This window comes from Polyodon spathula, chromosome 24, assembly GCF_017654505.1.
Source record: "Polyodon spathula isolate WHYD16114869_AA chromosome 24, ASM1765450v1, whole genome shotgun sequence".
Classification (NCBI taxonomy): domain Eukaryota; kingdom Metazoa; phylum Chordata; class Actinopteri; order Acipenseriformes; family Polyodontidae; genus Polyodon; species Polyodon spathula.
Genome location: NC_054557.1, coordinates 18879859 through 18951235, shown reverse-complemented (window position 1 = coordinate 18951235; position 71377 = coordinate 18879859). Strand labels below are relative to the sequence as shown.

General features: G+C 39.1%; 5 protein-coding genes and 1 long non-coding RNA gene across 6 annotated transcripts in view; 5 read left to right on the top strand and 1 right to left on the bottom strand.

Annotated features, from left to right (window-relative positions):
- LOC121298577 (carcinoembryonic antigen-related cell adhesion molecule 1-like) overlaps nt 1-12739 on the top strand; it is a 19878-nt gene extending 7139 nt beyond the window's left edge. The window contains exons 3-10 of the mRNA XM_041225705.1: nt 1977-2255; nt 3204-3467; nt 6952-7230; nt 8930-9050; nt 9575-9609; nt 11507-11538; nt 12375-12502; nt 12544-12739. Coding sequence (XP_041081639.1) covers nt 1977-2255; nt 3204-3467; nt 6952-7230; nt 8930-9050; nt 9575-9609; nt 11507-11538; nt 12375-12502; nt 12544-12739 — 1334 coding nt within the window. The remainder of the gene's footprint in view (nt 1-1976; nt 2256-3203; nt 3468-6951; nt 7231-8929; nt 9051-9574; nt 9610-11506; nt 11539-12374; nt 12503-12543) is intronic.
- Nucleotides 12740-21961: 9222 nt separating this feature from the next.
- LOC121298936 (carcinoembryonic antigen-related cell adhesion molecule 5-like) lies at nt 21962-30261 on the top strand. The gene is made up of 10 exons (XM_041226274.1): nt 21962-22016; nt 24711-24764; nt 24989-25252; nt 25344-25619; nt 25741-25995; nt 26300-26578; nt 27349-27612; nt 27704-27979; nt 28599-28697; nt 28909-30261. Exons 1-9 carry the CDS (start codon nt 21962-21964, stop codon nt 28685-28687), a joined length of 1812 nt encoding a protein of 603 aa, XP_041082208.1. The 3' UTR covers nt 28688-28697; nt 28909-30261.
- Nucleotides 30262-38264: 8003 nt separating this feature from the next.
- Nucleotides 38265-47782, top strand: LOC121299259 (carcinoembryonic antigen-related cell adhesion molecule 5-like). Its single transcript, XM_041226927.1, has 14 exons — nt 38265-38403; nt 38722-39027; nt 40837-41115; nt 41485-41745; nt 42671-42952; nt 43036-43287; nt 43419-43694; nt 43810-44061; nt 44604-44879; nt 44978-45229; nt 45474-45749; nt 45856-46107; nt 46597-46695; nt 47008-47782. The coding sequence occupies exons 1-13, from the start codon at nt 38283-38285 to the stop codon at nt 46683-46685; spliced, it is 3174 nt and encodes a 1057-aa protein (XP_041082861.1). The 5' UTR covers nt 38265-38282; the 3' UTR covers nt 46686-46695; nt 47008-47782.
- Nucleotides 47783-50387: 2605 nt separating this feature from the next.
- LOC121299261 lies at nt 50388-51723 on the top strand. Its single transcript, XR_005947378.1, has 3 exons — nt 50388-50516; nt 50640-50725; nt 51173-51723. It is a non-coding gene; the product is annotated as an uncharacterized LOC121299261 (long non-coding RNA).
- Nucleotides 51724-58509: 6786 nt separating this feature from the next.
- On the top strand, nt 58510-60795 carry LOC121298576 (fish-egg lectin-like). Its single transcript, XM_041225704.1, has 4 exons — nt 58510-58578; nt 59006-59276; nt 59471-59816; nt 60200-60795. Exons 1-4 carry the CDS (start codon nt 58510-58512, stop codon nt 60339-60341), a joined length of 828 nt encoding a protein of 275 aa, XP_041081638.1. The 3' UTR covers nt 60342-60795.
- Nucleotides 60796-64040: 3245 nt separating this feature from the next.
- Nucleotides 64041-69512, bottom strand: LOC121299329 (platelet-activating factor acetylhydrolase IB subunit alpha1-like). Its single transcript, XM_041227020.1, has 5 exons — nt 69420-69512; nt 67859-67948; nt 67029-67145; nt 65334-65456; nt 64041-64908 (listed from the first exon to the last, which is right to left on the bottom strand). Exons 1-5 carry the CDS (start codon nt 69495-69497, stop codon nt 64651-64653), a joined length of 666 nt encoding a protein of 221 aa, XP_041082954.1. The 5' UTR covers nt 69498-69512; the 3' UTR covers nt 64041-64650.
- Between the last annotated feature and the right edge of the window lie 1865 nt (nt 69513-71377).

Sequence of the window (71377 nt, the reverse complement as noted above, 5' to 3'; positions counted from 1 at the left end):
TGTGGGCTAGGAACACAGTCAGAGAGTCTAAAATAAAACTACCTGTTAGAGAGCGTTTGTTCTAATATTTAAATGAACAACAGTCCTGCGTCCTATATGACACAATAGGCAAACGTGAAACACGAATTACACTGTGAAGTTAAGAACATAAGAAAGTTTACAAACGAGAGGAGGCCATTCGGCTCATCTTGCTCGTTTGGTTGTCAGCAGCTTATTGATCCCAGAATCTCATCAAGCAGTTTCAACAACACTACTGGGAGTTGTTATACTGTCAATATCAAAAAGACCAACATGTTCTAAAAAAAAAATGAGTCTGGTTTCAATCTATCGATAAGGATTCCTGTCTTCTGTTGTAATAGGTTTTAGATTTGTGTTTTTCCGACTCCAAACTGTTCGACAACTGGTACAAGTTCCGGTTCTGGTTCATGTTGAGTATGAAGCCATATGATGCAGAAACGGTAGTGTAATGAACGACCCCTGATAGCCGGATAGGCACACTGTATTTGTGCACAAAGATACCAACTACAAACCCTAGCGAAACTAGCATGTCCGGCTTTAGTGTACAGGGTCAGAAGTTCAAATCCAGACAGCTGAGAAAATAAAATAATCATAAAATTAAAAAGCCTTACAAAAGAGGAAAACTTTTGTTGGGAACTTCAAAGAAACACAGACTGATAAGCGGAAATCGATTTATCCTACATGTTTGTTTTTATGGATGGGAGTAAGAAAATGGGGTCGCTCTTCAGTTAAATTTTAGAAGAAAAAAAAGTGTTGTCAAGGCATGTTGTATTGTATATGAATGTATATACATTTATATAGGCTAGCCATGTGAAGAGGTCTGTCCTAAGTATATAATATAGATTTCTACAGAATATCCAACTATTCAAAATCTGTAGGGGGTGGGGGCAGGACAGTAGTTTTTTTTTTCTATTTTTAAAGAAAAATCTAAGTTGCACTGAACTTCAACACCTGGTTAAGAATGGCAAAGACAGGTGTGATGGACCGACTAATTTTTGTAATAAAACCTGCCATTATCACCGTTCTCTTGCTTTTCCTGTGGGTTAGGCTGAGCCTCGAGTCTCAGATTCTCTCTGTGAATTCTGGTATGGGACAGTATGGGATTGTCTGGGATGAGTTACCAGTCTTAGTACGAGCTAAGTACAGTACAGGTAGAGCTGGATCAAGTTCATGTTCCAATAAAAGTACAAAACCAATGGACAGCCAATAATTGATGAACATTTAAAGATCCATTGAAAGGACAATTCATGGCGAATCTTATATATATATATATAATATATAGATATATATTATATATATATATATATATATTCACTACTAGCCAGTCAGAACAATATATTGCTATATAGTTATAGTTTGCATCACATTAAGGTTTACTTATAACTCCTGTAACAAAAAGCACACAGCTTTTATCCCATATGCTCAAATGAAGAAACTGCAATCAACCTTTAAGAGCCTACATGAAGGGAATTACTTGTGATTAGAGAATGCTTGATAAGGTAGAGCACTGGTTTTCAACCTTTTCATCTCAAGTATCAGTGTTTCCAGCAGAGACTACCAGGTGTACCAGTAACTATGTGCAATCTTAAATGGCTGCTGTAAAACAGAGACCTACCCATTACAACTGGTTTTCTCACTGAAAATGTGAATTATCGTCTAATTATCTGACAAGAGTTCATCACTATCAACAACACAGAGTGGCTGCTTTGGTTCCCCATCAGTAACTTTGAAAGTAGCTCGACACATCGCATCTCTACTGTATTATGAGTCATTTGGGACTCTACCATTGCGTTCTACTTGGATTGGTATTATAACTGTATTTTTATGCTTGTATTAATTGCAAGGCACATAAATATCAACTTACTGGTTCTCTGTTTTGATTAAAATCCCAGTACTGATCACCTGTGGACACAGCACACTCAGGTTCTATTCCCCAGTGTTTTCTCTCTTCTCTGCAGAACCTGTCTCCCAACCCAGAGTCCGCTCCAATGTGACTAATCCAGTGGAGTTCAATGACACTGTCAGTTTGACCTGTACAGCCTCTGGTTCTGCCGTCTCATACCGATGGCTCAATGGCAGCTCTGTGCTTAGTGACAGTGAGCGGATTCACCTGAGTGATGACAATAAAACACTGACCATTCCCAGGGTGTTGAGATCTGATGATGGGACCCTGTATTGCTATGTGTTTAACCCTGTCACTAACAGCACCAGCGAGCCGTTTCATCTCATCGTGAGCTGTGAGTGTTGATTGTTGTTTGCATTGATGTAGTCAGATCTTAAATTGTCAGCCTCGGTTTCTAGTCAAGCCAAATGCATTTCTGTTAGCGTTAACTCAGAATTGCATTTGACATACTAGTGCTTTGAATTGATATTCCTATAAAATACTTTTTATAACAGAGCTACTTTTTAAAATGCATTACTCAGTAAAGATAGCTATTATATATGAGACATACTAATGAAAAACACCTAGACAAAAGAGGAAGTTGATGGCATCCACCTGTGTGGGAGTGAGTTCACCACCCATTCATTGTTTATAATGAATGACCTGCTGTGGGATTCAGTGATCAGACAGTTGCTCCAATAGTAAACTAAGGGCTGTAGAAGATGCACTTCATTGTTGCCTTCTTTTGGATGAGCTGACTATCTCTTACAATTATGAAAATCAAAACAAACACATTTGTTTTAAAAAAAATAAAACATTCGCAGAAACAGCTTAGTTGACACAGGCTGTGTTTTTTTGCTATGTAACACATAGCAAAGAATCATTTTAAAAAAAAGGTCAACTTGAAAATATATGCTGATTAATATGGAAACATTTTATGCTATAGCTAAAATGTCACCTGTTAAAACACGGTTATAAAGTGACTGTGCATACCTTGATATTATATACTATGTGTTTAGTTTATGTCGGTTGTATTTAGACTGATTGTGGATCCCCTTCTGTAAATATGAATAGTGAATGGCTTAGTAGTGCACACTACAGCAGTGTGAACTAGTGAACCTGACTGGTAATACATTAGATAAACACAAATAAAAATACAAAGGATTGCTTTTCTTAATTGTCTGTGTGTGGGCTGTAGTTTTGGTTTGGGCTTCCATGGAAGAGCTTCAAAGATCAGTAGCTATTGTGTTTGACTGGAATCTCATTGTGTTCAACGGCATTTTAATATGAATGTTCATTTTAGATGGACCAGAATCCCTCACTCTGTCTATCAGCCCCCAAAAGCTGATCTATAGTGCAGGACTAGACCTCACTCTGTCCTGCTCTGCACAGTCCAGCCCACCTGCTCACTACCAATGGTACTTTAATGGAGCCCCTCTTAACAAACTGGGCTCACAGCTGAATATGGCTCACATTCAGCACAGTCAGACTGGAAACTATACCTGCTGGGCCTCTAACAATATAACCCTTAGGTATGCTGATGTAACAAGAGCGATTATTGTTGTGGGTAAGTGACTCAGTTATAAAACCATATTTGCTGTACTTTTATTTTATAAAACTTGTTTGGCCATTTCTGGAACTTGAACTGTAGTTTGAGAAATGTTAAGAAAACTAATCTTACTTGGGAGCCATGCAAGATTATTCTTTCTTTTATATAAATAAATCTTTTTGTTTCATTTTCTTCATTACGGGCCTTTGTAAATAGTAAAAAAGCAATTATAATGCCAGTTGTTTTTATAAAAAGTTTTTAAAGCCAATATTGATTATTGTATCAATTGTTTGTTTTTTAAATGAAACCAACCTCTTAGGTTGAAGCTCTATTTGACCCGGCCAAGGTTCTCACTTACAGTCTAACTTTTTTGTATTATTATTATTATTGTTTTTCATTGTTATTCTGACAGATTTGGTATTTCTGTAGACTGTCAAGGTGCAGTTGTGTATATGTATTTATTGCTGTGTAAATGAGCTTTTAATGATTTGTGGTCACTTTCCTGTATCTCAGAAGTACTTATAAGTGTTATGTAATCTCTGCTTACATGCTTACATTTTTGGTAACAATAACCAAGTAATATATATAGCGTTTGTACCATATACATTAGGAGTGCTACTGTATATAGTACAGACAGTACTACACAGTTACCTCAAGTGGAGTAAATTACTTCAGTTTGGTGAGCTTATTCATCTCAGAGATTAACGAAATCGTAACTACGCTAAAATCAAAGCTGAATTACATGTAATTGTTTGGAGTGAGCTACACTTGTAGTTTGAGCGCTGTTGTTCTACACATCAAGACTTAGCTCTGCAGTTCTTTGCCACAGTCTCTATCTCCTACTAGACGGTATTGAAATAACCCCCTCCCCTGATCTATGGGTCTCGCACCCTACTCTGCTCTGGAGCTCTTTTGTTTTTTAACACATTAGAGAGGCACAGCGGTCCAGTCTGTCCTGCTTGCACATCCTTTCAGCTGCAGCCAATGCTGGTCAATCACACAGTGTCCTCTGAAGAGCATCACTTCTTAAAGGACTTTAAGAGATAACAGCATTATCCCAGTAAATCTTTCCAACTATGAATTACCATCGTTTCTTTTGTCCACTTTTTCCTACGATTCACAAATGTTATATTTATATGTAAGTTATGACAATTCATATCCGGTAAGATTTACTGTAATTATTCTGTCCTGTTACTTTGTGTAATTATTTTAACGTACCCTCTTTAAAAGAATACTGCATACCCCTGAATTTTCGTAATATTTCATTTTGTATCTGTGTATTATCCCATGATGTGTTTTCTTCATCATCATTATGGAAATGAGGCTTGTTTTATAAAGGAAAAACCCTGGTTACTTTTATCTAAATATCAATGTGCAGAAACAGTATGACATATTGATAAAGAAATAACATCATGGGACTATAAACATAAATACATACAGTGCCTATAGAAAGTCTACACATCTTTCATATTTTCTTGTGTCCGTGCCTCAGAGTTTCATGCATTTAAATGGATTTTTTTTCGACTTATCTACACACCATACTCCACATTGTTAAGGGGGAAAAAAAGTTTTTATTGAGAAAAAAGATTATATATTAAAAATAAAAAAAAAATCATAATTGGATAAGTCTCCACCCCCCTGAGTTAATATTTGGTGGAAGCACCTTTGGCAGTAATTACAGCTGTGAGTCTGTTGGGATAGGTCTCTACCAACTTTGCGCACCTAGATTTGGAATATTTGACCATTCTTCTTTACAAAACTGTTCAAGCTCTGTCAAGTTCCTTAGAGAGTGTTGATGGACAGCAATCTTCAAGTTATGCCACAAATTTTCAATTGGATTTAGGTTGAAGCTCTGACTGGGCCACTCAAGGACATTTACCTTTTTGTTCCTTAGCCACTCCAGTGTAGCTTTGGCTGTGTGCTTTGGGTCAGTGTCATGCTGAAAGGTGAACTTCTGTCCCAGTTTCAGCTTTCTTGCAGAGGGCAGCAGGCTTTCCTCAAGGACGTCTCTGTACTTTGCTCCATTCATTTCCCTTCTATCCTGACAAGTGCCCCAGTCCCTGCTGATGAGAAACATCCCCATAACATGATGATACCAACACCATGCTTCACAGTAGGGATGGTGTTCTGTGGGTGATGCACTGTGTTGGGTTTGCACCAAACATAACACTTTGCATTTAGGCTTTAAATTTCCATTTTAGTTTCGTCAGACCACAAAACTTTTTGCCACATGGCTACAGAATCTCCTGAGTGTTTTTTTGCATACTTCAAACAGGATTCAAGGTGGGCTTTCTTGAGTAATGGCTTCCTTCTTGCCAAATTTGTTGAGTGCTTGGGATATTGCTGTCACATGCACACTTTGACCAGTCTTGGCGTTAAAAGCCTGTAGCTCTTGTAAAGTTGCCATTGGCCTCTTGGTATCCTCTCTGATCAGTCTCCTTCTTGCTCTGTCATCCAGTTTGGAGGGACGGCCTGATCTAGGCAGGGTCTTGGTGGTGCCATACACCTTCCACTTTTTAATAACACTGTGTAACAAATTTTTTATTTTTGTTGTTTCTGGGTAGTAAGTGTTATTTCCTAATTGCTTATGCCGTTCAGACAGTACAGAAAATGGACATTATTCCCCACAAACTTTGCTTTTGTGACCAGGACAGTAAATTTCAAAATATCACTATTTCCAATGAGAAAACAGGCAAATTTGTGTCTTTTCGTTCACATAAAGTCAAAAGAAAACAACATATGAATCCAAATTAACATGTATTTATACTAAAGTAATACAAAAATGACTACAAAAGATTTAGAAGTGAGTAGTTTTTTGAGATTTACGATTATACTGTAAATTTCTATACTTTTGAGGCATAAGCAATTAGGAAATAACACTTACTACACAGGAACAAAAATTGTGTTACACAGTGTAATCATCTTGACCATGCTCCAAGGGGTATTCAAGGCCTTTGATATTTTTTTATACCGATTCCCTGATCTATGCCTTTCAAAAACTTTGTCCCGGAGTTCTTCTGAAAGCGCCTTGGTACTCATGGTTGAGTCGAAGCTTTGAAATGCACTACCCAGCAGAGGGAACCTACAGGAACTGCTGAATTTATCCTCAAATCATGTGAATCACTACAATTTAACACAGGTGGAGGCCACTTAATTTGGTGTTTGATTTTGAAGGCGATTGGTTACACCTCAGCTAATTTAGGATTGCTATTACAAGGGGGCTGGACACTTATCCAACCAAGCTATTTCAGTTTTTATTTTTAATTAATTTTCTACAAATTTCTACACTGGAAGTTGTGGGGTAGGATGTGTAGATAAATGAAAAAAATATATTTTAATGCATTTTAATTCCAGGCTATAAGGCAACAAAAGGTAAAAATTTTGAAAGGTGATGTAGACTTTCTATAGGCAAATGTAGAGATTATAAAGTATTCCTTTAACCCTTTTCATAATAACAGATCTGTTTCTAATGAGTGCCTAATTCTGTCCCTTCTATTCACAGAGTCAATAACTAACGTAAATGTGAAACCCAACCCTGCCCAGCCAATAGCAAACCAGACTCTAAACCTGACCTGCGAGGTGCTTGGATCACAGACTGTTTCCTCAAGGCTCTGGCTGAAGAACAATCAGCCCTTGTCCACTAGTGACAGAATAACATTGTCTGTGGACAACAGCACAGTCTCCTTCAATCCAGTGCTGCAGTCTGATAACGGCACATATCAGTGTAAAGCTGAGAACCCTGTAAGTGAAGTGACGAGTGTTGGATACAGATTGTTCAATTGTAAGTATCCAAAGATCCTCTCTTCTCTGTGCATGTTGCATTCAGACTCATTCAGCCTGCTCCACTAGGGTGTGAGTGTTTAAGGTTGGTGTTTAGTTGGATTAAGGTAAAACCTAACAGTGTTGAACATGACTGTTAAAATTGCTGAGCCTTTCTTGTTTGTCTTGTCTGGTCTTTTCTTGTATGTAAACAAACAATAAAAAAAATACAACAAAATCTTTAGTACTAAGTACACAACCAAATTAATATATCCTGTATATATATTTTTCAACTAAACTAGTTTTTTTTTAATGTTATTCACGAACAGACAACCTGCAAACAAAAATGCATTTTTCCTTCTCTAGCCGATCGAATGCAGTTTCATAGATGACACAAAACACACTTGCAATCCTTTTGCCACGTTGCCAGAGGTACTTGGAGCTTTCTCCAGGTCACCCCAAGTGCTATCTGGGGGTCAGTCTCATCTCCATACGCCAGCAGTAGAATTATTTAATAGAGTTGTGTTGTTTTTTTAAACTAAACTCTAAACTTCTCTCTTTTCTTGAGAGAAACAGATGGTACTATCTAGAGCAAACATTTTGTTTACTTAGCAATATTAGATTCGTAGGGAATTCTAACAGTAGTACAAAATATATAGTTTGGATAATATTTATTTAGAAACAAACTTTTAACTTTTTCTCTTTAGCTGATGCGTCTCTCCCTTCACTCTCTTAGCTCAACCTACTCCAAAACCAGCTAAATCCAATCCCCATTTCCTCTATCTGACATCCAATTGGTTCTGAGATGAGCTCTGTCCAATAGTGTTTTGTTTATGTGCATCAACTTTTCACTGTGAGTGTGGTGCATCTTAATTATATTACAAAGAAATAAAACATTTGTATTTAAAGAGATAGCGCACTTTGTAGGGCTACATACACACACACACACACAGTATATATGTATATTTTTGAGAGTAAGACACTTCAAACTTGCACAACACTCAATCAATCAGAAGCGGAGTGTTCAAAATGTTTGTATCAAGGACTCTACATACTACCGTTTATATCACTCATGCTGTTATTTTTATGTCATGAAAAGTGAGTCATTGGATTTGTTTTCTCTCACTGTGACATACTGCTACCCACATACATTCTATTGCTAGGCATACTGCATATCATTTAGAACAGTTTACAGAACAATATTTAACGATGGAAGTAAACTTTTATCAACATTTTTACCTAAATGTGCATATTTTAATAGAGGAATTTCAAAAAGACTTTCCAAACCATTGTTTCTGAAGAAAGCACTTCTCTACATCCCGCTCCACACTGCCATCAGGTTCCACTGCTAGGTACTAAGCCGCATTTTCTAATTTTAATACAGTCCTTCACAAACGAACTGGTACAAAGGCATGGGTTTAAAACAAAATGAAATATCACAAACCAAATATGTAATGACGAGGCTTAACCCTAATGCTTTTGTTGTTGTAAAGGATGGAAGCCCTGTTAGAGGTGAATGGTAGCTTTGGCTACCTTTCACAGTATTTATAATGGTTTCCTAACCCATTAACAACCCAGTGGTGAATGTAAGTGTATAGCCATTGCAATAGTCATGGAAGTATCATCAGAGTTCCCAGCTAATGAATGGCTAAGTTGGGAAGGCTGAGGTCGCTACGCTATATGTTGATATTCACTCACACTTTATCTCCTGTGTCTATTAGCTTCTCTGGCAGCTGGAAATAAGTCCTTGACAGCAGGGCAGATTACAGGAATCGTCATTGGCACACTTGTAGGGGTTGTCCTTATTGGTGTTGGAGTGTACTTTTCCGTGAAAACATTTGGGTGAGTACACAATTTTGTTCTTCTTGATTTTTAAAAACGCTTTAAAAGATTACATTCTTTAAATTACAATGCATGTAAAAAGCCAAGCCAATTATGAGTCAGTTATAAAATATGTACTCTTTATGCTTCCTTTGTTTCTGATAGATATGTACAGTATAATTATAATACTTTTTTACAAGATCAAAGATTTCTTAACTGTTTACCTCCCCATTGATACTAAGGGAAAGTTTTTCTTACCTGCTCAATTTCTAATACCCACCAACCACATGGAAAAAATAGCAAGCAATCAATATTCTATCACATATTGATAAGTTCTTAATTCTTCCACAGAAGACAGGCCAAACCTCTTACAAGTTATGCAAAACAAACAACATAGAGTATGAAGAGACTGCACTGTCTTTAAAGGGCGTGCAACTCTGGGAGGAAACAGACTGCGTGTAAATGTGTTTGTAATGTGCCTGTTAACAGACACACTGCCTGTAATGAAACTGGAAAAGTCTCATTGCTATATAACATTTATTTAGGAATGGCACAAAAACTCCTAAACCAAGTCCTCCAGGTAATAAGAGTGAGTATGCCTGATTCGCATGTGTGTGTGTGTCTGTGCAGTTTGTATTAATTAACTTGGCTCCTAAGGAATTAGGTGGACATGTAATGCTTTATTTGTATGTACTTGCTTCAAGAGTTTGGATTTAAAACTGGACTCTAATAGTGTGGTTCAGGTACATGGAAACACAAGCTGCCATCACTGTAGTGAGACTAGACAGATATTTAGAAACATTTTGTTTTAATCTATACACAAGTGGAAATGAATCACGATATCAGTGCAAATACTTGGCATTGGAGAAGTTGGTCCATTTACCCATTCATTGCCTGTCCATATTCCTGCACATTGCAGTGATACACATTGCAGTACTTTACAGAATGCAAATTAATAACAAAGCATATTACAACCAATCTCCTCATCAACTCAATTTAATATATGACCAAGTAGCCCTGTCTATGCTTCCAATAATTCACAGCTCATGATTAAAAGAAGGCCAAGGAAACAGTTTATCCACGAAACATTACAGATTATGAACGATGAAAGACCTGATCATTCTTGCTGCCCTGCCATTAGCACACTGTAGAAGGGTGCAATAATAACATTGTAATGCTGTCATTTATTTGTAGATACATGCCCTGTTCCCAACCCCCAATTCTGATTTTTAACAAGTTTAACAGAACAGTTTAGGCTTTTGGTTTTGTGTGTTTTTTTTTTTCCATTATCTGAAAGCACCGCACAGTTGTCACTCAAACTCCCTGCTGTGCACAGCTAATTTTTCACACAGACCATGATTACATTGATAGACAAAAGACTGACATAATCGCCTCAATGGGAATCATACACTAGCACAGAGATCCCTATTGGAGGTTGCGCTCCTTTTTATAAACGCAAGCAATCTGCTTACAAACCATATTGTGAAATATTTTATTAAGTAAATATACTAGCATATGACTGTTTAAAGAAAAAATGATGTTCAACGAACCTAGAAAATAAACAGAAAATACAACAAATTGAAGTTGTTAACTGTTCTGAATCATTTTCTTCTCAAGACCATTGTGCAGATTTCTGTGGAAACTGCAGTTTTACAATGTAAAAGCTTGAAGACTGTACTACACTGTGTGTATGTAAGCCTATTCATTATGTTGTCCATGCTCAGCCTCTTTTTGCTTGAGACAGCCATTTGAATACAGTGTAGTTGATTGGAAATGTTGGCTTGCTCTTGTTAATATGTTGTGTTTATACAGCAGCAAAAACACAACCTCTACCTATGTTCAGTAAGGGAAGGTTTGCATAGAAGTTCTTCTTGATCATTCCCATTGTGATGCACCTCTACAGAAATCATGCACACCCGAGTTACCTTATACTTGATTACTTTGTGTGTTGCTTTTCAAATCGCTTGTTTGCATAGATTTATGATTCTCTCAGAAGGCTATCAGTTAGTTCAAAGTACAGACACACACAGTCATCCACAGACTGTAGGTCTAAAACTAAACTTGTGAGAAGCGCTCCATCAGTTTACACTTGAATCTCTAACACATTTTAGACAACTGCCTGACCGATTGATCTGATAGTCACATCATTCCTATTTTAAAATGTGTTGCATGTAGTGTAACAACTCAAATATTGCCTCCAAATTGTTAGGTTGGAAAATGCAACCTGTGCAAACTGACACATCGATTTTGTAATCCAGACTGACGTATTGTGTAATGAGCAAACCCACTAAACCAGTGACCTAGCAGGTGTAACCTGGTATAGTGTGTATTACTATGGGAAAACTAAGAATAACACATGTAGGTGCTTTAAACTAACTGCAGCTTACAGAATTAGTGGACTGTCATCACAATGTATTTTCTTTCTGTGTTGATATATTTCTCTATTGTCATTTGTTACAAGTCTTTTTATATTTCAGGCCCTACTACAGCCGCTAATGCAAATGATAAGGTAAAGAATATGTTTTTATTAATTTATTTAATTTCATCAACACTTTAGAGTTCAATAAACATATAATGCAAACAAATGGTTTACAACTAACATTTCTCACGTTATTTTAATTTTTTTAATTGAAATTCCACATTTTAAGATATTGACAAATGTTTTTTTTTTTTTTTATTATTATTACTGAATGGCTTTTTTTCAGTAAAAGATACCTGCACTAGTTTTCTGTTTTAAGTTTCAAGCAGAAATAAACCCATTCACATGATAAGGTATTTTATTATAGAACTTTGGAGTTTCTGATCTTTATATGGAATTTCTTAAGGTTTTTGTTCTCGGCACACTGTTACAACAGCAATGTTGAGACAGAGCAATGAAATAAGGGAGGTTGTGTAACTTCCCTGTCCTGTTTACAACAGGCCGGCTTCACCGAGGGAAAGACATCGTCATGATGTTTTCTAACTGGCATCTTCAGCACTAAGAGTAGCTGCAGCAGAAACTGCTTTAATCTCTATGTATTTAGTTACAGTGAGAGCTCTGTCTATTACAAACACATTTTCCCTAATTTTTCATCTGTGATAAAGATTTAACAAAGGCTTTCCAAAGAGTCTAGTTAGATTTGTTTTATCACTTATTAATTATTCTTATTATAGGGGTGTGTTTTAATGTAAATGCCTATTTTCCATTGTTTTAAAAATGGAAGTTTAGTTATATGTATCAAAGTAACAATTATATTAGTGTTCCTTTTCAATAGGTTAGTCTATTTAAAAAATAATAATATTGAGAATACTGCACAGACATGCCATTGTGCACTGAAGACTTATTATTATTTTTCTGTATAATAGGCAGACAACATTCACTACGCTGACCCCAAATTTCTAAAAAACAATAAAAGTGGTCAAAGGATACAGATGGAACAGACCACTACTGAATACGCCCAAGTGGCAGGCCGGCGCGCTGGAAACCAGAGAAGGTTTGGGGGTAACTTGGTTTGTGTACTTATGCGTGGTCTAGGTTTCTTACCTGTCCGTCAACATCCCAGCCCTTCAGACGCCTCACCCCAAACCCGGGCCCACCCAAACCCAGCCCCAGCCCCAGTCCCAGTCCCAGCCCCAACCCCGGCCGGGGTCATGGGGTTGGGGATAGGCTAACAGAGATGAACATTTCCACCTGTGTCCCCCGCGTGAAAATCAAAATCCATTCCCTATAGCATATTCATTATAAATCCCGTCATCAGAGGCCTGCAATTCCTTTGCACAAGGACCGCGCTGCTTTTAAAAAGCACTGAATAACTAAGTTAACTGTGTGCAATTGATTTAATTCTAACATAAAACAGCCAAAAAAAAAAAAAAAAAAGAATTGGCCTTTAACACAGTTGTTTTTGTTATTTTGTACTTTTTAAAAGCTGCAATAAGAAAAGCAGCTCTGTCATTTGGGTAACCTTACACAGAGGAAACATGTTTAAAAAGTCAAAATCAAAAACAACCAATAATCAATTAAAAGCTAAAATGCAAGTTCCCTTTAATTTGGATAGATGAGTGTCACATTATCAAGTTCAAACCCCCTCACCCCCACCTTCTCATCAGCCAGGTATGAAGGGTTGATTATAAAACTAAGGCATTTACAACAGAACCAAAAGTTGGTTTATGATTTAAAAGCATATCATAGCCTTGATAACATTCCATAAAATCTACAGTATTGAACGTAGATGTTGATTAGCTTATCTCCTAACCTTTACAAGGTGGTGAGTTCAGGGACTGCATTTGTTTGTTAAGCAAAAATATGCTGAACATCAGTTCCTGGTTCAGAGGCAGTATTCTGTCCCCGTGCCAGACAATAAAATGATGGCCTGGCTACATGGATTATTCCCCACCACACACTATTCTGTCAAATGCTTAAACAAGTCTTTAGTCCCACACCCCTAACACACAGAGTTAACAAGCTGTTGCATCTTGGTTGATCTATAATGCAGCACAAATACCTTAAAAGAAATATTTAAAATAACAAATATACAATTTTGATGCAATCCTTGTTAAATAAATAAATGATCGGTGTGGTTTGAATTTTAAAAAGACGAAAGTCTGTTGTTGACCCCTCCACTGCTGGTCAGGTGATTTCGTTGCACACCGCGTTGCTTCTGTTGTTCAATGAATGCTGTGTATTTTAAAATGTGTATATGATATCTGGTATTGAAGAAAAAAAAATCAAATTATGGGCATTTTTTAGTTAATTATTTAAAATCAATATTTCAGTTCAATTTTTAAATATAAATATGTATTTATTTTTTTTTTATTATGATTAAGCTTAAACGTGGGTGTCATTTATAAATAAATGTATACATATATTCTGCTATGTGTAATATACAGGTTTAAAAGATCTATTTTTGTTAGGTACTAAATTATGAAAAAAATTGATAAAAGGATGAAAACATAAGTAATTGCCAATTTGATGTGCCCTGCCAATGCTTTACTGTATAAGGAAAATATTTTGCTATCTGTCACCTAAAGGGTTTTAGATAATACTTTATTTTAAGTGGTAGAGTCATTTCATTGATACATATATTGTACACTATTCGTAAAGTAACTTATATAGACATTGATATTATATATATATATATATATATATATATATATATATATATATATATATATATATATATATATATATATAAATGTATTTATTTCATTGATATGACTGTACCCTTTTATTCATGTTCAGTTACATGTTAATAAACATTCAATACTTATGCAATAGGGGCATGTAACCATATGAAAATTTAAAATGTATCATGATTACCCCAAAACTTAATAAACAGAGTTATATAAGCTGGATCAGCAAACTACCAATAAGTCTTAATAAGCATAGTAACAGTATTTGGGATATGAGCCCAAATTCTGTCATCTGTTAATTAAGTGACTTTGCCACTCAGAATAAAGTGTTACTGTGGGTTTCTAAGGCTTTTCTATCTAATAGCGCATCTAATCCAGCATGTTGAACTGGCATGCTTTGCATTTCTTTTCCTGTAAATGGATTACACCGAGGAGCTGTGGACATTCCCTGTAACAGAGACACACTCATTATGTGTTACTTGAGAAGCAGTGAGAATGGTTATTCAAATTGAATTACAGTAATTCAAAATGCAGTTTAAGATGCTTTACAATGTTGTGCATGTTATGAGATGAGCTACTAGTCAGCGACTGTTGCTAAGCAAGGCTCTGTTTGCAGTGGCAGTCAGGTCCATTAATAACGTGCAATGAGATGTTGGAAAGTGACCTTGTTGGTTTTGTTTTTTTCCCTGTTTAAACTGTAACCAGTCTCTCACTGCATGCTTTCTGGCTAGTCAAGTTGTGATTCCCTGATTGCATTGCTGTTGTATTTTTTTTAAATGTAATAAATAAATAAATACATTGGAATAATTTTAAAATGTGTTCATGGTTTTTGTAATGCACGTGTATAACAGACACAGTCTACAGCTGCCCTGCATTGCTGCAGCTACTCGTTAGACTATGTTGCCTCTTGTTACTCCATACAAAAATGCCTGGACATTAAATTAAGCCTGCTATGAACATCAATCCCTGGCTCTAGCTATAGCCTCTACTGAAATCCCCATCACTGGTACATGCACCCCAGCCGGGGATGGTAAATAGTTTATCTTCTGTTGATAGAAACAGTGAGCAGTGCTTATCAGCTTGTTCCAGTCCATCTTTTTTATTTTGTTACATTATTTCCCTGATAACAGGTCTAGTTTCTTATAAAGCTCAAAAACGTTCAGATTCATTCTTGCTTTTAGATGCCCTCAGGGTGTTCAGGATAATGGAACGCAATTACAAAGAAAAGAATAAAACTAGTCTCAGTTCATTTTCTACAATGTCAGATACGTGCGATTTTGCACAGCCTAACACGTCTCAAAGTCACAGATGGTTGTCTGAGCTAAACGCCAAAAGGCAGGAAATTAGCAGAGATAGTGTGAGATGGGGGAGGGGAACTGAAAGACAAGATGGATGCGCCCTGCTAGGCACAACGTGGTATGCAGCCCCCCCTTTTCCCCCGCAGAGGGAATGTGCAATGATAGAGTGGAAACCCCTATCACTGGACAGAAGTAAAACAAATGGGAGTGGAGTCAACAGTTGTTTACAAAGGTATAAATACCCAAAATGGTAAAGTGTTGTCAGTCTTTTCATCTCTTTCGAATTGACTCCATGGATATCCGTGCTTTCTGATACAAACGTATGCACTGAGCTGTACTGAGGCCTTGTCCGAAGTCAGTTTAAATCTCGTGCTTATATGATTGTATTGGAGGTATACCTTTCTTGTATATAAAGTGTTTTTGAATCAAAAACCATTTGTCAGCTTAATCTTTTTCGCTACATTTGTATGACACCTTAACTCCCCCAGTTTCAGAACATCGCTACCCACACATCTGTTAAATGAACATCTCATTGTGCGATTAAATCACTGTTTGCCACAGTATGTTTCTTCTTTGATACCAGGTGTCTGTGCTATAACCCAGAAACATAATTTTAAAAAAATGGTGCTTCATTTCTCAAAAAAAAATTGCATGAAATCCACCTTTAGTTAGAACAAGCACTTTGTTTCACTAAAACCACCATTAACAAACGCCAATAGAAAGCCAGATAAAGTGTATAGTCAGCTATTAATCTCAAGGTTAAATATGATCCATAAACTACTTTCTCAACCTTTGGAATGTATTTATGTAAACCTGTGCTTGAACAACGGTGCCTGCTTTTAAAATAAAAACACGCAGGTAGGGGATCTGACATGTTGTACTTGTGAATCTGATATATCTTTTCAATTACAATACATTATAGCACAGCTGGTTAGAAATATATGAGATGGCTTTGTTTTTGTCGGTTCAGATTTAGGGCTTACAGTTTTCTTGTTTTTCACTTGCTGATGTCAACTGATTTATAGCCTTCACTGTTCCTTGCTGTAGAGGATAATGTACAGATACTGTACGGTTCTACACAGATTATAGGTTTATGGAAATCCCCTTTCCACTGCACTGCACTCAGGTAACTGGCACGGATATTTGTTTCCAGGTAGATTAAATTATATCTTTTGTGATAACCAGCTAATTTTCAGGTGTGTTACTTCTCTGTTGGAACGAGGCCAGCACCAGCCAGTAACAAGCTTCCCTTTGTCTGAAGATTTCAGGTAATCTCTCATGTAGAACAATGCAAGCACTTCTCGTTTACCCACTTCTATAATGGAACAGGAAACAAAAGGACCATGTAACACAAGTCATCTTTCAGATTTTTTTTTTTTTTTTTTCCTGGAACTTAGTTGCAGTTAATGTCAAGTTACAACCATTTAAAAATATAATCTACACAAAAAAGAAATCCTGCTAGCATGAATAAAAATGTTATGACTCTCACCAAAATGACTCTGCACATTCCTCCAGCTTTAAATACTCTACATTTGCTTTAGGCTGACCAATATACTTGAATTTAAACTTTTACTGATAACCTAAAAGTTTATAAATGGTCCTTATTAACCCTTAAAGTCACTGATACAGTATCTGGAACTGAAACACAATTCTTTACAGATTCAACTGGCCAAGGTCAGGCTTCAGGAACTGGCTTAGGGGTACAAAGTAAAATGCTAGCTCCTGCAGTATCAGATTGCCAATTTAGAGTATGTCACTTTATTCGTAGATGAGCTTTTCAAAGATCATTTGATGAACTGGCCATGTAGGGAGCATATGGCAACGATGTCTTGCAGTGTATGTCAATACGAACCATTCCTACACAACGAGACAAGTTTCACAATACTGTCTGTTGTCAGTCACTAAGAAAATATTTCCCAAGGGAGACAGATTGAGAGGGAGGGGCTCCCATTGCTACTGACGCAGTTTATCCATAAAATATGAGGAACATTTTTACAGCTGTTTCACCGTGTGAAACAATTAACAGCCTAGGTTTGATCACGCTCAAAGCATTGCAAGACAATATTTAATAACACAGTGTATATTAATGTAGCAACTGGTCCAAATAATGACTGCAACATGATCCAACTACAGTATTGTATATTTAAATAATGCAGTAAGGTCTATTTTACCTGTATTAATAAAACTACACAATGTAGGGGGAGCAGTGATGGAAGTACAAAATCTATAGTAACTTTCTAAAACATTTCTGGAAACATCAGCAGATGTGGTCATCGCCTTTTTTTTTTTTTTTTTGGACAAATACGTTTAGATATGATGACAGTACTGTGGGTTTTAACACGTGCAATTCTATCAAACCCAATCTGTACAGGCTTAGACTGAGAGCTTGTAAATAGCTCTTGGCAAGATTTCTCTGTTAAAGGGTGTTAGCTTAAAGAAACCAGACTGTTTAATAAAACAAGTAAAACTTATAAGAAACTAGGTCAAGTAGACAATATGTCCTATACTACTAGAGTAGTGGTTTTCCTTGGGGACCCCTGTGTCTTCTGTTTTTTTATTCCAACTGAGCCCTCGACTACTTAACTAAACCCTTAATTTAACTAATAATTATCTCAATTGGGTCTGTTTAAATTGTTTTCAGCCGTGAAGATTTGGAGAGTTCAGTTTAACTATAAACTGTTATAAATAACTTGTAATCTGCAACTTTAAGAGCAGAGAACAATTCAAAATGTCTAATTAAGCTCAGTATTAGTTCAATAAAAGGCTTAGCTAAGTAACTGCAAGGACTGGAGTTGAAAACCACTGTACTAGAGCAGGGTTTCCCAATCCTGGTCCTGGGGACCACCTGTGGCTGCTGGTTTTCATTCCAGCCAAGCCCTCAATTACTTAACTAGACCCTTCATTGAACTGATCAGTTGCTTAATTAGACATTTTTAATTGTTTCAGCTATTAAACAGTTGCAGAGTTCAAGTTACTTATAAAATGTTATAGTGAACTTGAAATCTCAAGTGTTTAAGCACTGAAAACAAGTAAAAATGTCTAATAAAGCAAATTATCAGTTCAATTCAGGGTTTAATTAAGTAATTCAGAGCTCAGTTGGAATGAAAACCAGCAGGCACTGGGGGTCCCCAGGACTGGTTTGGGAACCACTGTAACAGAGCACAAGAAATGATGCATGATTTATTGGCAGTACAAGATATGCCTTACCTTGCCAAGCCCAGTATAGTAAAAGAGAACAATGAAGTGGATTACTGAAACAAGAAAGGCAGTTGACTCACTAATGTTATAATAATTGTGGTTTACTCTTTACGAGTTACCAAACTGTATGCCTTTATAGAATTGCATGACGCTGTTACTCTTTTAATGGCGTGTGTGCTCCAGGCAGTTAGCAAGTACTTGGAGGTGTGATTGTCATTCCTGTACTACAGGTCAGCAGTGAGGCTCAAAAGAACATTCTTTTTTTATTAAAAGTTTTCCATGCATCAGACTATTGATGCAGACTGTCGTTAAAGACACCATTAACGATCCTGGAACAGTTTCATGAGTATCAAACTTTATTTAATCAAAACAGCCTTTGAAGAACAACCACATTCATTATTCTTCATAAGCAAATGATGATCTGCAGTTAAAGGTCACTGAAAAACATTCGTATTTCCCAGGGCTGTACCGCTACATTTAGATAGACAGCCACCACAATTTCCAAATCGTTGCAACTGTACTAGCACACATTCTTATTTTCCTCTTTTCTGTACCATTTCTCATAAGAATCTGCTTGCATGCAGTTTCAAATGCACACAGTGGTGCTGGTTTAGTTTGAAGGGAGGGACATACTGCATACAGCTAAAATGTGGTTATGCAGTGTTGAAACAACAGTTTTCTTTTGCAGGCAAATACAAAAAAACAAACTTATATTTAAATAATTTAAAAGATTAATAGCAGGCATGTCAATCAATAATTACATAGAGGCAACACTTTTAGAAGTTTGCAGTGATCTTATAGGGAGCACAATTTCATAAACATAACACGTGTATATAAAAGAAATACTTATTTGACAAATGTTTTGAACAGACAGTGAAGAAAATGAGAAAGAATTTGTCACAGAAGTTTCTATATTACCATATATCCCACCGCTGAATGTACAGTGAATAAAATATGAACGTACCCCTAAAAACGTGACCACAATTATGTTTCCAAAAGCTGTTTTATAAATGGTTTCACTCCTAAAGAGCTTTATTTAACTACAGTGCAAGCCCTAATCTAACAATGTCCTGCAATACAAGATTAACGACTTATATCAAGACTCCAAGAAGGAAATGTGATAGATTAAACTGAAATGTTATCTCTTAGTCGCTTAGATGCCTTATTTATGAAGGCTGTTTCCTTATAGAATGTTTAAAGCCTTTACTGTAAAATGCTTCCTGCTTCTGGTTTTAAACCCTGTTTTGTCAATATCAGAGCCAGGAGAGTAAATGTATAAGGAATTACAAGAGCATGTCTAGTTGGCTGACACAGTGGCAAGTCTAAATGAGAACATGTAGTGTATTCAAAACTCGAGATGAATAAAAAAAGTTACAAATTAAAAAGTGAGATTTTTTTAAATGAGAAAAACTGACACTTCCTCTTTTCAACAGACAGATGGTTTATCTCTATGAGAAATGTAAACACCAACGTCTGTTTATTTACTTTTTCATGAAAGGGAAACAAAAGGGAAACGTGAGCCCATTATAAATATAACCTCGACTTTTTAAATAAAATACTGATCTTCATGTCATTGCGTGCAAGGTTTTACTGGTTTGTTGTTGTTGTTGTTGTTGTTTTTAAAGCCACAGTAAAAACAGGTAAATTATAATGTTCTGGAGCTTTTGACTGTAATTAGCAGGATAGCATTGCAATGCTGCCATCTGGTGTTTGTATCATAAGGTCTTGCCAAGCAGATTCTAATAAATTAGTGAGTCAGGAAAACAACGTGCAGTCAGCTGTATGCAGCATAATATACTGTAAAGCATATCTTATAATATTTTTACTAACATGCATTGCGCAGGCACAGCTAACTAAAACTCCAAAGAACTACAAATGGAGGGATGGTATGTATTGCATACTGTTCAATACATCCCACTTAGTAATTACACACTTTGCAAACTGTGACAAACACTGAGGGACAGTGAGGGTCATCTAGGGACAATAACCATGTTTGAAAAATGCAGGCACATGTCTGTACCAGCCTTCTAATAATTAAACAACACTGCCACCATGTGGCGATCTAAAAAAAAAAGATAGGTCATTTTAAAACCACCATTAGGACTATATTATCACTAACCTTGGCCACACTCTTTATATGCCATGAATACAATTTCAAACATCACCAAGATTCATTAGTTATAAGCTTAAAGTATTTATAGCACAATTCATAGCTAGGAAATCACTAGTCGTAACTAAATCTTACACAGACTCAATTCAATGACTCTTACACTTACAATTGAAGAGACCTGCTTTCTATGATAAGCTACTGTTACAAGGGAAATTAATTATGCCTCAGCAGACACTAGCATGTTACAATGAACTGTAGAGTAAAACAAGTGTGCTCCAGTGGTTAAAGTCCATGGCTTGTAACTAGAACATGACCAGTTCAAATCCCACCTCTGCCACTGACTGATTCACTGTGTGTGACCCTGAGCAAGTCACCTAACCTCCTTGTGCTTCATCCTGCGGATGAGATGTTAAATCAATGTCCTATTGCACATGACTCTGCGTACAATGCATATTTCACAGCCTACCTCTGTAGAGTGCTTTGTGATGGTTGTCCACTATGAAAGGCACTTTATAAAGCTATTATTGTTACAAACGTATTGCTGCATAGATAATCATCTCCTCTTCAAATGTAGTACAAATATTTTGTCCTTGACCTTGAGACCCTCTCATCGATGTAGTTTAGTTACTTATTGTGAGCGTCCTTAGAGTAGGGCTTCCCAACCCTGATCCTGCATGGTGACCCCCTGTGTCTGCTGGTTTTCATTCCAACTGAGCTCTCAATTACTTAATTAAACCCTTCATTGAACTAATAATGTGCTTAATTCAAACCTTTTTAATTATTCTCAGCTTCTAAGAAGCCATACTTTCAATAATTACAACTGTTGCATACGTGTATTTATTTTGTTTTTTCTATAATCTGTAATAGTTAATTTAGAAGGGGAAATTTTAACATAAATGAATGTGGGGATCCACATTAAAAAAATCCAGCCTGCTATTCAGTATTAAGTAAGTTGAAGATTTGTGGTGATAACACTTTGGGAAAGCATTATCACCGCACTGCTGGGAGAGCGGCATTGCTTACTGAAAAAGTTTTCTTCACTATCTTTTACGCTTGTTTAAGCTTGTGGAACCAGACGCAAAGCTGATTTAAAAAGAAATTAATTATGACAAACTGATTTATTTATTTAAATACAAATTCAAACAGACTAATCTGATAAGTTTGTGATATAAGTACCCTGGATAGTGAGTTTGTTCACTCATTACTCATGCGCTGGAATGAAGAACACACGAGCACCTGTGCTGAGCCTCCTTCTTCTGGCGCTGATAAAAGGTAAAAATCACAATGCAATTTATATTATATATATATATATATATATATATATATATATATATATATATATATATATATATATATATATATATATGTGTGTGTGTGTGTGTGTGTGTATATATATATATATATATATATATATATATATATATATATATATATATATATATATATATACATACATACATACATACATACATATATACAAACACACACATACACCTTTATATATAAAGGTTGGGAAAAAGGAATATTGCTGTGTACCAAAATGATCAATAAGAAAAAAGAAAAGGATATTTTAGGTACTTAAAAAGGTAGAATAATTGCTGTAAATTTGTATTTTTTATTGTTTTGGCCATGTTACGGTATTTGTTCTGTTCAGATTATTTTATTAAAGTTATTAGTGTAGAATTAGTACAGCAGGAAAATGTTTCCTTTAGTTTGTAGTGCGCAGCTAACGCTACGGTAACTTTAACTGGAAGATCTTGCGCACTTTGACGTGCCTGCTCAACTGAAATGGAGTTTGGTGGTGTCTTGGGACAGGGGGAGACGTCAAAACGGGGTAGTTTGAACAAGTTTCATTGAGCTCTGTATTTTAATGCAATAATTAAAAGCAACAAACCTGTGCCAAGAAAATAAAGAATATTGAACAGAGAAATCTCGTTTGGACATTGTTTATACACTTCACGAACCCGGCAGGCGTTCTGACAATCTAAGTTGCTCGCTCAGGAAGAACTACCCGCTAGCAGGGTTGGCAATTTATTATTATTATTTTTTTTTAAACGGATTTATTTGATTTAAATCCGATTTTTTTTATTTATTTAGATCAATTTTTGATTGATTTTATTTGTCTAATTATGGATTTTCTTTTGTAGTACCGTAGTCGTAGCTCCATGGTACCTACAAACTGTAGATGTAAGGCTGTTGGAAATAGTGGTTTGTGAATAGTTACATACCAAACTAAATTACTCAATCTTCTAATACTATAAATCAGGCGATGGTTTGCGATGCGTCTGCGAGTTAAAGACTGTGGATCAGAGAGGGTGTGCTTGGGGTGCACTTTTTAATGCTACGCCGGCTTTGGATAGCCCATACATGCCCTTAATTAATATGTAAGGTACCAGAATAGAGGCAATGTTGTTTCATTGCCATGGTATTAATAAGAAATGTGGCGTCATACCACACACATCAGTAGATGGCGCTATTATTAACACTACTGAAAGATTTAATTATTAAGTGATATTGTGAATGGTACTGAGCCTAACCCTAATCTTAAATAACAGGTCTTAGTTGCAATGAACAGTAACTATATAATGTGTACTAAATAACGCAGTATATAAACGTCTCAGCTACGCAGCATCTTAGTTAGTAGAATACATACTGAATAAGACGGTTTCACTTTAGTATTTTTTGTACAAAATAAGTGGAGAGCGTGTTGATTGTAACTTACAGAAAAAGGTAGCTAGGATTTGTGGGCGTGTGTCAGAGAGGGAGGAAGTAAAGCAAAAAAACCCCCAAAAAACAAAAAAACATTTTTGTGTGGTCATGCATACTTTGTTTAGGGAGCTCATCCTGAGCAAGAACGTCTGCTCCTCTGAAGAGAACACAAACTTTACCGGTCTACATTATTATTATTATTATTATTATTATTATTATTATTATTATTATTATTATTATTATTACCATACACAAAAACAGCCCAGCATGAAAAGCCCTGGTTTCCTATTTCTGGATCCTCTTTCTAGTTTTATATTTATTTACAATCCAGCATTTGTTGTTAAATTGTTTGAACCAACTACTAAATCACAGTGGAGTCAGTTTATTACTCGCCTTACTGCATTTACAATGATCACTTTCCTTTACAGCTTCCTTTACTCATAAACTGATGTTTTTCACTGTTTTTAAATAATAATAATAATAATAATAATAATAATAATAATAATAATAATAATAATAATAATAATAAATTATTTTATTAGTAACTTGAAATTACCTAAATAAAACAAATCCTTCAATGAATAACGGTTAGATCCTCCATAATTGGATATCGTTTGTAATAAATGTGGTTATTGAAATAAAACAAAGCTACAATGTGAACGGGGCTGCAGTCGGTAGCTTTCTAACAGCACTGGTTATATAGTATCACACTCAGCTTGATTCATGGTTGTGCAGCGATCCTGAATTTCTAAAAGTACTCTGTTGAAACTGACGGGTTTCATTTGTTGTTGTATTGTTGTTGTCTGTAGCAGAAAAACTACAAGAGTATTTTGAGAAGTGAAAGTATGTTTAGCATGCAGGTGGTATAGCAGACTAGACTTTGACAGTAGATACAAGTAACCCTCTTTCCATCCAATGAACCTTCAGAAAGGTTTTAAAAAAAAAAAGTTCCATTCACAAGTCCTTCACTTTGAGCGCTTTGCTACCTAATACGTTTCCGTGACTAATTTTATATTCAAACGTTGACTACACTCATTGCGGGAAATTAATTACGGTATGCTAAGAGGGACAAAACAGGAGTGCAACTGAGGAGCGTTAAAATAAATAAAATAAAATAAATTAAAAAAAAAAAAAAAAAAAAAAAACTAAATCTCCCCAGAAATGAACGCGTTAATCGCAGAAGTTTACCAGTGCTTCATTTCAATCTATCCTAAACATACGTGGCATATTCTAACATATTCTACTTTCTCTCTACAGCACCAGTCTCCAACGGGTCTCCTGCCAGTGAGCCTTTGCATCTCAACAGCAACTGTGAGTGTTGATGGATGTTTGCATGGGTGTGCATTCATCAGCAAGGGGATCTTAGATGGCAGCATGTGGTTAATCTAAATGTAGCTATAACGTATGAATAATGTTTCAGAGTTGTAAGAAGGTGCTGTAGCTTTAGCGGTTGGATCTCATGACTGGGCAGTATGATTGGTGTCTGAATGAGGTTCCATTGTTTTCATTATTTTAACCTGAATGTTCATTTTCAGATGGACCGGACACCCCCATTGTGACAATCAGCCCCCCAAACCAAGTCTATTTTGTGGGAGCAGACGTCACTATGTCTTGCTCTGCACAGTCCAATCCTCCTGCTGTCTACCAATGGGCATTTAACGGAGTCTATTATAACGGATCAGGTTCAGAGCTAGCCATTAATCTCCTTCAGCTGGACAACACTGGAAACTATACCTGCAGGGCTTATAACAATATAACCCACAGATACGCTGTGGTCACACAAGAGCTCTCTGTTGTGGGTAAGTGATGTGGTTTGCACATTCAGAGTGTGACAAAACTGTACAATATCTGTTCTCTGACCATGTTAAAAGCTGCCTGTTCTATCCACAGCACCGATAACTACAGTGGCTGTATCTCCCAACCAAGCACAGCCAATTGAAAACAAGGCATTCAGTCTGAGCTGTGACGTGTCTGGGACTGCTGACTCAATGCGCTGGCTGAAAGATGGTCAGCCTCTGTCGACTAATGAGAGGATAACATTGTCTGGAGAGAACAGCACTGTCTCCTTCAACCCAGTCCTGCAGTCTGATAACGGCACATATCAGTGTGTAGCTTCTGACCTTATCAGTGTAATGGTTAGTCTGGGATACACACTGGTTGTCAATTGTAAGCAGTGTACAATAATATCTCCCTTCTTTCACTGAGCTTGCTGAATTCAGACACATTTCAGTTTGGTCCACTGGGTTGTGAGTGTCTAAGGCTTTTCAAAGCTTTGTTTGTATTGCAGATGGACCAGAGCAAGTCTCTATTTCAGGACCTGATGCATATCCTGTAGACTCAACAGCGTCGTTCACGTGTGCTGCGCTCTCTCATCCCCCCTGTGAATACACCTGGTTATTCAATGGGAAAGAAATTGCACAGGGCTCAGTTTTCACAATAAGTCCTGTAATGCCAGCCAGCGTTGGGAGTTACACTTGTGAGGCCTTCAACTCAGTGACAGGAAAGAAGGCTTCTTCTTCCGGAAAGGAATTTCAATTGACTAGTAAGTGAAATGTGTTTGTGAGAGAGGAGACCAGTTGTTCCCTAACGATCCATTTATTTGAAAAACCATGATACATTTCAAGCTTTTTGGAGCATTTCTTTCAGACACTGGTTACCGGCAACAGTTGCCTTTGTCTTCAACATTTGAACGAACAACCACAGCATGAGGAACGGCGTATTTAAATCTGCATATAACAGAGACAGTATATCCTTGAACAATAAATACATACAAAACAAATCTAGTTTTCTTACTAATATTTCCAGTGAAATTTCCAACCCACCTTTGTTTTCTTCTCTACCCATAGCAAATGTCTCCCAACCCACAGTCCGTTCCAATGTGACTAATCCAGTGGAGTTCAATGACACTGTCAGTTTGACCTGTACAGCCTATGGCTCTGCTGTCTCCTACCGATGGTTCAATGGCAGCTCTGTGCTTAGTGACAGTGAGCGGATTCACCTGAGTGATGACAATAAAACACTGACCATACCCAGGGTGTTGAGATCTGATGATGGGACCCTGTATTGCTATGTGTTTAACGTTGCCAGCAACAGCACCAGTGAGCCGTTTCATCTCGTTGTGAACTGTAAGCATTGCACTAATTTATAAAGTAGTGTGTGGAATACAAAGAGGTTACTGCCTGGAATCTTGTGTTCAGTCAGTTTTGCCAATGAAAGGTGGAAGAGTGACCAAATAACATATTGCGCCATGAATCATTGAGTGAAGTTATAAAAAGTAATTCCTCTCCAGTGGCATAAAACTGATAGATTTCAGGCAATATCCCCCTATTTCAGCCTGCATGGCTTTAAATTTTAAGGTCAAACCTTATTATGTATTATTTGTTATTTATAAAGCCCTATTGTTTATTACTCCACTGCATTTCACAGGTTTTATGTTGTACAGCAAATACATAACCAAGCAACGGGCACAATGTCACAGTACAGTGTAACTAAGGGATAGGATTCAAATCAGTAATTGAATCAGAAACTAGGACCATGAATCCGGCTGCTTTGTTTGTTTTTCATGACTAAACCGTTGCGTTCCTCATACTGTAGGAAGAAAGAGTTGTATCATCAAGTGTGATAGAACTTGTTCGACATATTTTTGGTGAAAAATAGCTCTATGATGTTGAACTGTTGCTGGCTGCATTATTAGGTGTTGTGCACATAATGCGAAAGGCAAAAATAAAATAACATAGGCAAAAATGTGCTTACATTTTTCTCTCTAAAGAGAACCTGCAGTGTTTCCTTTAGTTACAGACTCCAATGCAGGGCCAAGTGGAATGGTTGATACAGTGTGGATGTTTGATTGGAATTCCATTGAGTTCACTTTTTTAACTTGAATGTTCATTTTCAGATGGGCCGGATGCCCCAGTTGTCATTATCAGCCCCCCAAACCAAGTATATTTTGTAGGAGTAGACCTCACTATGTCCTGCTCTGCACAGTCCTATCCACCTGCTATCTACCAATGGGCATTTAATGGATTCTACTTTAAGGAACTGGCCTCAGCACTGTCAATTACACAACTTAGCATGGACAATGCTGGAAGCTTTACCTGCAGGGCTTATAACAATATAACCCACAGATACGCTGTGGTCACACAAGAGCTCTCTGTTGTGGGTAAGTGATGTGGTTTGCACATTCAGAGTGTGACAAAACTGTACAATGTCTGTTCTCTGACCATGTTAAAAGCTGCCTGTTCTATCCACAGCACCGATAACTACAGTGGCTGTATCTCCCAACCAAGCACAGCCAATTGAAAACAAGACATTCAGTCTGAGCTGTGACGTGTCTGGGACTGCTTACTCAATGCGCTGGCTCAAAGACGGTCAGCCTCTGTCGACTAATGAGAGGATAACATTGTCTGAAGAGAACAGCACTGTCTCCTTCAACCCAGTCCTGCAGTCTGATAACGGCACATATCAGTGTCTAGCTTCTGACCCTATCAGTGCAATGATTAGTCCAGGATACAAACTGATTTTCAATAGTAAGTAACATAAAAACATCTACCTTCTTTTCTGCGCATGCTGAATTCAAGTACATTTCTGACTTCTTCACTGGGATGCGAGTGTTCAAAGCTTCTCGCAGTTATGGAATACAAGTAGTTAATGTGTATGCTGCATAGGGATTTGTTAACTATTTCAATATGTGCTTTTATTTACATGTAGTACAGTATTTTACATGGGAAACTTCATTATTAACAATCTCACCAGTTCATTTTTTTACTGAGATTCTTTTACTATGCAAATATTTCAAATACTTATTTCAAATACTGTGTCCTGGGTATATGTCATATCATCTGATTGTAGCTAGACCGTTGGAATCAATTTGAAATGCAACACACCTTCAAGTGATCAGGTATCAGGAAGCAGAAAGTCATTTTTCATAGAGTAAATAGTGATGTCTTTGAAATACCTGCATAGCTCAAATGTAAGTGTGAAATGCAAATAAAGAACAGATGAAAAAGAAGGAAGTAATACGTTGCTAGGGCGTGTCAATAACAGTTTAAATGTTATAAGTGCTCTTAGATTAGCTTTTTTCTATTTAAGATATCCAGAAGGCTACTGTACATTATATTTTATTTTGTAATTTTTTTTCTTTTGAAGACCCTAATGGTTCTGCTTCCTTGGCATCTGGACATGCAGTAGAGGTGGTGATTGCTGTTCTGGTTCTTCTGCTTTGTGTTTCAGGTTAAAATGCTGCAGGTGAGTGCATTCACTCAGGGTTTAGTGTTGCCCATATTTTCGTATTTTAAATCTTTTTAAAGAAAGTCAAGGCTATAGCTCTTACACTTCTGATGTAAAGATTGTTTTGAGGAAAAACGTTTTGGTTTGATATTCATGGGACAATCTTTTAGTTATTGCATATAACAGCAAAAATAATTGAATTAAACCATTGTCTTTTTCTCTTGTACAGATTCATGAATCACAAAAAAAACCCTTCAGAGTATGACTGGAAGAGTAGCATGTTTTATTTACTGTGAAATGAGGCTTGATTGCTTGAGTTATTGCTTACACTACCTGATAATTATGGAGCTCTCCCACCGACTTGTGGTTGTGATCCGAGCACAGAAGACTACGCCTGCACAGCTCATATTTCTAGCTATATTGTGATGCAGTACCTCAGCTCTGTAACTGCTTGTCCGAGCGAGTCTGGCTCTCTTGCACAATGGTTAAGATTTTGCCTGGCAGGCTCAGTCCCTGTCTGGGGGTTACCTCGTCCTTCCATTCCCCGCGTCCGCATTAGGAAGACCGGCCCAACCAGAATGCTTGGATGTCTGTTGAGCTGCCACTACAAGGTCGCAGTGTGAGACAAACTGAAACCAGTGTGGCACGCAATGACAGACTAGGTGTTGTGTAGACATGCTGGAGTTAGAAATATATAATCAACACTTTCTCTAATGACACATATTTTATATGTTTTTAACATTTTTTATATGTTGTATCTTTTACTTAAATGAACGGATTTTAAACACAACCTAAGCAAGGGAGTTGACAATGAAAACACAATGGAAAATACATTTGCAAATGCTTGCTGGTCTGATTCCTTAAAGTTGTAACCTAATCCCAAATAATAATAATAAAAATGAATCACAAACTCTGACAAACACCCTCAGTCCTTCAAATTCAAATGTCTCTGCTGAATGGTGTGGATCCCTGGATTTAAAAACAATGATCAGTATTTGTATTTTTATGTTTATGTTAAGTCCCCTTATTCATAGTTATATTTAGTTTAATATATTTCATATTAGAAGTGTTAATAAAATCTACACAAAAATGCACCATAAGAAGTCCTCCGATATTGTTACAATTATTATTTTTCTATAAATGACTACAAAACTGGTATGCATAGGACAACGATGTGCACAGCATCTACAGCATGTACCTTTGGGAAATCATTTGAATTCTAAAGGTTTACTGTTGGATGACATTTAAATGTTTAAACTCCAAGCTAATGTATTTTTATGAAACGTTGCTGTAATACACCAACCTCAGATTTTGTCACAAGGTGAACTACTGAAGGTGAACCAGAAACCACACATGCACCTGTGAGATCAGAACTACAGAATATTTATTTTAAAATCAGATATAGTACAATAAATGAAAACCAGTGTTACTGGTCATGTTGGCACCAAACACACCTTTCACTGTTTATAGTTGTCTAATTGGTGGGCAAGGTGATTGCTGTACAAATACAAAGCAAAATGCTATTAATTCCATATTTATTTTGCGACTGACTGATGCATGTACATTAGCAGTCTGATCAGCTTCTCGTGTATGGTTTCATTTGCTACACAGCGTGATGCAGAACGAGCGAGTACCAGTGCTGACCCTACTCCTTTTTGCGTTGATAAAAGGTAAAGACAGAAACAATTGATTTACCTCTTTTTGTGTTTGTCGAGTAAATCAGTTTGCAAACTCCTTGTGCAATATTACACTGATAGAGCTTCTTATAAGATTCACCTTTAATTAGACAGCTTACAGATGGGATTTCATTAGGTTTTCTTGTTTAGCTTTTCTGATTTCTACTTTTTCTCAGTTTTGGTAGCAGTCTATATCTAGCAGGTTTTTTGTGTTCATTATTATTATTATTATTATTATTATTATTATTATTATTATTATTATTATTATTATTATTATATTTATTTTCTTGTTGTTCTTATCATCAGGTTATTGGTGTCTGGATGTAACCATTGTTAAAAATCCTGTGAAGATTGGGGATGATGTGCTGTTTGAGATTAACCCCCCCTCAGTGCCACAATCAGGATCCTGGAATGCACAGACGATGTTGGCTTTTTGGATCGGATCTACGGTGACTCTGGGTGATGGATATAGTGGGAGAGTCTCTGTGAATACTTCCACTGGATCACTGACACTGAAGTCTATAAGACTCAGTGACTCCAGAAAATATTTTGTTCAGGGTCAAAGCTCAGATGGCGTTGAATTCAGTGGAAATACTACCTTGACTGTTTTTGGTGAGTGCAGTTCATTCAGATTGAAAAGTATTCATCAACATCATAGATAGAGGATGAATTATATAATTTACAGTGATGTAAAATGTATTACTGTTACTGTCTCTATCATATTATAACTGAATAATCATGTATTATTGCAAGGCACAATCTGTATGGGAATCATTTAAAAGGTTCCTATCTTGGCAGAACACTAATTGTTTATTGTAATATTAATAAAGCATATTAACAACTCTCAAAGCGATAGCTGTGTCCTTGAAAGGGTCAAATGCATTTATTATAAAATACTTCCTGTTATGTGTTCATGTGTGCACAATTTTCCACCCGCACCTTCCCCCATTTTCTCTCTTCTCTACAGAATATAACAGAGACAGTATATCCTTGAACAATAAATACATACAAAAAGAATCTAGTTTTCTTAATAATATTTCCAGTGAAATTGAGTTCCAACCCACCTTTGTTTTCTTCTCTACCCACAGGACACATTTCCCAACCCAGAGTCCGCTCCAATGTGACTAATCCAGTGGAGTTCAATGACACTGTCAGTTTGACCTGTACAGCCTCTGGCTCTGCCGTCTCATACCGATGGCTCAATGGGAGCTCTGTGCTTAGTGACAGTGAGTGGATTCTCCTGAGTGATGACAATAAAACACTGACCATACCCAGGGTGTTGAGATCTGATGATGGGACCCTGTATTGCTATGTGTTTAACCCTGTCACTAACAGCACCAGTGAGCCGTTTCATCTAATCGTGAGCTGTGAGTGTTGATCAATGTTTGCATTGGTGTGTGCACTAATTAGTAAGCGGTTTTTGTTACGTAGTGTGTGGTATGTTGATTTTGGAATGCTATTTCTTAGCAGTGTCACACCTTTTCAGGAAATCAGTTATCTTTTATCTTTTATCCCGTTCTTGTAGTGCTAATAAAAAATCTTGAGAACAGATTGGCAGAATTTGATAAAACATTGCATGGACAGTTGCTACAGTACATTATTCCACGTATGGTACATACACATGTAGTTTGTTGTGTATGTCAGTAACTTTTCTTGTTTACTCCAAATCATTGTGTTCAACAGCATTTTAATATGAATGTTCATTATAAATGGACCAGAATCCCTAACTCTGTCTATCAGCCCCCAAATGCTGATCTATAGTGCAGGATCAAACCTCACCCTGTCCTGCTCTGCACAGTCCAGCCCACCTGCTCACTACCAATGGTTCTTTAATGGAGCCCCTCTTAACAAACTGGGCTCACAGCTGAATATGGCTCACATTGTACTCAATCAGACTGGAAACTATACCTGCTGGGCCTTTAACAACATAACCCTAATGCTAAGGAAACAAGAGCGATTATTGTTGTGGGTAAGTGACTCAGTTATAAAACCATATTTGCTGTACTTTTATAAAACTTGTTTGGCCATTTCTTGACTTGAACTGTAGTTTGAGAAATGTTAAGAAAATAAATCTTACTTGGGAGCCATGCAAGATTTTTCTTTCTTTTATATAAACAAATCTTTTTGTTTCATTTTCTTCATTAAGGGCCTTTGTAAATAGTAAAAAAGCAATTATAATGCCAGTTGTTTTTAAAAAAAGTTTTTAAAGCCAATATTGATTATTGTATCAATTGTTTGTTTTTTAAATGAAACCAACCTCTTAGGTTGAAGCTCTATTTGACCCGGCCAAGGTTCTCACTTACAGTCTAACTTTTTTGTATTATTATTATTATTGTTTTTCATTGTTATTCTGACAGATTTGGTATTTCTGTAGACTGTCAAGGTGCAGTTGTGTATATGTATTTATTGCTGTGTAAATGAGCTTTTAATGATTTGTGGTCACTTTCCTGTATCTCAGAAGTACTTATAAGTGTTATGTAATCTCTACTTACATGCTTACATTTTTGGTAACAATAACCAAGTAATATATATAGCGTTTGTACCATATACATTAGGAGTGCTACTGTATATGGTACAGACAGTACTACACAGTTACCTCAAGTGGAGTAAATTACTTCAGTTTGGTGAGCTTATTCATCTCAGAGATTAATGAAATCGTAACTACGCTAAAATCAAAGCTGAATTACATGTAATTGTTTGGAGTGAGCTACACTTGTAGTTTGAGCGCTGTTGTTCTACACATCAAGACTTAGCTCTGCAGTTCTTTGCCACAGTCTCTATCTCCTACTAGACGGTATTGAAATAACCCCCTCCCCTGATCTATGGGTCTCGCACCCTACTCTGCTCTGGAGCTCTTTTGTTTTTTAACACATTAGAGAGGCACAGCGGTCCAGTCTGTCCTGCTTGCACATCCTTTCAGCTGCAGCCAATGCTGGTCAATCACACAGTGTCCTCTGAAGAGCATCACTTCTTAAAGGACTTAGAGATAACAGCATTATCCCAGTAAATCTTTCCAACTATGAATTACCATCGTTTCATTCATCTACTTTTCAATTTCCCATCAGATGAAGTAAGAAAGACCTGATTATTTTAGACACCCAATTCAGTATTGCTGTAAAATCAACACACCTCTTTCCAATAGAGTGCCTGATTCTGTCCCTTCTATTCACAGAGCCAATAACTAATGTAACTGTGAAACCCAGCCTTGCACAGCCAATAGCAAACCAGACTCTAAACCTGACCTGCGAGATGTTTGGATCACAGACTGTTTCCTCAAGGCTCTGGCTGAAGGACAGTCAGCCCTTGTCCACTAGCGACAGAATAACATTGGCTGTGGACAGCAGTGTAGTCTCCTTCAATCCAGTGCTGCAGTCTGCCGCACCCCCAGCACCCCTAGTTCCTGCACCCTTGTATCTGTTGATTACTGTATTTAAATTAGGGGTGTTCAAAAATTAATTACTCGACTCTGAATTGTCTTTAAGAACTATTTATCAGTATCCAATAAATCTATTCGTTAATGTGTTCAATTCAAAACAGGAAAAGCCGCCCATTCCTAGCTTTTAGAGTTAAGCACCAATCAATGGTGGGTCAGTGCATGTCCTCGATCCGCAGGTACAGAGTGCAATTATCAATGCCCTAGATGAGTGGAAAGCATTCTTCCAATCGGCTTGTAAGACACTCAGTGTAAAAGTTAATTGCCCTTAATTAATGTTAATAATTTGATTTCGTGAATACTTTTTAAACAAGTCTGAGTACGACTAAAGAGTTTTTTGCACAAACCTAATTTTAGTGTTTTTTTTTTCTTTTCTTTTCTTTCAGAATCTGGTTCTGGATCTATATCAGGATGTTTGAAAGCAGAGATTGTACAGATTGTCATGGGCACGCTTTTCAGGGATCGCTTTGCTGCTCTGTCTTTCTGTATGAAAACACGTGTTTTTTAAAATCTCTACTTACTGTTGCACTTAATTCACAGTTTTGTTTCTCTTCCTTAAAATTGTATTCTTAACTGTGTAAAGGCAACATACATACACCAACAAGAGGTAGCTTTAACTACAGCATAGTTGTCGTTGTTCCACAGCAGGTTTTCACAAGCAGAACTGTGTAATACTAAGGGAGATTCATGGGTGCCACACGGACCCGACCTGGACGCGCTGCCGCACCTCTTGGGGTCAATTTAACTAACAGAGACACCAACGTATTACGCATATTGTAACCCTTTGTGTCCGTAATATATTTGACATTGAGAAAATAGGCGTTCAACAGTTATGGGACCATACTCAGGCCAGTAAAGCGTTAATCGTGTCGCTGCGAGTATTTCATTCTGACACACACTGATAATAAGCATCACTTGCCTTTTGTTGTTGATTGCTTTCCTATTCTGTATTTTTAGTTTTTTTTAATAAAGTCTGTTACGCATTAAAAACCAAAATCCATTTGGTCTGTCATTTGAACAACTGGGTGCTACCACATGTACTGTGTACTTCTATATAGCACTTAATCCACCACGTTGAACTGCCATATTCATTTTCTATGAAACCAACACAAGCAAGTATAATTAAACAAGTGATTATGATGTGTATTGTGTGTGAGGACAGCGAGAAGGATTGCAGGACTAACATATTAATGAAAGCCGATGTTACCGGTGTGTCTCAACTGTGACCGAGAGATTAATGTACAGTCAGAGTCACTTTTGCGGTTAAACACTTTTATACGTTCCCAACAAGTCCTTGCAACTGTTTCCCAGAGTTGCTGGGCGTGGCTTTCTTTTTAAATCACAGCATGAACTCAGTGCATCTTTTTTGTTGGGATCTGAAGGGATGGCTGACTTATTTTGGCAAAGAAACCGTGAAGCCGCGCTTTAAATTGTATTTTCACATCTATTTGCGTTCTTGTACCATTATTTGCTGCGCTTTTACCACGATATTACAGAATAACTCACATTATCGAGACGTGTTTTTTTTTTTTTTTTTTTTTTTTGCACTGCTATATCAATAGAAGTAACATACTTTAAACTGATTCTGGCTTTTAAGTTTTATATGATGTTGCTGTGCGTGGCTCTCTTTTGACTATTGTCGTTATTTAGCGTTTTGTTTGTTTGAACGGCAGTATCTCTTGCTTGCGTTCTTCTTAGTTGTGATGTATTTGTTTCCAGTTTACAAATCATAAGCTTATTTTAGTATATTTTAGACGTAAAGCCAACTTTTTTTTTGACGTCTACAGTTTACATTTTTTTTTAGGTCCACTTTCACATTCACTGCCCGTGTTACTAAATTGAAACAGCCGCATGCTGTAATTAAAAATTGTTTAACCAATTAATAAAAAAAAAAAAGAATTAATTGACTAAGACATGATCATATTGCAAGAGTTTCACTGCACTGTTCAAATGGACTGGCACGTGATAAAGTTTCTTCTTTAAAACAGACATCGTGTGTGGTTTACGCTTTTAGTATTGTCATTAAATACAAGCTCCACCACTTCGTGTCACTATATCGCACAATATGAAAACTTTCCACCCTTGTGAAAATACAATGGATTAAAGTCCTGGGTAGGATGGACTGAAGCCTCAGCTGATTCGACCCCATGTGACCCGGCTGAAAAATCAGTGTTACGAGGCAATGTCCACGTGGTTCGTGTGACCCAAGGCGGGGTTTAGCAGTAGCCGACAGGAAGGAAACTACTTTTTTTTTTTTTTCTAACCAAATGCGTACTCTTTTTGTCATCAGTGATCGCAGTGCGGTGTCTCAGGCAAACTGAAAAGAGACTGCTTTTTGTTTTCTATTTCATAAACAGTTACTTTTTTTTTTTCAAATTAACAACACACAAAAAACATTATGTACACACTTTATGAACATTATTTTTAAAGAAAGTCAAAACTATAGCTCATGCACCTCTCATGTAAAGACTGTTTTGATTAAAAACGTTTTGGTTTGATATTCATGGGACATTTTAAAAATAATTAAATTAAACCATTGTCTTTTTCTCTTGTACAGATTCATGAATCACAAAAAAAACCCTTCAGAGTATGACTGGAAGAGTAGCATGTTTTATTTACTGTGAAATGAGGCTTGATTGCTTGAGTTATTGCTTACACTACCTGATAATTATGGAGCTCTCCCACCGACTTGTGGTTGTGATCCGAGCACAGAAGACTACGCCTGCACAGCTCATATTTCTAGCTATATTGTGATGCAGTACCTCAGCTCTGTAACTGCTTGTCCGAGCGAGTCTGGCTCTCTTGCACAATGGTTAAGATTTTGCCTGGCAGGCTCAGTCCCTGTCTGGGGGTTACCTCGTCCTTCCATTCCCCGCGTCCGCATTAGGAAGACCGGCCCAACCAGAATGCTTGGATGTCTGTTGAGCTGTCACTACAAGGTCGCAGTGTGAGACAAACTGAAACCAGTGTGGCACGCAATGACAGACTAGGTCTTGTGTAGACATGCTGGAGTTAGAAATATATAATCAACACTTTCTCTAATGACACATATTTTATATGTTTTTAACATTTTTTATATGTTGTATCTTTTACTTAAATGAACGGATTTTAAACACAACCTAAGCAAGGGAGTTGACAATGAAAACACAATGGAAAATACATTTGCAAATGCTTGCTGGCCTGATTCCTTAAAGTTGTAACCTAATCCCAAATAATAATAATAAAAATGCACTTGAACGCAAGAATATGTTTCAATTCTTTTATCTTAGTCTGTGTTGTATTTACAGTATGGATCAATGTATGTAAGTATTCATGTATAATATACTTTACAAAAGAAAAAGGGGGTACAATTTCACAGTATTTAAAGGTACTTTGAATACTTAACAGATGAATGTCTGAATAGAGATGTAGGCCCAATTGGTTCAATTACAAATATCTGTGCTAAAATGACCCTTGTTGTGCACCACTAGAGTAGATCTTTTCCTAACCAACTTTCATACTAAGTCAGTACATTTTAAGGATATAGATGATTTCTTTGTGTGAATTGTACAATATTTCAGTGCTCTTTTCACATACAGTTGGGCTGGTTTTGTTTGTTTCTATTATATGAAATCACTGCCCAGTTGACATGCACACACTGCCATCTGTCCACAAACAAAGTGTGCACACGTACTGTACAGTGATTAACCAGCAACACAAGTGACTACCCCACAGCACTGACTGCATGAGAATCATGCCCTCTAGTCGCATACTGATCTACAAACAAGGAAAGCAATACAAATGATATGCTTCAGAGATTAATCATATTGATATAGGGAAGGGAGTTTCTTTGAAACCACATCTCTCCTGAACTTAATTACACACAACTATAGTACAGCCAGAATGACTCTTTGTAACAGAGTTTTAAACTACTATGACTACAACTAATACTACTGTGCTCCCTCATTCTGAGGTGGTCTTTTATGCTGCAGGACCAGTTACAATGGGGTACGGTCGTGGCTCCCATTTGCCCCATAATGCCATGCCACTAGCACCTGCATTCTTATTATATAACGAAACACAAATAGCTCAGTCTCTTAACTACATAACTAAAAATATTACGTGTGTTACTTCAATACACTCAATCACAAACTCTGTGACCCTCAGTGCCTCAAATTCAAATGTCTCTGCTGAATGGTGTGGATCCCTGGATTTAAAAACAATGATCAGTATTTGCATTTTTATGAAAAAGTGCTGTAATACATTAATAGTATCTGTAATAGATTTTGTCACAAGGTGAACTACTGAAGGTGAACCAGAAACCACACATGCACCTGTGAGGTCAGAACTACAGAATATATATTTTTAAATCTGTTACGGTACAGTAAAGGAAAACCAGTGTTACTGGTCATGTTGACTCCAAACACACCTTTCACTCTAATTGGCGGAAATATGGGCAAGGCGATTGCTGTACAAATACAAAGCGAAGCGCTATTAATTCCATATTTATTTTGCATGTACATTAGCAGTCTGATCAGCTTCTCGTGTATGACAAAGGGGTTTCATTTGCTACACAGCGTGATGGAGAACACACGAGTACCAGTGCTGACCCTACTCCTTTTTGCGTTGATAAAAGGTAAAGACAGAAACAATTGATTTACCTCTTTTTGTGTTTGTCGAGTAAATCAGTTTGCAAACTCCTTGTGCAATATTACACTGATGGAGCCTCTATAAGATTCACCTTTAATTAGACAGCTTACAGATGGGATTTCATTAGGTTTTCTTGTTTAGCTTTTCTGATTTCTGCTTTTTTTCAGCTTTGGTAGCAGTCTATAGCTAGCAGATTTTTCATTATTATTATTATTATTATTATTATTATTATTATTATTATTATTATTATTATTATTATTATTATTATTATTATTATTTATTCTCTTGTTGTTCTTATCATCAGGTTATTGGTGTCTGGATGTAACCATTATTAAAAATCCTGTGAAGATTGGGGATGATGTGCTGTTTGAGATTAACCCCCCCTCTGTGCCACAATCAGGATCCTGGAATGCACAGACGATGTTGGTTTTTTGGTTTGGCTCTAATATGATTTCAGGTGTTGGATATAAAGGGAGAGTCTCTGTGAATACTAGCACTGGATCACTGACACTGAAGTCTGTAAGACTCAGTGACTCCGGAAAATATTTTGTTCAGGTTCAAACCACGGATGGCTTTGAATTCAGTGGAAATACTACCTTGACTGTTTTTGGTGAGTGCAGTTCATTCAGATTGAAAAGTATTCATTAACATCATAGATAGAGGATGAATTATAGAATTTACAGTGATGTAAAATGTATTACTGTTACTGTCTCTATCATAGTTTAACTTAATAATCATGTAAGATTGCAAGGCACATTTTGGAGATGATGTAAAAGGTTCCTATCTTGGCAGAACGCTCAGTGGCCGGGTTTACATGCACCAGTCATGACAGTTTTTCTCACAACCTGTTTGCTATACTTTCCAGGTAATGCGTGGCTATGCAGTTTTTTAGGAAAAAAAAAATTGGCCGTACTAATCAACGGCTCTGAATATCGTGAGAAGAGCTTCATGCGCTGCCATGAAGATACAAACATTTAACAAGAGAAATGAATTTTGCACACATTCTGAATTACGACGCAAATTAGCTACTTGCTTGTCTGGTTACCTTTCCAACACACACACACACACACACACACACACACACACACACACACACACACACACACAATTATCGAAAACATCATTTTTACAAGTTTTATTACTTAGAATTTATATTTGTGTGTGTGTGTGTTTGTGGAAAATCTAACAGTTACATTTCATAAACACTAAAACCGCCTTTTACATATTTTGAATATTTTGAATATTACCTACAATATTCAATTGTTATATTTTGTGTTTGTCGAGTAAATCATATATAATATATATATATATATATATATACATATACACACACACACACACACACACACACACACACAAGCCTGTTATCTCTACTGGACCTGGCAGCCATCAATTAATTCTTTTTATACAAGGTAGGAGATATTTCGTTTTGAAGTTAGCCACAGTGCTTCAAAAAACACTTTGATCAGAAAACTGCCAAGCCACAGCCTGCAGCAGCTCAACCTGGATTCTGTGCTGCGAGTGACACGCACGCAAGAAAAATCATGTTACTTTAGTTTTAGATTAAAAACTACTTTTGTTTTTACAGTTCTGTATGTGCATACACCTGTTTACACACTAGTTTCTTTTGAAATGTTTACTTTATTCTAGTTTTTCATTTTTTGAAGTAGCACTTTATATGTGGTAAGTTAGAAAACAAACCTTTTTGTTTAATTGTTCATTTAAATACGGTGTTTCGACTGTGCAGATGTTTGATATGAAGTGCTTGCATAAAACTTTTGCGTTGTATTCGATAGGTTATCTTTCATTTTAATATTGATAGTGTTTAAAATGTACCGCCGGTTGTAGGTATGAGCATAACCATGGCGGTTCTGGTGTTGAAGTAGTCCATAAATGTACAGTGTGTGTGTGTGTGTGTGTGTGTGTGTGGGGGGGGGGGGGGGGGTGGGGGGGGGGGTGTGTGTTACCCCCACCGATACAAAACTACGGCCTTTGTGCTGGAAATTACATGAAATATTAAGTCAGAAAAATGGTATCTTGACTGATGAAACCTCGTGAGCCACAAGCCCGATTCCTGCTCCGGTTTACATGGGGTTATACAGCTATTTTTATCATAAGAAAGCGATTGACCCTGCCCTTAAACTCACGCTGCCAGAAGGACATATTTTTGTTGTTTCAGGATGTATTAGTGACAAAGTCACACAGTCATGACTCTAGAGTCCATTTTCAAGTGCATGTAAACCAAGCCATTGTTTACTGTAATATCAACAAAGCATATTAACAACTCTCAAAGCGATAGCTTTGTCCTTGAAAGGGTCGAATGCATTTATTGTAAAATACTTCCTCTTATGTGTTCATTTTTAAATGTCACCAACCATTTTCCACTCCCACCTTCCTCCATTTTCTCTCTTCTCTGCAGAACCTGTCTCCCAACCAACAGTCCGCTCCAATGTTACTAATCCAGTGGAGTTCAATGACACTGTCAGTTTGACCTGTACAGCCTCTGGTTCTGCCGTCTCCTACCAATGGCTCAATGGCAGCTCTGTGCTTAGTGACAGTGAGCGGATTCACTTGAGTGATGACAATAAAACACTGACCATACCCAGGGTGTTGAGATCTGATGATGGGACCCTGCATTGCTATGTGTTTAACGCTGTCAGTAACAGCACCAGCGAGCCGTTTCATCTCATCGTGAGCTGTGAGTGCTGATCAATGTTTGGTCAATGTTTGGTGTGTGCACTAATTAGTAAGGGTTTTTTTTTGTTGTTGTTGTTACATAGTGTGTGGCATTCCTCTTGAAAGATTGAAATGTCTATTCTGCTTTGATTTTGGAATGCTATTTCTTAGCAGTGTCACACCTTTTCAGGAAATCAGTTATCTTTTATTCCATTCTTGTAGTGCTAGTAAAGACTATATTCTTCAGAATGGATTGGCAGAATTTGATTAAAAAAAATAATAAAATAAAAAAAAAAAACATTGCAGGGACAGTTGTTACAGTAGATTATTCCACATGAGATTAATTGTATATATTGTTTCTTTGTACTAACTTTGAGAATGTTTATTTTAGACGGGCCGGATGACATGACTATAAACCCCCCAGAACCAATCTATAGCAGTGCAGGATCAGACCTCACCCTGTCCTGCTATGCACAGTCCAGCCCACCTGCTCACTACCAATGGTTCTTTAATGGAGCCCCTCTTAACAAACTGGGATCACAGCTGAATATGGCTCACATTGGACTCAATCAGACTGGAAACTATACCTGCTGGGCCTCTAACAATATAACCCTTAGGTATGGTGATGTAACAAGCAGCATAACTGTTATAGGTAAGTGATTTAGTTTGTTAACAACTCTGATTGTAAAGCCTGTCTTCCACTGAAGAAGGTTGAAACGGCTGCCCTTTCTGTCACATTTCATTATGAAAACTAAAAAGCTAATCACATTTTTGTTTAGTGTTTACTTCAACCACATAAGTCCTCTGAGCAAACAAAACATTACCTTTAAGTTGGAATGCAGATTGATACAGCTGAAATTGACAAAAGCGTGTACATTTACTCAAAATCCACTTACTGAAGCTGCAGATCAATGAAGCTTTTTCTCCTGGGCACAGCATTTATTTTACCTGGAACAAAATTAAATGAGTCTATTATTAAAAACTATAGTGAAGAATTTAATCTTAAAGTCCTTTGAAATGCAGAGCCATCTTCAGAAACAACCACTGAGTTGTCATACTCACTTAAGTTCGTATTGAGAAAGCATGCTTAAGGGTTATTGCCGAAAATGGCTGATAGTCTCTCGCCTTTTATATTAACTTAAGTACTAATTTCAATGATTCCCTATTTAGTACAGTCGAAATGGTCTTTTCAAATGGAGTGGAAACAATTAGATCCCCATTCACAAACAGCACTTTATTGGTAATGTGTGCGTCAGTGTTCTTTCGCAATGTAAAGATCCATTAACATGGCACACTTCATTTAGTGCTAAAACTCAAGTGCTGCTCCTGGACCGTCAATATTTTTAACAGAGTAGTAGCTGTTGCATCTGAAGTATTCATGGCAGTGTGATGACGAGTAAGGCACCAGCTCAGTTCCCGTTTGACAGTTTGCCTGTCAGCAGATGCCATGATAAACATAAAATTTCACCTTCCTATTCTGAATAATTTTGATATTACTGCGAACCAACCTACCATACAACCCCTGTTTTATGTTTCAGTGAAAAAACAAATAACTGTGATTAATCCTTCTATTTCAGAACCGATAACTAATGTGACTTTGAACCCCACCCCTGCACAGCCAATACTGAATAACCCATTCAATCTAACCTGCGAGGTGTCTGGGTTAGGGTCTGCTGATTCAAGGCTGTGGATGATGGATGGTCAGCCCCTGTCCACTGATAATAGGATAACATTATCAGTGGACAACAGCACGGTCTTCTTCAACCCAGTTCTACTGTCTGATAACGGCATATATCAGTGTACAGCTTCTAACCTTGTAAGCAATAAGACTGGAGCTGGATACAAATTAATTGTAAACTGTGAGTACACAGAGTAGAATATATCTTTTTTATGCATGCTAAATTAAGATTTGAAGTGTTTAAGTTTATTGTTTGAATTGCAGATGGACCAGAGGAGGCCTTCATTAAGGCACCAGACTTGGCAGCTAATGGTTCAGCAATAAAGTTAACATGTTCAGCTCGCTCTCAGCCCCCCAGTGAATACAACTGGTATCTCAATGGGCAACAGACTGCCAACGGCTCAGAATACAAGATAGATCATGTAAACTCTGATAATCAGGGAATTTACATCTGTGTGGCTTGGAATTCTGTGACCGGAAGGAACAGTTCTGCCATAAAGGAGCTTACAGTAATAGGTGAGTCAGAGCAAATCAAACAAACGGGTTCAATCTGGCAAACAAATATCTTCACACCTCTCCTCTCTAAAGTTTGGGATTATTCACAGTGGTTGCTCAAGTGTTCATAATGCTATCCGTTCTATTCACAGACCTGATAACTGAGGTTTCTGTGAACCACACCCCTGCACACCCAATATTAAATGACAATCTGAGTCTGACCTGTGCCGTGTATGGAACCGTTGACTCAAGGCACTGGCTGAAGGACGGTCAGCCTCTGTCTACTGAAGATGGAATAACATTGTCTGGAGACAACAGCACAGTCTCCTTCAACCCAGTACTGATGACTGATAACGGCACATATCAGTGTACAGCAAATAACCCTTTAAGTAATAAGACCAGCGATGGATACACACTGGTCGTCAACTGTAAGTAAACAGAAAAAAAATATTTCACTATGCATGCTGTATTGAGACTCCTTTCTGACTGCTGTACTTGGATGTGAGTGTTCAAGGTTCCACAGTTATGTTGTGTGTATTGCAGATGGACCCGAGCAAGCATCCATTACAGGACCACATTTGGCAGCTGTAGGTTCATCTGTAACATTGACCTGTTCAGCTCACTCTCAGCCCCATTCTGAGTACACTTGGTATCTCAATGGGACAGAGACTGCCCAGGGCTCACATTACAACATGAGTCCTGTGAGCTCTGCTAATAGTGGGCCATACACCTGTGTGGCTCGAAACTCAGTGACTGGAAACAGCAGTTCTGCTGTAATTGAATTTATTGTGATTGGTAAGTTTGGGTCTTTCACTTACTGTTATCACGTGTTTCCTAATCAATCAAAATTCAAACAAATCTGGGTGAACAAGCTCAGTATTTTTTGCGTTTACACATACGCCTAAATGTGAAAAGGAACTTGGAGCTTTTTATAACAAAGTTCAGCCCCTCTGTGAACACAATATCTCGTCCTCTCCAGTGCATGTCTAAAACACCCACAGCTGTCCTGGACCCCACATCTGAAGAGATGGTAATTATGACTTTCCATTCAGGATGCAATAAGAAACTAATATCTAATCTTACTATTTGTTTTCTCCAATGGTTAACTGTAATTATAAACATTTAAATTCCCTTACTGTTATTAGTTTGGGCAAGTCATTAGCTTCAACCAGAGCAGTTCACAGTGGTATTTTACATTCAGGGATAGTTGATCGTAACCAGCACACCTGACCAAAGCTTTGTCCTGTACAGATATCTTCACACCTCTCCTCTCTAAAGTTTAGGATTATTCTCAGTGGTTGCTCAAGTGTTCATAATGCTATCCCTTCTATTCACAGAACTGATAACTGAGGTTTCTGTGAACCACACCCCTGCACACCCAATATTGAACGACAATCTGAATCTGACCTGTGCCGTGTCTGGAACCGTTGACTCAAGGCACTGGCTGAAGGACGGTCAGCCTCTGTCTACTGAAGATGGAATAACATTGTCTGGAGACAACAGCACAGTCTCCTTCAACCCAGTACTGATGACTGATAACGGCACATATCAGTGTACAGCAAATAACCCTTTAAGTAATAAGACCAGCAATGGATACACACTGGTCGTCAACTGTACGTAAACAAAAACCTTTCACTATGCATGCTGAATGCAGACTCCTTTCTGACTATTATACTTGGATGTGAGCATTCAATTATTTTTTGTATTGCAGATGGACCCGAGCAAGCATCCATTACAGGACCACATTTGGCAGCTGTAGGTTCATCTGTAACATTGACCTGTTCAGCTCACTCTCAGCCCCCTTCTGAGTACACTTGGTATCTCAATGGGACAGAGACTGCCCAGGGCTCACATTACAACATGAGTCCTGTGAGCGCAGCTAATAGTGGGCCATATACCTGTGTGGCTCAAAACTCAGTGACTGGAAACAGCAGTTCTGCTGAAATTGAATTTATTGTGATTGGTAAGTTATGGTGTTTTCAATTACCACTATCGCTTGTTTCCTAATTAATTAATCTGGGTGCTTTCACATGCATGCCTAAATGTAAAAAGGAGCTTTTTACAGTAAAACAGTGTAACAGCTCTCCTGTGAACACAACTGCCATTATAAAGTAATATCGATCATCTCTAGTGCATGTCTAAAACTCTCACAACTGTTCTGGACCACACATCGGAAGAGTTTGTAATGACATGCTTTCCATTCACAGAACCAGCATCCAGCATTAATGTGGAACCCACCCCTGCATACCCAATAGAGAACAACACATTCAGTCTGACCTGCAATGTAACTTGGGCCGCTGACTCAAGGCTCTGGTGGAAGGATGATCAGCCTCTATCCACTACTGAAAGGATCACATTGTCTGGAGACAACAGCACAGTCTCCTTCCACCCAGTACTGCAGTCTGATAACGGCATATATCAGTGTACAGCTTCTAACCCTGTAAGCCAATTGACTAGCACTGGATACAGACTGGTTGTGAACTGTAAGTATGAAAAAGGAATTTCCTCTCTTTTGCCTATGAAATGTAGACTCCTTTTTGACTGTTCTACTGGGATGTGAGTGGTAAAGTTCTCTTGTTTGCATTGCAGATGGACCACAGCATGTCTCCATTACAGGACCAACCTTGGCATTTAAGGGCTCAACGGTAACATTCACATGTTCGGCTCACTCTCAGCCCTCTTGTGAATACACTTGGTATTTCAAAGGGAAAGAGACGGCCAAGGGCTCACAATACAAGATATCTGCTGTAAGCACTAATAATAATGGGAGATACACTTGTGTGGCCTGGAACTCAGTGACCGGAAGGAACAGTTCTGCAATAAAGGACCTTGTTGTGGCTGGTGAGTTATTGAATATCTGGATTCATTTAAGGATTGGAAAGCCCAGTAGTTAAAGAGTACTCTTTCCAGGGAATTACTATATACTGTATTCAGCTAATATCTAATAAGTTACATGTAATATTGAAAAAATGATCACCTGATCTCCATTACTTGTCTTAACCAGTATTGGTATACGTCATATCTGATTGCAGCTAGACCGTTGGAATGAATTCGAAATGCAACACACCTTCAAGTAATCAGGTACCAGGAAGCAGAAAGTCATTTTTCATAGAGTAAATAGTGATGTCTTTGAAATACCTGCATAGCTCAAAATTAAGTGTAAAATACAAATAAAGAGCAGATGAAAAAGAAGGAAGAAGTGATAAGTTGCTAGTGCATGTCACATAACTGTAAATGTTACAAGTGCTTTTTCCTATTTAAGATATCCAGAATTCTACTGTACATTGTATTTTATTTTCTAATGTTTTTTTTTTTGTTTGTTTTTTGTAGACCTTAATGGTTCTGCTTCCTTGGCATCTGGACATGCAGTAGAGGTGGTGATTGCTGTTCTGGTTCTTCTGCTTTGTGTTTCAGGTTAAAATGCTGCAGGTGAGTGCATTCACTCAGGGTTTAGTGTTGACCCCATTTGTGTATCGGGAATGATTTTAAAGAAGAGAAATCTATTCATAAAGCTTTATTTCTGAGTTTTATTTTTGTTTTGATGGATTAAATATTGTTTGATATACATGTTTAGACTGTTGTCAAAGAAACCAACAACCAACAGACACACAATGTGTGCATATCAAACAATATGATCAATTAAGGGCCCAGGAATGACAACATATTCACCAACAAGACAACACTGTATATAACTTCAAACATGCTTTTTAATTCTAACCATTGCCTTTTCCTCTTCTACAGATGTGGACTCGGGGGGATTGAAGATCATTGAGCTCCAGAGAATGTAATTGGAAGAATCAATTTATTTAACAAGTTCTGAACATTATATACATATATTATTAATTGTTTTCCAACAGCCTTGATTGCTTGACTTTGTAATGTTTTTAATTAATGGACCTCCCCTCCCGCTTATGGTTGTGACCCAAGCATAGAATGCCCCATGCGTAAAGTAGATAATTCGAGTTGCATTCCCAGGATTAGCATAATGGCATCTGTATAAAAAGTAATGCATTGGTTATACTGTATTACATTTCAAAGCTAATATTTCTTCAGTACACAAAGTGAAGCAGCTGCTGCATTCTTAGCACGAGGGCTGTGTAGAATAGAGAAGAGTTCTTTCCTGAATCTCATTCAATCTATACCTTATCGAGTCAAATCCGTGCTAAAAACCAATGGAATCAATTGATCAAAGTCAATGGAAAATCTGACTGGTTTTAATCACTAACACTAAAATGGGGGTTTTCCAGATGATTTTTCATAACACATTTAAAGAGTTATTGAGTTTATTAAATGTACACAACATTATACCGGGCTGTTCATACTTACCAAGGGCATGTTCTGTATTTTCATTAAACTGCATTGATGTTAATCCCTCTTTGGGATTATTTGAGACTATTAAAGATAGCATTCATATCAGGAACTCTAAAAACACGCTAGTGTTGTCCAACAGGCTGTATTGAAAATGCCCCTTCATTTAAGTTTATATATATATATATATATATATATATATATATATATATATATATATATATATATAGAGAGAGAGAGAGAGAGAGAGAGAGAGAGAGAGAGAGAGAGAGAGAGAGAGAGAGAGAGAGAGAGAGAGAGAGAATACTTAGAGGGAAATGTGAAACTGAAATTTTAAAAAGTCATTGCTTATCATTACAGCACAATGGGAAGGTCAATAAAACAATACTATGCTTTCTGCAATTACAGCTATTTAATATGTTCCTTTTATTATTAAACTGCTTTTATTGTTGTATATCATGTCCTATAAATTGTGATGCTTAATTTATATTTACTGTACAATGTTATAAGGGAAAGTTGAAAATCTAGGCCACCCTGTCAATGAAAACCATAAATGCTTGTCTTCTTACTTCCAGTTGTACCCCAAACCAAACATTAATAAAACTACACCAAACAAATGTAAGCATGCGTCTAGCCTCATCTGTCTGTCTGTCTGTCTGTCTGTATGTATGTGGAGTATTCTTCTTCTTCTTCTTCTTCTTCTTATTATTATTATTATTATTATTATTATTATTATTATTTTAAGTTAGAAAAGCAGAAAAAAAGGAACAGAAAAGTATTTTAAATTAAGTTCTTAGAAATCATTGGTAATATTGATCTTTCTTTATACTATATTTAAATATATACACATGTGCCATGCATTTCAAATTAACATTCGTCCAAGTTAACGCCTAATTGATAAACTCGATTCTGAATACAACTTTCATGAGCAAGTTAAGGTACATTTCCGCGTCTTCTTATCCCACGTGATTACAATGATACCCCAAATTTGAATAATACGCGCGTTGAAACCACCGGATTGTCATTCACTTAGTTCGTGATCACGTTTCAAAAAGGTATCGCTTCATTATTTAGATGGAAGTTCAGGGTGCGTGTTGACAAATTACAATGTATTGCAGGTGTGTTGTTTGTAAGTAGCACATATAAAACAGGGCTTAAAACCCACCCGAAGAAGAAAGTTAGTGGCGTAATTATAACTGCAATGGAAAAACCACGCATACAAGTGCTGGCCCTTGTTCTTTTGGGGTTGCTAAAAGGTAAAATAGAAGCTTTATTTTTTCTTCTTCCCGTGTTAGTATGAATTGAAAAAGTATATTTAATTATTTTGTTAATATTTTTTTTTTGTAGAAAAATATTGTAATTTTTTTTTCATTATGGAAATTCGTACTTGCATTCCTAATTGTGTCTTTATAACAAAGAGCAACCAGGTGTTTTTCCATTGTTTATGGTTTTTACTTTTTGCCGCCTGTATCAAATAGAAACGGAAATGTACCTTTCGGGGGGGTAACTTGGCAGGCTTCTCTGAAAACGACTGCTACAAATTCATTGATTTGTTACTGTGTTCATTTCCAGATGGCTGGAGTTTTCAAGTAACACTTTCCAAAGACCCCGTCATAGTTGGAGATGACGTAGTGTTTGAGGTTCTCTCCCCGGACAAACCAGAAACGGGATCCTGGCAGTTCAGAAACGAGCAGGTGGTTTTTTGGATTGGTACTAAACTTGTTGTTGGTTTAAAATATAACGACCGAGTCGATGTCAACTATGAAACGGGATCCTTAAAGCTCATGTCTGTGAAGTTAAGCGACTCTGGAGACTACTTTGTACATTTACAGAAAGCTGCTGAACCGCCTTTTTCTCTAACTGGGAATGCAACCTTGCATATTATTGGTGAGTCCTGCAGGGTTTCTTTTGTGTTCTGTTGTGTGTAGTTTTAAAGTCATCTATTTAAAGTGTGGTACTCATCCCCAGCATCTGAACTATTCTTACATGTTTTGATTTGACTATATAGTGTTGTATCTTATTTTACTCTAACCCCAATACACAATGTACCTGCACTGAAAGATGTTCTCACTATTGCAAGTCTTCTGGTCATTTGCCTGGATTCAGGTGTGGTTTTTATTTTATTAATCATGGATAAAATAGAATTGTCTAATACTGTTATTACTTTAGATTCTTTCTCGGGGAGTGGGGTGGTGCTTTTTGAGGTTTGTTAGTTGTCATGTTTAGTATGGTTTTTGCTGTACTCCAGGATTGCCCAACCTATATTTTAATTCATGTGTATAATTTGTAGTCAGAATGTGACAAATGAAATACTGCCCTTTCTATTCACAGACCCTGTAACTAAAGTGACTGTAAACTCCCCCTCTCCATACCCAATACTGAACAACACATTCAGTCTGACCTGCAATGTGTCGGGGAACGCAGATTCAAGGAGATGGCTGAAGGACGGCAACTCCCTGTCCGCTGGTGAAAGAATAACATTTTCAATGGACAACAGTGTAGTGTCCTTCAACCCAGTACTGGTGTCTGATAACGGCACTTATCAGTGTATTGCTAACAGTTTTTTTAGAAATGGAACTAGCACTGAATACAACTTGGTTGTGAATTGCAAGTATCTAGATCTCCTCAATTTCTGAATTTGGGTTAATTTCTGACTGCTCTGGGTGTTAAATAATCTTCTTTTGTTGCAGATGGACCTGAGCAAGTCGCTATTACAGGACCAGATGCATCGCCTATAGGCTCTACTGCTGTGTTCACATGTTCAGCTAGGTCTCAACCTGGCTGTGAATACACTTGGTTTATCAATGGGAAACTGGCTGCCAAGGGCTCGCCATACAAGATCCGTCCTGTAAACTCCAGTAACGATGGCAATTATACTTGTATGGCCTGGAACTCACGGACTAAAAGGAACAGTTCTGCTGTGAAGATGCACCATGTCATTGGTAAGTTTTTATTGTTGATGGAGGGCATGCTGGATCTGTTATCTTCCCTTTTAAGTTAGTTGTGTGGGTGGTTTTTTAGTTGGTGTCATTTTCTTAATGCCATTTTTAAATTTTCTATTTAAGATTCGGCGTCCTTGTGGTCTAGCCCTGCAGCAGCAATGGTCGTAGGCACACTTGTAAGTGTAGCTGTTTTGATGTAAATGTTGCAGGTGAGTCATCTTCCTTGCTGTTTGGTATATTTTATATATAGTGTGTGTCTAACCATGGGGGTAAGTATCCTTGGCTCTTCCATGCCAAGGTTAGAAACTCCCACTTGTTCTGCACATAGGAATCCCAGCAACTGGGTGTGCATTAGTAGGCTTACTAATGGTCATGCAGATGTATGGGAGGATTTAATTACGAGCCTGCTTTTCAAAGCCGCCTATGTTCTGAATCCCAGGCCTGTATGCAAGACTAGTGTGTTTCTATCCTGATGTTTATTTGGCAGATGCCTTTTATTCCCTATTTAAAAAAAAAAAAAAAAAAAAGAGCTTTGATTCATATGGCTTTCTGTACATGTGGAAAATGTGGAAATCTCTTCAAATGAGCTGCAAGTACACATGAAACCAGTGTCCTGAAATATGCAAAGACTTAAATTACCTTTTTCTCTCCTGCAGATGCTCTTTCATCTCACTGTCAATGAGCACCACATGATTTAACTGAAAGTTGCATTGGTGCATGTGCTACTGTATTTTCCACAGCTTTGTTTTGACTCTGCAAACCCCTCTGGTGCCCTGCACAAACAGGGCTCTAGCTGCAGTATTTAACAAGTTTAAAAAAGTGATGGTTGATCCATTCTTGAGCTGGACAGGCACAGCAATGTTAAAATAGGTGCTTTTTGAGGAGCAAGTCCATTTTGGATAATCCCAAATGTTTTCAGCTGTACAGACTCAAGATCAGTGAAGAGTCCAACCAACTTTTCCTGAAGGCAGTGGTGTCCTCCCCTAAAGGTCATTCATGAGCTGCTGAGGGAGTTGTGAGCAGTGGGTGCATCTGGGGCTTTTGAATTGTTCTTGGGCTTCATAGGAGGGAATAGTTTGTCTTGTCAACTGTGTAATTTTTTTTTATGGATGTGACTTGGCTTTGCATGCATAGTGGGTGGGTTTGCACTGTATTTATGAAAATTGTCTTAATTGGTATTGAAATGTGTTTTTAAATGTTTAATCATGTGTGGATTTGTTTGAAATTAAAAAAAATAAATAAATCGCTAAAATGTAACTACTGGCTTTTTTTTAATAACACAGTAAACCTGTATAGGTTTATTGCACAATCGCATGATAAAAGCATAACTAGCAGCTGCATGTGACTTCTCTACGCAGTGTGTATGTGGATAGATAACACATGAATCAACCATGTCTATGTAGTAACACAATGTTTGAAGTGCGGTGACATTTAAACTATAGCCTTTCCCACTGAGCGTGACCAATCTTTGTCCCAAACAGCAAATTAAACAAAGTATCACAGACTGGACTGTTTCTACATGGGCCTGGTTTATGGGGCTTCATTTAAACGGACTGACCAGCTAACAACACTAATCTAACTAAAATATTTTACAATTACTCACCATGTAGCTCTTCTGTGTGTTTTTCATGGGACATCGACCTGAAGTCTATCGGCACCAGTAAACCGTACAGCAAAGGGGGTCATCGTAGGGTTGTTGTTTTACTTGTCCCTGACGTTTTTGTAAACTTTTATAAATAAACAAAATGCTACTCCAGCTGTACTGACGTTTTTAATAAACTAAAACAACCAGTTTTAAATCTTGAATATTGCGAGTAGCTTTCCTTAAACGTCGGCATGAACCTGCCCAACGGGCGAAACACCGGTGACCGTTATTTTTGAATCCGGAGGCGCGTGCCGCTGTGTATTCGCTGGATGGCGGTAACTTGCGTTCTATTTTCAAGTTCACGTTGCTATAACAACAGGTTGGAAAACGGCTGCTCTCAACTAGATTGTAAAATACATTAAATGTTTCATGTGTATGATTATTCTATGAAATATACACTAATTTATTCCCATAAAGGAAAAAAAGACCACAATAGCTTTTTAGGCTAAGACGTTTATTTGTAGTTTTTGTACAAATTAGCTTACTGTACCGTTTTCAAGTTCCATGTGTTTTCACATGCCTTAGGCTAGTTTCGTTCACTTATTTTTATTATACCAATGAATGGCAAATACAGTCGGTAACTTAAACGAACTCTTATATTCAAATAACAATTCACTACGAGTATTTAGTAAACTACTATATTTAAAGTGATAGATTATTGTGTGTGTGTGTGTATATATATAATATATATATATATATATTATAATATTTCTTACATAGTTACACTAAATATATACATCTTTACTCTGATCTGGTGTATTGAGGTATGCACTCTACTGTAAACCGTGATATCAATCAACAGAACACCTCTTTCAAACCATGTGACACTTTCCCACGCAAACAGCGAGAGAGCGGGTCACGGCGATAGCGGCACTGTAAACATCTCATATCTTTCTGCTTTCAAACCATCTGACTTTTTCCCACGCACACAGATAGAGGGTCACGGCGACAGCGGCACTGTAAACATCCATTATGTTTATCCTTTGTGTCTGCGCAGCCATGGAACACTGCACGCGTACAAAGCGTATGAACAAGCAGAGAAATTGCTGGCCAGCGCTACGATTACCTCTGCATTCATCAACATTGCACTCACCTTCGTGAGCAGCGTACTGTGTGACTTTACATTTGAAATGCTGGTCTAGTGCATTAACATGAACCCGCTAGTGCCAAGGGGAGAGCAAAACCAAAAACATTGGCAATATATTGTGTTTTATTGAACATGCATTTTGTAAAAAAAAAAAAAAAAATACAGTTTACATGAAATGTTGAAATGTTTATTCTGTTTAACAAAGATACACTGACTTGCAAAGATAAGTAATTGCATGCTGCAGTTTTTAACACCGTACAAATAGACAGTGGGTGCCTCGAACTAGTTCTCCTGCTAGTCTCCTGGAACCAGCTTTCAAGCCGCTGTTCCAGAAAGAGAGGCTTCGTGTTCCCTCAGCTTAACACACTAGTGCACTAAGGCCTGAATTAAATCAAAATGTATGGCGCCGCCATTGTTATACTTCATAATGTCTATGGTGCTGCCATAAGTTTGATGTAATCTAGGCCTAGGCTTGTCTGTTCGTAGTGTTCGTTCGTTTCGTGGCTTGCTGTCCTGTATAGGATGTTTAAAGTGGGGTGCTGATCTGAGATTTGTGGTTTTGGGGGTTGCGGTTTCGGTGTGCTAGTTTTCTGTTATCCGAGTATCTCTGTGGCTGCTGCTTCTCAGGTTTCCTTGACGCTGCTGAAAAGAAGAACGGTTATAGTGAAAGGGGTGTGGCCACCAGCTTTAACAGAGAACATCCTGCATCTGATGCCTGCATTATAGGACACCCATAGAAGGGAATGGTAGATTGTTACATCATTAGCTATGTAGTGAATGACATCACAAACACATGAATCGATTTCAATAGAAACCATTGTAGTTATCAGAGCATCTTAACCCTGTAAATACCTCCACTGTTGTTCGTGTCGTCACAGCTGCTTTCCGACAGGAGGCAGTCAGGGACTAGCGCAACGGTTAACACACCGCTTTCTAAATACTGGCCAGGGCTTTAAGTTGATTGCATGAGAGTTTATACTATCATCACGGATGGGAATAAGACTCCCACTGCATAGCAGTTTGCTCCATTCCTGGTTTTCACTAGGAGTTTAATAAGACACACCTGAGCTTGTTACCTAGACACATTTGGGCTGATCAAGCTTGTATTAAAACCTGGAATTGAAACATTCATGTTTCACCTCCGTCCCTGATTATTATTATTATTATTATTACTATTATTATTATTATTATTATTGGCGTTGTTATTCTTTTTGCCTACCTTTTTGCTGGAGTCTCTTGCTCCCTCGTCTTGGTTTGTTTGCCCTGCTCCGGCTCCTGCTCCGGCTCCTGCTCCTGCTGCAATTACAATCCTGCGGGACCATCCCTATCCCATGCTCACTCCCCTTTCCTGAGTGAAGACAATCAAGCACAGACACTGTTGTATGCCATTTTCCTTACGGACTTCCCTTGTTGGCGTTTTTACCCACCTACGCCTTATTTTTTGTCCGAGGACCTGGGGCTCCCATCGTACACCATCTTGTTGTTGACATGAAGTCCGCCGCTGAACACGGATCCTGGCACACTGCCATGCTGCATTTAGTAATCTGCGGGCAATCACATCCCTATCTCACCATGCTCACAAAAAGTCTACATTCCCCCTTTCCTGAGTTAGGTACAATCGAAGCACGGACACTGTTGCGTGATGCAGGAAATCTCCATGCATGAATGAGCAATGCCAATCCAGCAGGGCAGCTTCCCAATCCCAGGTCCTGGGTGGTTAGCCCCCCCTATGTGTCTACCTGGCCCCACTCTTCCACTGTGTCAGTTGACTGCGAACTGGGCTCGACCCTTCCATGAGTAATCAGCCCTGCATCTGGAATTAGACCACCTTTTTGTGTTGTTCCTGCCTAAATCTCGGGCTGTGGATAAAAAGGGTTCAAATGTAACGTTATAGCTAACTTCAAATCTGCGTCTACATTTGCAGAGCTAGAAAAAACAGGTTCAATCTAGCACCAAATGATTAGTTCCCCAAGAGTTTGTGATGAGAGACTCCATTTGGAGTGAAAGCCAGAAACACTTTGAACCCCTGTTTTTTATTTTAAACGCAGCCAAAGCCCTTCCCAACCCGACGTTTTTGCCGGACAGCTATAACATCCCTCATTTGTAAGAGACAACAGCAACTCCCATTGTGGACCCGCTGGAACTCTTTGTTTTTTGGAAAATCTTTTGGTCCCCGAGAAACAGCCCCCCACTAAAAACACGCCCCCCACCCCCCCCAACCCCCGAAGCATTGCCCACAGCTATAAAACACTCATTTGTAAGAGATGCAGCTGAACTGGGGTTCTCAAACTGTGGACCGGGGGAACTCTGGGAGTCCCAGAAAAATCTTGTGTCTTGTAAAACAGCATGTGCAACTACGACCTTGAAATTTAGGAGTGGGGTATCATTTATAAAAAAAAAACCTGATATGAACATAATTTAGCTCTTTTATTTTCATGACTAGGTTGGCATAGCACAACTCCTGATGAAGGTGATACGGTCGACGACTCATACTTAAAGTATTTCTGGAAGCCATACTAGTAGTACAATTTTTCGATTTTGATTTGTCGTTTTTTTTCAATTTTTGTCAGTTTTTCCGTGTATATGGAAAACTCCAAAGTGGCGGTGTGTAATTCAATATGTTAATGTTAACATTATTCAACAGGTTTCGTTCGACTTTATGAAGCGAAATTAGTTCATTACTTAATCTAAATACATCGGTTATAGTAAGTGAGAGCTCTCAGACCCTTGCTAAATTTCTCTTTAAGTCATGTGATGTTGTTTTGTCTGTTTGCTGGGAGCGAGTGCAGAGCCCACCTACCCACACAAGCGCAGAGTCCTCTCTCCACTCTCTCAGCCCAGTCCAAGGAGCTCTCTGACAGCTTTAGATCCTCACCATTCAACGGGCTAAAAATACCTGATTAAAATACAAGACTCGTGAAATAATGAGGAAATTCAAACACAATTAATCAGAAAAATCAGACCAAGAAAGATTTTTTTTACTATATAGTATATATAGTAGATAAGTTATAATATATAGTAGATATAATATATATATAGTAATCATATATACTATATGTAATAAGTCATAGTTAAGCATTGTAAATTCTACACCTTTTAGAGTATCTCCCATGTCTTTTGTAACTATTTTGATATAGTGACCCCTTTTCGGACCCTACCTATGGAATTAGATAGAGAGAGAGAGAGAGAGAGAGATCGATAGACAGGGCATCAATGCAAAAACAAACTGATTTTTGTATATTGATAAGTATATAATTGATTGCACGCTGGCTTTGAAGACCAGTGCTGCTTCTCTCACCATTATCTTCTCCTGAGCTTGGGCACCCTCCCAGAGCACACAGCACAGTCACACACACCAGAGCTCTTTGCATCCCCATCCTCTTGGACTGCTCTGCTGGAGCCTGCTCTGGAGCGCTCAGCTTTTCAAGGGGGTTCTAAAGAACGTCACCGTGGATTCCGGAGCCCTCAGGGCTTCTGAACCCCAAGTGAACTGCGCTGTGTGTGCGTGTGCCCGCATTCGCCGTCACCACGGAGACCAGGAACCATCAAGCAGTGAGTGGAATGGTGCCTGGATTCCAGATTCTAAACTTCAAAGGCTGCCTGACAGCCCTCACGAAAATTTCACAATACAGGTAAGAATTGAGGGTTGTGTGTGTGTTGATGTGAAATACAGGCTTAAAATATAACTGACCATGAAATTGCTTTAGGTTTTAAGTGCTTTGTTGGCACTGGTAGACGTTTTCGTGCCACCCTAAAAAAAAAATCATCATCATCTTTTTCTTCTTCTTCAGTGTCACATGCACATCCAATCAGTTCTTTAGTCTCCCCTCTGAAAGGCATGACCAAACAAACTGTCCGTCTCACGGTTTTATTAAACCCGGATGTGCGCTCCACTGGCGCTTTTTAAAACAAGACCCAGTAGTTTTACACAGCTGACAGAATTCGACATGGGTCAAGAACAAAATTCTCCATCATTTAAATCGTTCGGCGCGTTTGTGAATGCCAGATGGCTGTCATGAGGTGCTCTCGATACAGAACCAAAAAAAATAAAATAAACATGCTATCATGCAGATAGGCCGTTAGTGAACTCGGTGCCAAGATTGCGCAAGGAACACTGTGTTTACTGAGAATGAGGTGAACTTGCCTCAGTCTCTTACAGGAGTTCAGCACAGTCATTTTTTTTTTGCACTTTTGCAGTTTTCCAATGCTTTTCATCTGCTTATACTATGATTGAGTTATTTAATAACGATTACAGTACTACCAAAAGACTTTGCCAAAAAGATTCTGTCCAGGACAGACAAGAAGCACTCAGTAAAATGAACAGAGCCAACACCATGCATTGCCTTATCAGCTAAAAGAAAAACTTAGGTGGGTTAGGGGTCTAGGTGGCGCTAGCGGGTTCATGTAAATACACTAGACCAGCCTTTCCTCTGGGGGGGCTGGGTTCCAATCTTGGGGGCTAGGTGGCGCTAGCGGGTTCATGTTAATGCACTAGATCAGCCTTCCACCTTCCTGGGTAATCACAATAGTACATATTTCTATTAAACTCTAACACCTCCTACTCCTAACGCTACTGGTTGGGTTAGTTGAGGTTATGTCTCCGCTTCACTCGCTCCCATTGTGTTTTCATGTTTCAATATCCTGTTCCCAGTTTGGGGGAGTCTGTATCCTGGCTGGTGAGCGAATCCTTGTCAATAACCCCCACCCCTCACCCTGGCACTGATGGTGGGAAGCAGCTCCTGAGCTCAGGAGAGGACTGCATATAAACCCTGCGTCTGGGCTGTGCCAGGCACAACCAAACCAGGAGACAAGCCTCATAGCCTCCCATCACCACCATGAGAACCCTAGCACTCTGTCTGATCCTTCTGATGGGCTCCAGCCAAGGTGAGTGTGGAAAGCATAGAGAGGATGTTCATTTTTTTGTTGTTGTTTTTCAAAAAGAAAAAAAAAAAGATCCACATGCTTTAATAATACCGAAAAAAAGATGCATTATGCAGTTAAAAAGTTATCTGGGAAAGCCGAAGCAATAGAAGAGAAACACATTAGACTTTTCTGATCCACTGTGATTGTGCCAGACAGTAAAAACATAGTATTAAAAAATACGTAACACATGTATTCATAGTAAGTTAATAATGTACCAGAGTCGGGGCACCAGAATTGTGTATAATTAATACAGCCTTCATACTCAGGGCTACGTCACACTGTTTTTGCTTCAGAGATGGTCACCCACAATGTGGAATGTCTTTCTATCTAACTCTGAAATGACCAGGTCTACGATCCACTTGATAGCTCAGACGAGGAAAGCGACAGACAAGCTGTATCAACAGAACGTGAGATGGTTGTGTTTCAAAAAACCACAATGTCATTTTGTGAAAAATGCGTTTTTTCCTCTCCCAGCTCACCTGGCAAAGGAGACGAGCTCCGTGCTGACTTGTCAAAACTAATAGATCATCGTCTGGCTCCTTCAAGTGAGTTAGGGGAGCTCTGGTGTGTTGTGATGGAAAGTGGGATGGTTCTTGCCATTAAACAGCACGTGTCACAAAGATCCGTGAAGTGTGATCGCCAGGGGCTTTGTGACTGCCGGAACTCTCCCATGACAGGAACGCTACCTGTCTCAGATTGTCATGCTTACTTATTGACTATCTAGGGTGTCAATGAAGAGTTGCAGAACGCTACCCTGTCTCAGATTGTCAATGGGGAATAGGGTGTCAACAATGAAAAGAGAATACTGAAATACACTGATCGTTCTCCCCGCAGACCCCGAAGAGAGGGTGGCGGGGGTGGGGGGGGGGGGTCGCGCAACAGGACTGCCAGTTTGTGGACGGCTCTCTGAAGCAGGTGGACGCTGGGCTGGGGCTGATTTTCGGGGTGAACGAAGCAGGCGCGGTCTTCACGAGATTCGGGAACAACTGGGTGCCGTTGGAGGGGAACCTGAGGCATGTGACCGTAGGTCTGGCTGGACTGTGGGGGGTCAACGAGGATTTCCACATCTTCAAGATGGTCGCCGGGAAATGGGAGAGAGTGGAGGGTAATGCAATCAGAAGAAGACAGCCCAGGCCTGATAGCATTTGTTATTCAGTGGAAACTCCACTGTGAGAAGCTGACTGTAATAAAAATTCAAAAAAAAGAAGCATGCAGAGAGATTCAGTTAACAATCCTTGTTATGAATAATGAATAAATTTAATTAGCCTAATTAGCCTGATTCCTCCCCTCCCATCTCAGGTCTCCTGAAACAGATTGACGCTGGGGGTGACCAGCTGATCGGAGGTACAAACAATGAGAGCGCAGGATTCTGTCTGAACCAGCAGGGGGCGGCGCTGGTGTTTGGGGAAGTGGCTCATGTCCCCTGGGTCTCTATCGATGATGATCTGGTGTACTACTCCTGTGGCCCCCAATCCTGCTGGGGAGTTACCTCCAAGAACGCAGTGCTGATCCGCAAGGGGGTGACCCCAAACGCGTGCCAGGGCTTGGGCTGGCTGCCAGTCCCGGACTCCTCCATGACCATGGTAGAGGTGGGATCAGATGGGATCGTGTTCGGCATCAACGGCACCGGGGAGGTCTTTCGCAGGTCAGGCATTCTAGGGTACCCCACCACCCTCGCTCCCTCCATAACTGTGACCCCCTTTTAAAGAGACTTATCAGTCTGTCTGGTGCAACTGTAATGAAACAGTAAATTCAAGGTGAATCAGTATGGAATAACAGAAACATAAGCCACACTAGACATACCTACTCTTGTGTTTATATTATATATATATATATATATATATATATATATATATATATATATATATGTTAATCTTGTTGCATTGTGAGCGTACACTGCTTTTACCAAAGACAGCCATTTGTTCTCGTCTTTTTTACAAACAACCTCAAAATAGTCGTGTCTTCAATCCAAGCAGACCCAAGCGAGACCGCGGTTCGAATGCTGTTCTCATGCATTTGTCCTGACAGGGACGGGATCACCAACAACAACCCAGTGGGCTCCCATTGGATTCACCAGTATGTCTGTGGCAACATGAGGCACGTCACCTACGACCTGGGAGTGCTGTGGCTCATCACAATGGATCAGAAGATTGTGAGCTGCACCATCTAGAGCTCCCCCTAGAGGCTCTCCGTCGCCACTGCAGGCAGCCAGTCAGAACTTCCCGGCACCAGAACTGGCACCTGCATTCCAATGATTGATTCAGTTGATTGATTGTATCCATGTTTACGTATCAACACAGAGATAAATGCATTGCTACTATAATACACAGCATTAACTAAAAGCTTTTTCTTTTTTGCTCAGCTACACCCTCTGACTTCTTGAGAGTACAGTATATGATAATTTAGTGGCAGTGTTAAAAATACTGACAGAAACACACACTGTGGTGTGATGTAATGTATTGCAACAGGTCTCCTGCTAGCGGCTGGTGAGTTAATCACGTTAAGGCAGGCGCTTGCTTCTTCACTACAGGGCTTGCTTTGTAGTTGAATGGTGAAAGGTTTGTGTTCATAGTTTCTGACACTTTCCAGTCAATCGAGCTGGCTGAAATGCCAAACTATTGCAATACATGGCGATAAAACTATTGCAATACATGTACTATAATACCATCCTAACGATTATTATTATTATTATTATTGTAACACCAAGCTATTCTTAATGTTACTGTATATATATATATATATATATATATATATATATATATATATATATATATATATATATATGTATATATAGTTGCTCCCTCTAAACTTCTATCTGCCTTTCTGCTCCTGTTTAATAAAAATTATTATTCACACTTGCTGTTCTTTGCCACAGTCTGTAGATTCATGAGAATAAGGGACCACCCTTTGAGGAGAATGGGGTGTTGGTTTGGCCAGAGCTAAGTCAATATTGCACATATTCTTACATTATTTCATGTATTTTATAGTTCAGGTGGGAATGACACATTCACCATGTTTCTCAGTGAGACAAAGGAAGCTTTCATGATACCATGCAGGCAAACAAGGGTGTGGGAGAGTAGGGGAAAGAAAGTCTAACTGGAGGAAACACCTACTCAGAGTGCCCTGGACTGGAGGGAGCCCCCTTTCTCTTAGGGGGGGTGAAGGAGGGAGGGAGCAGTTCAGTCTCCATGCCTCAAGCCTGCCCTAGACTAGTATTTAAACAGGCCTCAGTAGGACTGGAGCATTCGGATGAACCCACTGGCGCCAAGGAAACCCATTAGAGACCACACCGGGATTTAATGCTTTATTTCTATAAGGTGGAAGAGTTAAACAGGAAGCTTAAAAGAAGCTCAACAGGATGCAGTTCTGTACAGAGAACAGTACAATCCGTACCAGACTTAAAAAACAAGACTGTGAATCAAAACAGTTATAATCAAAGCAGTGAGGGATGAGTGAAGATGTAGTTGTGAAGATGTAGTTGTGATTTCCCCCCTCTTTAAGCTCTTGTGTGGTGAGAAACTATTTATTATTGTTTATTTATCTGGCAGACGCCTTTATCCAAGGTGGCTTGCAGGTGTTACAGGGCAGTACAGGGTTACAGTGCAAGCGCAATATATAATGTAAACTATACAGTAAGTGAGTGTGAGTTCTGGAAGGACGGCTTCTGTTTGTTTGTTGCTGTCGAGGAGTTTTAGCTGCAGGTCAGGATCTTGTCTTCTTGGCTGAACACCCAGAGCACACCCGGGTCATGCGACACTTGCTTGCTTTTTCCGCACATGCTCAGATAGGTCCAGCCTGTGCCGGCAGGATTACCAACTTGAAAAAAAAAATAAAAATCTAGCGATCGTTTACGCTTCTTTTGCCAAAATAGAATTCCTGGGCGGTGCTCTTTTCAAAATGTCCACTCTAGTGCACTGTCCTCTAAATCACTGCAAAAAGAGCAAATTAAAAAAAAAAGTTCTCTGGCTTGTCTGTTGCGCACCACATCATGGATCGTTACCTGCTGACAATGTGAGCACGGTCAGTGCACTAGAGCCGACATTTTCTTTTTGAAAAGAGCTTTGACACAGACTTTAAAGTTGAAAAAAGTTGTCAGGATGTTAACAGTGAAAAGTGACAGCTGTAGCAACAAGTGGGGATGTGTAACGCTGTATTTTCCCGAACCCCGATAATTATTCTTTAAGAATGTTTAACAGCAAATGACGTGCTGTTGCCAAAAAAGCTGCAACATGACAAGACACGAGGCAGTCAAGCAAGCGAGACTGTGGCACGTCACTGAGCCCTGAATGCACAAAGCTGGTTTTATTTAAGGAGCCGGAGCACTCACCTGTGGTAGACGCTCCTGGCAGAGTTAACCCCGTATACACTGCCTTCGGTGGACACCTCGGTCGTGGACAGCGCTCCAGAGACATGCTGCCACGCCTTGCTGTCCAGACAGGCGTTCGGGGACACCCCCTTCATCACGTAGATCTGGTTTTATTCTTTTTTTCTGAGATTCAACTGACTGTTAATTGAAAAAACTACTGTCGCCATTGAAGAGGGACTGGAATGGGGGGAGAGGTGGGTGTGTTTGTCTTGACCTATCTGAGCACGTGTGGGACCTGGGTGTGCTCTGGGTGTTCAGCCAAGAAGACAAGATCCTGACCTGCAGCTAAAACTCCTCGACAGCAACAAACAAACAGAAGCCGTCCTTCCAGAACTCACACTCACTTACTGTATAGTTTACATTATATATTGCGCTTGCACTGTAACCCTGTACTGCCCTGTAACACCTGCAAGCCACCTTGGATAAAGGCATCTGCCAGATAAATAAACAATAATAGTTTCTCACCACACAAGAGCGTAAAGAGGGGAAAAAAACACGTCTTGCCACTCGCAATCACAACTACATCTTCACTCATCTCTCACTGCTTTGATTATAACTGTTTTGTTTCACAGTCTTGTTTTTTATGCCTGAACTGCTCCCTCCCTCCTTCACCCCCTAAGAGAAAGGGTGCTCCCTCCAGTCCAGGGCAGGCTTGAGGCACGGAGACTGAACTGCTCCCTCCTTCCTCCCTCACCCCCACTAAGAGAAAGGGTGCTCCCTCCAGTCCAGGGCAGGCTTGAGGCACGGAGACTGAACTGCTCCCTCCTTCCATCCCTCACCCCCACTAAGAGAAAGAGTGCTCCCTCCAGTCCAGGGCAGGCTTGAGGCACGGAGACTGAACTGCTCCCTCCTTCCATCCCTCACCCCCACTAAGAGAAAGGGTGCTCCCTCCAGTCCAGGGCACTAAGTAGGTGCTTCCTCCAGTCAGACTTTGACCCCACACCCTTATTTGCTCACATGGTATCATGAAAGTTTCCTTTGTCGCACACACAAGCCTGGTGAATGTGTCACCCCCACCTGAACTATAGACACGAGAGGGGGGAAGTCATCAAACAGCAGTACTTAACTCCTGTACAAACCAACCCATTCTTATCAAAGGGTGCTCCCTTACTCTCAGCAGTGACTCTAACCACAGGATCTCCTGAATCTACAGACCCTGCCAAAGAACGGCAAACAGCGAATTGCAGACCAAAGGTTTGAAATATCTCAGGGTTAGAAACTCACAGTAGCCCTGCTGCTGCTGCTGCTGCACCCAGTCCTGGGGTTCAGAGCTCCCCTCAATGAAGTCTATTATTATTAATATTGAAATGATCAGGAGCCAGGAGTTTGAGCAGGGTTAGAAACTCACACTAGCCCTGCTGCTGCTGCACCCAGTCCTGGGGTAACTCACAGGAGCTAACTCACAGACTCACAGGTGCAGCCTAGTCACGCTGCTTTACTTGAGTTCAAGTTCTGAATATACCGGAACAGTTGGTAAAGAAACAGGCTTGACAGGCTGAGCAGTGCGTTCAGATGTTTATACAGCAGCAAGATTGCATATTGTACCGCCCCCCCCATCACCCCAAAATCTCAGACAGGTCATCTACAAAATAGCAACACCCAAAACGAAACAGTTAAGACAACACTCGGAACTCATGACAACAAATAAGGCTGTAAAATGATACAAGCCAAGTAAAACCAGATCATTTATATAAGAGCCCTGCGGTCACAGCTGTGTTGGGACTGGAGAGACTGAGCTGTGTGTTTAGTGTTTAGTTTTTTTTTCCCCTCTCTCAAGAAGCTGCTTCGCGATGCTCCCCTGCTGTGGTCAGCGGGCTTGTTGTTGTTTCTAAACTGGAGGGAACAGAGGACAGAGCCGGGAGAGGGGTTAAGCAGAACAAGGGGGTCCCTTCAGCTTTGAGGTTTGTTCTGATTTGTTTTTAAATTTGGACTTCACAAAGAGCTTGCTTTGCAGGGGGTGCTCCAGCGTTGCCAGTGAGCTTAGAGGAGGAGAGTGCAATACCAAGCCAGGCCTAGGAGGGAACGGAGGGGTTGGGGTGGGTGCAGGGTCGGAGATCAGGCGGAACAGTTTCGATGGGTGTTACATGTTTGGATTGGTTGGCTCGGTGCTTGGTTATATTTTCTGCTGCTCCAGCATGGCGAGCAGCCGGGTGTGGATGGGCTGGCACACAGTGGCATAGCCGGCCCGGGTGAGGTGCAGGTAGTCGTACATGTCGTGGTGGGAGATGGTCCCGTCGGAGAGGACAAAGCCGGGGTCCACGTCCAGGAAGGAGGCCCCGGGCAGGGAGGGCAGGGCCTCCTGGATCAGCTGGTTCACGCGAGCATTCTTCACCCGCAGAGCGTTGGGGCTCCTTCCACGGGGGAGGAGACCCTGAGGGAACAGAGCAGGTCAGGGTCTCTGTGCAGGCAGACAGAGAGCGACAGAGACGAGGACAGGCAGCTCTAGACAGAGAGACCGGGCAAGTCCTGGGGGTGTACAGCAGAGAGAGAAGAGAGAGAGAGAGAGAGAGAGAGAGAGAGAGAGAGAGAGAGAGAGAGAGAGAGAGAGAGAGAGAGAGAGAGAGACAGGCAGAGAGAGAGACAGGCAGAGACAGAGTCCTCCTACAGGCAGACTCCTCGCCTTCACCTCTATTCCTAGAGAGAGAGAGCATACATGCGTCACTCTCCTTCCTAACTCTCAACTAGTCTCCCCTACAACGACCTCTAGGCATGAGATCCTCCTCACGCGATTAACCCCCCCGAGCGAGTAAACAGACAGACAGACAGACTGGCAGTGACCTTGCATGTGTCACTCACCAGTATGAGGACTTTAGCTGTGGGCTGCTTGCTGTGGATCAGTCTGACGATGGCTCCAATTCCTTCCGCGACCTGCTCAGCACTGTCTCCGTGGTTATTGGTCCCCACCCAGAGCACTATAATCTGCGGCACAGGACACAGTGTTCAGACCAACAGCAGCATGCTCGCGTATTCACTGAGACAGTACAGGCATCTCCACTGGACTCTATCCACCGCCATGCACCAACACTGCAGACAGCTGGTCTTTCATGCAGGGCTAGGAATAAGACTCCTACTGCACTGCAGTTTCACCCATTCAACCCCACAAGCTAAATCAGCCTCAATTTTAGGACTGAGACATCACTGAAAAATATAATTAAAATATATGAACATCATTTAGATTTTTTTATTTAACAAAGCGTAATAAAAAGAAAACTACAAAAATGATATCGCAAAAACAAAACAAAACAAAGAGTCTACCGGAAGTCATAATAATAGTAGAGGACCATTTCATGTTAGCGCCATCTTTTCAAACGTCATATTTTTCCATTTTTGTCGTTTTTTCCGTTAAGTATATGGCAAAACTCCAAAGCGGCGATGTGTAATTCAGTATGTGAATGTATCGTTATTCCAGCAGCTTTCACCAGACCCCAGCCTTGGCTCAAAGACAGCTCCCTCCCATTTCGTGATGCTCCGTCTCTCCTCTCACTCTCTTGCGTTCTCTCTCGCTCTCTGCTCTCTCCTCTGTCCGATCTGTCCACTGCTCCGTCCGGGATAGACAGGAGAGAGGCCAGCCAGAGAGGCAGACAGAGAGAGAGGCAGACAGAGAGGGGAGGTTATGTCCTGGTCTGTCTGTCTGACCGTCCTGGAACGTACCTCAGCCTGATTTGTCATACTTCCCTGAAATCGACACCCGAGTACGCAGACGAACACACACCTAGTCAGACCTGCTCCGAGGTTAAGGAACGCTGGGCACTGGACGAGTCGTGACGGAGGCCCCAATAACCAGGTGTGGTCTGCTCGTGTATTAGACGCCGTGTCCTGGTGTGGTCCAGTCTGTGTGTCGTCATACGAGCGCTATAAGTGGTGACTCTGTCATGTCCGTTAGAGGTGACTGATTATAGGTTGTGTGGCGGTAAACGTCGTTGTGACGTCTGTTCAGACCATTGAAGTACGTGCCCCTATCCTTTATTCCTATGAGGATGACGTGACGTCAAAGTGGGTAGTTTTGGGGTGTTCGAATTTTAGTCGGTAGTTAAAAGAGGCTGACTCTGTAGCTTAGTGACTTTCAAATTTAGATTAAAATTAATTTAAAAAATATGAACATAATTTAGATTTTTTTATTTAACAAAGCGTAATAAAAAGAAAACTACAAAAATGATATCGCAAAAACAAAACAAAACAAAGACCGGAAGTCATAATAATAGTAGAGGACCATTTCATGTTAGCGCCATCTTTTCAAACGTCATATTTTTCCATTTTTGTCGTTTTTTCCGTTAAGTATATGGCAAAACTCCAAAGCGGCGATGTGTAATTCAGTATGTGAATGTATCGTTATTCCAGCAGCTTTCATTGACTTCATGAAGCTAAACCAGTCAGTTCTATAGAGTGATGCTAAACTTTTGGCCACAGCTGTACACAGTCCACATGGTCACTGAGCCACAGACAGATGGGCTGACTTTGTATCCCACCCCCCCTCCCCTCCCCTCCCCTCACCTTTGGGTTTATATGGTCCAGCTCTCCGTTCTGCAGCCTCCACAGAACATGCTGTGTGCAGTCTCCCCCAATTCCGAAATTGAGGGCATGGAGAGGAGAAAAGAGCTCTCGCCAAACCTGCAGGGGGCAAAGCGTACGGTAATGCAGGCAAATAATCGCAACGCCAACCAATCAAGACATGCACAGCGACTTGTTAAATGCCTGGTCCGTGATTTCGATGGGTTACCCCGAGAACGTAAGCGACTGACCAGTACTAGTCCACAAGCCTAAAAGGAGAAGGGACCCTGTTCCGTTCCCACGATCCTACGTCTCGAAAGCTTGGGTCCAGGGGTCGGTGGGGGGGGGCGGGGGGGGGGAGGGGGACACCCCCCATCGTCTTTCCATCTCAACCGATCTCTCAGTTACTTAACTAACTAGACCTTTTAAGGAATTGTTCTCCGCCCCTAAAAAAAAAAAAAAGGTTGCAGATTTTAAGTGACTTTTCAAAATGTTATAGTCAACTTGAAACCTGCAAATGTTTCAAGAGCCGAGAACAATTAATTAAAAATAGGTCGAATCAAGCAAATCAGGAATTAAGGCCTTCGGGTGAGACGCAAAACAAACGAGGTCCTATTGGAAGTGACTCTGCAGCAGCAGCAGCAGTTGTTGATGATGCAGAGTTCACCCCCCTAGTCTATGTAAGTCGCTTTGGATAAAAGTCTCTGATAAATGACTAATTAATAATAATAATTGAGAGCTTGGTTAGAATGCAAACCAGGAGACACTGGGGTCCCAGTGATCGGGTTTGGGAAGCTGGTGCGAGTTTCTGACTGTGGGTTTGGGTCCGGTACCTCGAACTGGTGCAGCAACTGGACCAGCGAGTCTCCCACAAACAGGACCTCTGGCTCCTTGTCCTTGCTGTCCGACACGAAGCGGTGATGCTGTGGGGAGAGACAGCACCGAGAGAGAGAGAGAGAGAGAGAGAGAGGAGAGAGGGACTCTACCTCTCCCCCTTCGTCCTCTTCCGTCATCCTCTCGCTCCCTCACACTCTCCCTCTCTAACTGCTCCAGGGCCAAGGAGTCTATTATTACTGCTTGTGCTCCCTTGTGACAAACACAAACGTTTCGACTTCTTCAAGTCTTCAAAGAATGTTGGTCACTGAATTTCAGCTTCTTAATTCAGTGTTTAATATGGATCAAAAGCAAAACAAAGCCATGCATTCACAAGCCACCTTCAGAAACTCCTTTGAGATGAAAGGCGTTTCCACAGTTTTACAATCCCCTTTCCCTACCCCTGACCCCTCCCTGATCCCTGTGGATCCAGTGGATTACCAAGGAGAGCCAGCGTCCGTCTCCATGCACGTCCGGAGAGCTGGAGAGAGAGGAGAGGAGAGAGAGAGAGAGGAGAGAGAGAGAGAGAGAGAGGAGAGAGAGAGAGAGAGAGAGAGAGAGAGAGAGAGAGAGAGGAGAGAGAGAGCGAGAGCGAGAGAGAGACCTCACCCCTAACTCTCCTCTACTCCGCTGCTAAAGCTACCTCTACTCTCTCTAACCCGACTCCCTAACTCCTACTCCTAAATACTCCTCTCTCCCTCTCTCTACTCTATAACTCCTCTCTTGTCCTCTCTCCTTCTCATCTCTCTCAACCCTACCTCCTCTCAACTCTTACCCACTGTATTAGTGTATGTTTTTGCTTAGTCCTCTTGGTCGACTCTACGTCCCTCGTAGGTGACATAATCACATACAAAAACATAAGCCCGACATGCGCTCCTTGCAAAGCGGTATCGGCGCTATATGTCAGTGCCAGAGGTCCCGGGTTCGCGCCCACCCTCGGCCTGTGTGTGGATTGCCTCGCCCCTGTGTGAGGCGCCTACCTGCGGGAACTAGGGACGCTGCAATACCTAGAATCATATGCACAGCATATGGGTAAACAAACAAACATGCATGCATCAGGCTCGTTTTAAATAAATGACGTGACCACAAGTACGACTACTAAGTAAATAACCTGCAACCTCAGTATTTGTTCCGCATTACACTTCATATATTTACCTACATGACCTTACATCACAATCCTGGTTATTTTTTGCTTAGTCATCTGTGCCCATTAATCCCGTCATACACAACTAATACATTTGATAAGTACACGATTGTATTATTTGCTTAGGGCGTGTAAAGTGACATAATACCACACACACATTTACTTTTAGCACATAGTTTATTTTTTTTCTCTCTCTCTCTCTCTAAACGACTGCAGCACGCACCATGCCAGGCTATGCGAATTACAAATCTCTGTGAACTATTTGTTATATCCAGGGTTCCAGGACCTCATCCCAAAAGTTAAAAACAATTAAAATAAACACGAGTTTGCATTTGTTTTGATAATTATTCGTGTTTTTAATTTATTTCTCCAATTACCTCTTGAATGTAGCCGCAGCTGACTGTATTTTCAACAGAGATAGAGACACAGCGGCAGGACCCAGCGGTGCAAGCCATTCACTCGGAAAAGGGGGTGCAACGCACAGCGCAGACGTATTTAAACGACACTTTAATACACTTCAACAAACTATTGACGAATTGTTCGATGTACACATGATGTTATTAGGTTAGCTGAGAATAATGTGTCTCAAATGTAAAGAATGTACGGGAATCAAGTGCTGTAGGTTCTTTGTTTACCTCCCTCCCAAACGTAAATGGATTTTTCCCAGAAGGCGAGTCCTTTGCAATAGCAGGACATGCGCAGTAGTGGTGTTCATATTTTCCTACAGATTAAAATGTCAATTTGTGTTAAATAAAACGGTGTCGCGTTTTGATCATATTACTTAATATACGTGTTAAGCCATGTAGAAAATAACAATAATAATAATAACAATAATAATACACGGTAACGTTAAAACAGCATTGGAACGAACCATTCAATTATGAGGTGTTGTGGTAAAATAAATATTCGTTGTAATCACAAAATAATCTCATGCACGTCAACAGTGATACAGTAATACATGCATTAATGCCGTTTTATCATAGTTTGCACTGTTTCTCTGTATTACTGCTGGTATCATTGCGTTTTTTGCAACTATTTTAAAAAATTTTAAACAGAATATACCCATGATTTGTTTTTTTGCGGAATCAAACCGCACTGCAAAAACTAAATGAAACTAAATTAATGCAGAGGTCTAATTGTGTGGAAATAAAGTAAAACACACGACCCTTACTAATTGCTTCCAGTTAAACTAGAAAAAAAGGACCCCTGTTTGTATTTGTTAAATGCATTATTCTGATTTTTTTTTTAAACGCTTTTGCTGCTGTTTCCTAGCAACCAAATTCTAGTCAGTTTGAATCAAATAATAATATATTTTACAGAATTGAAGCCGTCAGAACATTTATTGCAACTATTTTTTCACTTGTAGTTCAACGACGAGAACGTTATTATTATTATTATTATTATTTATTATTATTATTATTATTATTATTACAACGCTTTGGACCCCAACAGCAGGGTTATTATTTAGTAAACAAGTAAAAAGTCAAATTGCTGCGAAAGTTTTTTTTTTTTTTTTTTTTTAAACCATTGTTCTCACCTGAACTATAAAGTCTGAAACGAAAACGTTAGGGCGATGAAACGAAATCTGTACTGACATAAATCTACTAAAAATATTTTTTAAATAAAAATTCAGTCGCAATCCTTGACGGAGAGCTGCCACACCAAATTTCCATTCTCTACAAATCATTTAAAGACACAAATAACGTCACACCAAATGACTTACCATAAAAAAAAAAAGTGTTTGCAATGGTAATGTCCATCATTCCAAACAATAGAAGTTTACTGGTAAAATTGCACCAGTACAAATTTTTTACGGAAAATTTACTTATATCTGATATCTCTTTATATAACCTAACCATTCTGTTTATTAAGACAAAGCAACGTCCATACGTACATTTAAGTACGAATATAATGCTATTATATTATTATTATTATTATTATTATTATTATTATTCACACAACAATGTCTAATTCATTATTGGTCCTTATCAATAACAACGGGGGGGGGGGGGGGGGAACGACCAGTTTTTTCGGGCCTTTGAGTAATACATTATGTCATTTATTATAAACCTTTATCATTTATTCCACTTAAATCAGGAGGCTTTTGAGGCCTTGAAAGCTAGTGTTTGCTTAAGGAAAGGTTTATACTGTGTTTATGGATTTTAATTTTATTTTTTGCATAAGCTAGATGAAATGGTAGCCGTATTATCAGAGATTTTAGACAAAGAGAAGGAGAAGTGATTCCTTTTATTCACAAGCTTTCAAGACGTCAAAAGTCTCTTCTTCGGGTGAAAGCAGGAAAGAGAGATTGATATATATAATTTTTTTTTTTTTT

What these genes read in the sequence shown, in the direction of transcription:
- LOC121298936 (XM_041226274.1), top strand. Translation starts at nt 21,962, where the DNA reads ATGAAGAACACACGAGCACCTGTGCTGAGCCTCCTTCTTCTGGCGCTG. An exon ending in ATACACACTGGTTGTCAATT is followed by an intron (nt 25,620 to 25,740) that starts GTAAGCAGTGTA and finishes TTTGTATTGCAG; the next exon opens with ATGGACCAGAGCAAGTCTCT. An exon ending in ACAAGAGCTCTCTGTTGTGG is followed by an intron (nt 27,613 to 27,703) that starts GTAAGTGATGTG and finishes TTCTATCCACAG; the next exon opens with CACCGATAACTACAGTGGCT.
- LOC121299259 (XM_041226927.1), top strand. Translation starts at nt 38,283, where the DNA reads ATGTACATTAGCAGTCTGATCAGCTTCTCGTGTATGACAAAGGGGTTT. An exon ending in TACTACCTTGACTGTTTTTG is followed by an intron (nt 39,028 to 40,836) that starts GTGAGTGCAGTT and finishes TCTTCTCTGCAG; the next exon opens with AACCTGTCTCCCAACCAACA. An exon ending in GTTTCATCTCATCGTGAGCT is followed by an intron (nt 41,116 to 41,484) that starts GTGAGTGCTGAT and finishes TGTTTATTTTAG; the next exon opens with ACGGGCCGGATGACATGACT.
- LOC121298576 (XM_041225704.1), top strand. Translation starts at nt 58,510, where the DNA reads ATGACCAGGTCTACGATCCACTTGATAGCTCAGACGAGGAAAGCGACA. An exon ending in ACAAGCTGTATCAACAGAAC is followed by an intron (nt 58,579 to 59,005) that starts GTGAGATGGTTG and finishes TTCTCCCCGCAG; the next exon opens with ACCCCGAAGAGAGGGTGGCG. An exon ending in GAAATGGGAGAGAGTGGAGG is followed by an intron (nt 59,277 to 59,470) that starts GTAATGCAATCA and finishes CTCCCATCTCAG; the next exon opens with GTCTCCTGAAACAGATTGAC.
- LOC121299329 (XM_041227020.1), bottom strand. Translation starts at nt 69,497, where the DNA reads ATGGCTTGCACCGCTGGGTCCTGCCGCTGTGTCTCTATCTCTGTTGAA. An exon ending in GCTGCGGCTACATTCAAGAG is followed by an intron (nt 67,949 to 69,419) that starts GTAATTGGAGAA and finishes CTCTCCCCACAG; the next exon opens with CATCACCGCTTCGTGTCGGA. An exon ending in CAGCTAAAGTCCTCATACTG is followed by an intron (nt 64,909 to 65,333) that starts GTGAGTGACACA and finishes CTGTTCCCTCAG; the next exon opens with GGTCTCCTCCCCCGTGGAAG.